Source organism: Salmo salar, chromosome ssa13 (assembly GCF_905237065.1).
Source record: "Salmo salar chromosome ssa13, Ssal_v3.1, whole genome shotgun sequence".
NCBI classification, from domain to species: domain Eukaryota; kingdom Metazoa; phylum Chordata; class Actinopteri; order Salmoniformes; family Salmonidae; genus Salmo; species Salmo salar.
In genome coordinates this window covers 97,742,665-97,814,753 of record NC_059454.1, presented here as the reverse complement: position 1 = coordinate 97,814,753, position 72,089 = coordinate 97,742,665, and the positions used below count along the sequence as shown (strand labels likewise).

The 72,089-nt window shown below is 42.3% G+C and overlaps 1 protein-coding gene and 1 non-coding gene across 4 annotated transcripts; one reads left to right on the top strand and one right to left on the bottom strand.

Annotated features, from left to right (window-relative positions):
• Positions 1 to 14,265: 14,265 nt before the first annotated feature.
• On the bottom strand, positions 14,266 to 64,838 carry LOC106568341 (alpha-mannosidase 2). 3 transcript variants are annotated; one of them, XM_014138604.2, is made up of 22 exons: positions 63,637 to 64,838; positions 62,428 to 62,691; positions 56,739 to 56,883; positions 51,024 to 51,195; positions 47,039 to 47,166; positions 45,936 to 46,109; positions 43,013 to 43,199; positions 42,127 to 42,304; positions 41,545 to 41,744; positions 33,861 to 34,046; positions 33,499 to 33,613; positions 32,874 to 32,941; positions 32,498 to 32,663; positions 28,872 to 29,102; positions 27,255 to 27,377; positions 26,882 to 26,996; positions 24,889 to 25,022; positions 23,558 to 23,699; positions 22,871 to 23,004; positions 21,453 to 21,644; positions 20,060 to 20,173; positions 14,266 to 16,597 (listed from the first exon to the last, which is right to left on the bottom strand). In XM_014138604.2, the coding sequence occupies exons 1-22, from the start codon at positions 63,778 to 63,780 to the stop codon at positions 16,445 to 16,447; spliced, it is 3,465 nt and encodes a 1,154-aa protein (XP_013994079.2). In that variant the 5' UTR covers positions 63,781 to 64,838; the 3' UTR covers positions 14,266 to 16,444. The 3 variants fall into 3 exon arrangements, with proteins under 3 accessions (XP_013994079.2, XP_045548459.1, XP_045548458.1); XM_045692503.1 differs by having other exon boundaries at positions 64,445 to 64,838; XM_045692502.1 differs by lacking the exon at positions 14,266 to 16,597 and adding an exon at positions 20,509 to 20,581.
• Positions 56,936 to 57,009, top strand: trnap-ugg (transfer RNA proline (anticodon UGG)). Its single transcript has one exon. It is a non-coding gene; the product is annotated as a tRNA-Pro (tRNA).
• Positions 64,839 to 72,089: the final 7,251 nt, after the last annotated feature.

Below are 72,089 nucleotides of genomic sequence, written 5' to 3'. Positions count from 1 at the left end.
TATGGTCAGGACGTGACACATCTCAACATCAACTGTTCAGAGGAGACTACGTGAATCAGGCCTTCATGGTCGAATTATTGCAAAGAAACCACTACTAAAGGACACCAATAATAAGAACAGACTTGCTTGGGCCAAGAAACACAAGCAATGGACATTAGACCGGTGAAAATCTGTCAATATTTTTGGTTCCAACCTCTGTGTCTTTGTGAGACGCGGAGTAGGTGAACGGATTATGTCTGCATGTGTGGTTCCCACCGTGAAGTATGGAGGAGGAGGTGTGATGGTATGGGGGTGCTTTGCTGGTGACACTGTCAGTGATTTATTTAGAATTCAGGCCACACTTACCCAGCATGGCTACCACAGCATTCTGCAGCGATACACCATCCCATCTGGTTTGCACTTAGTGGGACTATCATTTGTTTTTCAACAGAACAATGACCCAAAACACACCTCCAGGCTGTGTAAGGGCTATTTAACCAAAGATGAGAGTGATGGAGTGCTGCATCAGATGAGCCGACATCAACCCAATTGAGATGGTTTGGAATGAGTTGGACCGCAGAGTGAAGGAAAAGTAGCCAACAAGTGCTCAGCATATGTGGGAACTTCTTCAAGACTGTTGGAAAAGCATTCTAGGTGTCTACCTCATGTAGCTGTTTAAAAGAATGTAAAGCTGTCATCAAGGCAAATGGTGACTACTTTGAAGAATGTCAAATATAATGTATATTTTGATTTGTTTAACACTTTTTTGGTTAATACATGATTCCATATGTGTTATTTCATAGATTTGATGTCTTCACTATTATTCTACAATGTAGAAAATAGTAAACATGTAGAAAAACCCTGAAATGAGTACTGAGGTGTGTCCAAACTTTTGACTGGTACTCTATATATTACACTGAACAAAATATAAACGCAGCACGTAAAGTGTTGGTCCCATGTTTCATGAGCTGAAATACAAAATCACAGAAATGTTCCATAAGCACAAAAAGCTTATTTCTCTCAGGAGTATTTCTTTCTGTAATAAAGACGTTTGTGGGGCAAAACTAATTCTAATTGGCTGGGCCTGGCTCCCAGTGGGTGGGCCTGGCTGTCAAGTGGTGGGCCTATTCCCTCCAAGGCCCACCCATGACTGCACCCCGTCCCTGTCATGTGAAATCCATAGATTATTGTCTAATTTATTTATTTCAATTGACTAATTTCCTTACATGAACTGTGAGTCAGTAAAATATTTGAAATTCTTGCATTATCTTGCATTCTTCATATTTTTGTTCAGTGCCTTCGGAAAGTATTCCTACCCCTTGACTTTTTCCACATTTTGTTACGTTACAGCCTTATTCTAAAATTGATTAAATTACATGTTTTTCCTAATCAATCTACATACAATACCCCATAATGACAAAGCAATTTTATTTTACAAATGGATTAAAACTAAAAAACAGAAATACCTTATTTACAGAAGAATTCAGACCCTTTGCTATGAGGCTAGAAATTGAGCTCAGGTGCATCCTGTTTCTATTGAGCATCCTTGAGATGTTTCTACAACTTGATTGGAGTCCACCTGTGGTAAATTCAATTGATTGAACATGATTTGGAAAAGCACCCAGCTGTCTATATAAGATCCCACAGTTGACAGTACATATCAGAGCAAAAATCAAGCCTTGAGGTCGAAGGAGCTCCGAGACAGGATTGTGTCAAGGCACAGATCTGGGGAAGGGTACTAAAAAATGTATACAGCATGAAGGTCCCCAAGAACATAGTGGCCTCACTCATTCTTAAATGGAAGAAGTTTGGAAACACCAAGGCTCTTCCTAGAGGTGGCCTCCCAGCCAAACTGAGAAATCGGGGGTGAAGGGCCTTGGTCAGGGAGCTCCAGAGTTCCTCTGTGGAGATGGGAGAACCTTCCAGAAGGCCAACCATCTCGGCAGGACTCCACCAATCAGGCCTTTATGGTAGAGTGGCCAGATGGAAGCCACTCCTCAGTAAAAGGCACAGGACAGCCCGCTTGGAGTTTGCGAAAAGGCACTTAAAGACTCTCAGACCATGAGAAACAAGATTTTCTGGTCTGATGAAACCAAGATTGAACTCTGGTCTGAATGCCAAGTGTCAGGTCTGGAGGAAACCTGGCATCATCACCATGGTGAAGCAAGATGGTGGCAACATCGTGCTGTGGGGATGTTTTTCAGCGGCAGGGACTGGGAAACTAGTCAGGATCGAGGGAAAGATGAAAGGAGCAAAGTACAGAGAGATCCTTGATGAAAACCTGCTCCAGAGCTCTCAGGACCTCAGACTGGGACAAAGGTTCACAGAAAACGCAGTAGTCGCTTCAGGACAAATTCTGAATGTCCTTGAGTGGCCCAGACAGAGCCCGGATTTGAACCCAATCGAACATCTCTGGAGAGATCTGAATATAGCTGTGCAGCAACGCTCCCCATCCAACCTGACAGAGCTTGAGAGGATCTGCAGAGAAAAATGGGAGAAGCTCCCCAAATATAAGTGTACCAAGCTTGTAGGGTCATACCCAAGAAAACGTGAGGCTGTAATCGCTGCCAAAGGTGCTTCAACAAGTACTGAGTAAAGAGTCTGAATACTTATGTAAATGTTTTTGTATACATTTGCAAAAATAATAAAATATTTTTGCTTTGTGTGGGGATTGACGAGGATTTTTGATGAAGATTTTTTTATAATCAATTTTAGAATAAGGCTTTAACTAACAAAATGTGGAAAAAGTCAAAGGTTCTGAATACTTTCCCGAATGCACTGTATATGTGTATATGTGTATACCTGTTATATATTGGGGGCAAACTAGGATGTGCTTTTGTGTTATTGCTGTAAGAGGGAGTGAATTAGCTTGCACGCTCTAATTGTAATGGTCACAGTAATGCCCTGTTATTTCCATGCTAACAGATGAATCAAGAATATACAGACATTAACATGTGCTAATGTGCTTTCTTGTGTCTATCATCAGGTACTTACATTTATTGTATGTTGTTCTATTTTTGTCATTGTTATGTTTGTTGGCCGTCATTGTAAAACGAGAATTTGTTCTTAACTGACTTGCCTAGTTAAATAAAAAAATGTTTATCAGCCTCATAAAAGCTGATATTTCAAACAGATAAAATATGCATCCAAGCCTAGCTGAAATATTGAACATGTTGGGTCATTTTCACAGCTCTCTTTCCTTACAACCGGTCAAACTGAAAAAAAATCTTTCCCCTGATTTTTCTTGTTTTTGAATTGTATTTTCTCACTGGTGCCTCTTTGAGCTGCAAAGGAGGTAGAGATGACAGATAAATCTTTACAATGTCAACTAGATTGGAGTACACTACATGACCAAAAGTATGTGGACACCTGCCTATCGAACATCTCATTCTAAAATCATGGGTATTAATATGGAGTTGGTCCCCCCCCTTTGCTGCTATAACAGCCTCCACTCTTCTGGGAAGGCTTTCCACTAGAGTTGGAACATTGCTGTGGGGACTTGCTTCCATTCAGCCAAAAGAGCATTAGTGAGGGCGGGCACTGATGTTGGGCGATTAGGCCTGGCTCACAGTTGGCGTTCCAATTAATCCCAAAGGTGTTTGATGGGGTTGAGGTCAGGGCTCTGTGCAGGCCAGTAAAGTTCTTCCACACCGTGCTCAACAAACCATTTCTGTATGGACCTCGCTTTGTGCACGGGGGCATTGTCATGCTGAAACAGGAAAGGGCCTTCCCCAAACTTTTGCCAAAATGTGGAACCACAGAAACGTCTAAAATGTCATTGTATGCTGTAGCGTTAAGATATTCCTTCACTGGAACAAAGTGGCCTGAACCATGAAAAACAGACCCTTATTCCTCCTCCACCAAACTTTACAGTTGGCACTATGGTAGCGTTCTCCTGGCATCCGCCAAACCCAGATTTGTCCATCAGACTGCCAGATGGTGAAGCATGATTCATCACTCCACAGAACATGTTTCCACTGCTCCAGAGTCCAATAGTGGCGAGCTTTACACCACTTCAGCCGACGCTTGGTATTGCGCATGGTGAACTTAGGCTTGTGTGCTGCTGCTCGGCCATGGAAACCCATTTATGAAGCACCTGATGAACAGTAATTGTGCTGAAGTTGCTTTCAGAGGCAGTTTGGAACTTGGTAGTGAGTGTTGCAACTGAGGACAAACGATTTTTACTTGCTGTGCGCTTCAGCACTTGACAGTCCCGTTCTGTGAAGTCCCATTCTGTGAGCTTGTGTGACTTACCACTTTGCGGCTGAGCCTTTGTTGCTCCTAGACGTTTCCACTTCACAATAATAGCGCTTACAGTTGACCGGGCAGCTCTAGCTTGTCAAAATTTGACAAATTGACTTGTTGGAAAGGTGGCATCCTATGACGATACAACGTTGATAGTCACTGAGCTTTTCAGTAAGGCTGTTCTACTGCCAATGTTTGTCTATGGAGATTGCATGGCTGTGTGCTCCATTTTGTCAGCAATGGGTGTGGCTGAAATTGCCGAATCCACTAATTTGAAGGAGTGTCCACATAGTCTTATATATACACTGCTCAAAAAAATAAAGGGAACACTTAAACAACACAATGTAACTCCAAGTCAATCACACTTCTGTGAAATCAAACTGTCCACTTAGGAAGCAACACTGATTGATAATACATTTCACATGCTGTTGTGCAAATGGAATAGACAACAGGTGGAAATTATAGGCAATTAGCAAGACACCCCCAATAAAGGAGTGGTTCTGCAGGTGGGGACCACAGACCACTTCTCAGTTCCTATGCTTCCTGGCTAAAGTTTTGGTCACTTTTGAATGCTGGCGGTGCTTTCACTCTAGTGGTAGCATGAGACGGAGTCTACAACCCACACAAGTGGCTCAGGTAGTGCAGCTCATCCAGGATGGCACATCAATGCGAGCTGTGGCAAGAAGGTTTGTTGTGTCTGTCAGCGTAGTGTCCAGAGCATGGAGGCGCTACCAGGAGACAGGCCAGTACATCAGGAGACGTGGAGGAGGCCGTAGGAGGGCAACAACCCAGCAGCAGGACCGCTACCTCCGCCTTTGTGCAAGGAGGAGCAGGGGAAGCACTGCCAGAGCCCTGCAAAATGACCTCCAGCAGGCCACAAATGTGCTTGTGTCTGCTCAAATGGTCAGAAACAGACTCCATGAGGGTGGTATGAGGGCTCGACGTCCACAGGTGGGGGTTGGGCTTACAGCCCAACACCGTGCAGGACGTTTGGCATTTGCCAGACAACACCAAGATTGGCAAATTCGCCACTGGCGCCCTGTGCTCTTCACAGATGAAAGCAGGTTCACACTGAGCACGTGACAGACGTGACAGAGTCTGGAGACACCGTGGAGAACGTTCTGCTGCCTGCAACATCCTCCAGCATGACCGGTTTGGCGGTGGGTCAGTCATGGTGTGGGGTGGCATTTCTTTGGGGGGCCGCACAGCCCTCCATGTGCTCGCCAGAGGTAGCCTGACTGCCATTAGGTACCGAGATGAGATCCTCAGACCCCTTGTGAGACCATATGCTGGTGCGGTTGGCCCTGGGTTCCTCCTAATGCAATACAATGCTAGACCTCATGTGGCTGGAGTGTGTCAGCAGTTCCTGCAAGAGGAAGGCATTGATGCTATGGACTGGCCCGCCCGTTCCCCAGACCTGAATCCAATTGAGCACATCTGGGACATCATGTCTCGCTCCATCCACCAACGCCACGTTGCACCACAGACTGTCCAGGAGTTGGCGGATGCTTTAGTGCAGGTCTGGGAGGAGATCCCTCAGGAGACCATCCGCCACCTCATCAGGAGCATGCCCAGGTGTTGTAGGGAGGTCATACAGGCACGTGGAGGCCACACACACTACTGAGCCTCATTTTGACTTGTTTTAAGGACATGACATCAAAGTTGGATCAGCCCTTAGTGTGGTTTTCCACTTTAATTTTGAGTGTGACTCCAAATCCAGACCTCAATGGGTTGATAAATTGGATTTCCATTGATTATTTTTGTGTGATTTTGTTGTCAGCACATTCAACTATGTAAAGAAAAAGTATTTAATAAGATTATTTCTTTCATTCAGATCTAGGATGTGTTGTTTAAGTGTTCCCTTTATTTTTTTGAGCAGTATATATAGTGTATTAATTATATTGATTTATGACATTCTGGTGAGCAAGGATTTATTTGGTATTCTAGGGGAACATATAATGACAGAAGAGAAGCTACATGTATCTAATTACACACAGTTGACTAACAAATTGAGAGCTTGGGGCTATAAGGTTCTCTGCAAAAATATGATTCTGAGATAATTGGCTTTAAAGTCCCGAACAATCATTGGTTTGAATGGTGTCAGCAATTTTTATATTGTATTCTTTTGAACTTATCAACATGGATTGGGTTATTTAGAGTACTATATTGGTAGAAACCATTGAACAGAACAAGGCTATGTCAATAACTCATTTTTGACAAAAATACAGATAGAACCTTATAGTCCCAAACTCTTGAAATAACCTACCAAAATGTCAGAAATTATTAACAATACATCTTTAAATTAGGCAACATAAAAAAATACTGCACCCTCTACCAGAAACGTGTTATGCTGTCTCTTACTGTAGCCTGAAGCTGGTTAGGGTTGGGTGGGGCCCCAGATTTTTACACTATCACATTGGCTATAGTCGGTGGTTGCGGATGGGTTGTTAGCAATTGCGGCGGTTGCGGGTGAACAAACAGCTGACCTGCGCACCACTAGCTCATATGTTCATTTCCCGTTGCAAAACATTTAAAAACGTGCCCATATGATCATGTCTGCCGTCAATGTCCCGCTTTCCATCTCCAACCGTTTTCTGTTACAGTTCACATAATGCCCAGCAGATGGTGACAAAATCTAATATGTGTGGCTATTTCACTGAACGCTAGGTTTGGGGTCAATTTCATTTAAAGTACAGTCAATTCAGAAAGTATACACTGAAATTCCAATTCTCCAATGCTTTTCAATTAGGAACATTTGGAATGGGAATTTATTTTGCTTTCTAAATTGACTGGAATTGAAACGGAATTGACACCAACCCTGCTGTACACCTCAAAGTAATCAGACGTTCCCTCAACAGCACAGAGCTGGACTGAAATGCATGGGAGAGGAAGACCACATTGAGCTTCCTCTGGCCTGTACAGAGCTGCTCTTGCTTGGTTTGTGCCATGGCAAAATTCTAAATGGTGGGTTATTAATGAGGCCTTAATAGTGCCTATTATAAACCCTAATGGGCATAGCTGTTATTTTTTGTCAACTTGGAAAGAGAGTGCACTTTGTACTGTAATGATTGGGCCAAGCCCTGAGTTATTTACATGGTCAAGAAAGATTTAGGGCCTTGGTAATTATAATGATTATGAATAATATGGCTATGTCTTAGCTATTAACACATATTGTTTTTGAGTAAATCAAGACAAGCACTGTGTTTTCTCTTTAGATTCCCTGGATTCCCTTCTGATGTCATTGGACAATGCTCCGGTATATACAGAACAGATTCCTGCCCTCTTTTACCTGGGAGAGAATTGTACTGGGTCTGTACTGATACGTCTCCGAAGCCCAATTTGAAGATACTCAAGGTAGACTGGGAAGAGGATACCTAGTCAGTTACACAACTGAATGCATTCAACCAAAATGTGTCTTCCACATTTAACCCGACCCCTCTGAATCAGAGGGGACAGATCTTGGTTCCTTTTTAGTACATATCAATGTGTGTGGAAAAATAACCTATGTACCAAGTTTACAGATTAGCCTACTTGTAAAACGGCAAGAACTTGAATTGTATTATGTGTCGTTCACCTTTGCAACTTCATAGTGATCCTGTAAGGTTCAGTTGGTAGAGCATGGCCCTTACACCACCAGGGTTGTGGGTTCAATTCTGAGGGCAGCCGATACGTAAACCGAATGCATGCATGACTGTAGGTCGTTTTGGATAAAAGTATCTTCTAAATAGCATATAGTATTGGGATCTTTTGGCTGGGTTATTTCTTCTTCTTTCACATCTCTGGAAACATGAGTGGATACCAAAGAAGCAAATCCCATCTTCATGATTTTTTTGAAGGGATTGTACTATATGTATAAAATAAACATAGTCATTTATTATATTTCTAACATGACTAATTGTTTTTTCTACTCAAAGAAACTGACCTCAATTTCAAACCGCATTGAAGAAAAATACATGTGTTCTTGGGTGTGTGTGTGCCTCTACGTGCAACTAATGGGTGTAAACTGTGTTGTTGTTGAAAAACATGAATAACGTCTTGAATAACGTCTGTAACTTCTGTTTCTCTCTTAGCTTTGTCTCAGTGTGAGTCATGCTAACAACCGTATCCTGACATACTGGTCTCAGTGCACTTCATGTTACATCCAGGGTAGATTATTTGTGGACTGGGACCTTTTCAAGATGATTCAGCACCAGTAAGAGTTCCATGACAAATCTAACAAACCTAAAATATTTATTTCGGTCATGTGTTGATCAGTTTGTACGAGTGCGCCAAGGTCATGGATTCACATACTGTCACGTCCTGACCAGCAGATGGAGCTAGTGTTTTAGTTTTGGGGTCAGGACGTGGCATGTTTGTGTTGGTTAAATGTTGGGTGGATGATTGGGACTTCCAATTGAAGGCAGGTGTGTAGAGTTGCCTTTGATTGGAAGTCCTATATAGGTGTGTGTGTTTTTCTTTGGGGTTGTGGGTGGTTGTTTTTTGCACTGCGTTTCTAGCCTGCAGAACTGTAGCTGTTGTTACTTTGTTTGAATTGTTAAGTGGATGCTTTACTCCTTTATTTTAATTAAAGATGAGTATTCACATACCTGCTGCCCCTTGGTCCATTTCTAGAGAAGACAGCCGTTACAGAACCACCCACCAAAGGACCAAGCAGCAGAAGAGGAGGAAGCCACAGGAGAGAGAAAGGGAACAATGGACATGGGAGGACGTCCTGGACGGCAAGGGAGCCTACACCTGGGAAGAGATCCTGGCCGGAAGGGATCGCCTCCCATGGGAACAGGTGGAGGCACTCAGGAGAGTGGAGGCAGCTGGACAGAGGAACCATCGGGAACGTTACGCTGGAACACGGTTGGCTAGGAAACCCGAGAGGCAGCCCCAAGATTTTTGTTGGGGGGGGCACACGGGTAGCTTGGCCAGGCCAGGGAGGAGCAGTAAGCCAGCTACCGGTGACTACAGGGAGGTGCGTACGAGGTGGAGGGCGCCATGTTACGCTGAGGTATGCACCATCTCGCCTATACGGACGCACAGCCCAGTTCGCCCAGTACCAGCGCCCCGCAGGTGCCAGGGCAAGGTGAGCATCGAGCCGGAAGGGGGGATGCCAACCCTACAATCAAGACCGCCAGCGCGCCCTTTCGGTCCGGTGTTTCCCGCCAGACGCACTAGCATGGAGGTGCGTGTCTCCAGGCTGGCACGTCCTATACCAGCCCCACGCATCAGGAGTCTAGTGTGTCAACCCAGCTTCGCCAGTCAACAGTCGTCAGAGCTGCCCGCCAGTCAACCATCACCAGAGCTGCCCGCCAGTCAACAGTCGTCAGAGCTGCCCGCCAGTCAACAGTCGTCAGAGCTGCCCGCCAGTCAACAGTCGTCAGAGCTGCCCGCCAGTCAACAGTCGCCAGAGAGGCCAGACTGCCCTGAACTGCCAGGGTGGCCAGACTGCCCTGAACTGCCAGGGTGGCCAGACTGCCCTGAACTGCCAGGGTGGCCAGACTGCCCTGAACTGCCAGGGTGGCCAGACTGCCCTGAACTGCCAGGGTGGCCAGACTGCCCTGAACTGCCAGAGGTGCCCGCCTGCCCGGATCTGCCAGGGTGCCCTGCCTGTCAGGATCGGCCCGAGTGGCCCTCCTGCCCTCCGGCCCAGCCCGAGGGGCCCTCCTGCCCTCCGGCCCAGCCCGAGTGGCCCTCCTGCCATCCGGTCCAGCCCGAGTGGCCCTCCTGTCCCCCGGCCCAGCCCGAGGGGCCCTCCTGTCCTCCGGCCCAGCACGAGTGGTCCGTCTGCCAGGGTCAGCCCAAGTGGCCCGTCTGCCCGGCGCAGTTAGCAGCGCCACCGAAGTGGGCTACGCCGACGGTGGAGCAAGGTCCACGCCCTGCACCTGAGCCACCTCCAGGATAGGTGGGTTGGGGAGGGAGGGTGTAGCACAGTGCCGTCGGTGACGGCAGCCACCCTCCCTTCCCTCCCTTATTGTTTAGGGTTATTGTTTATGGGTTTTGTGTTGTTTTTTTTTTCTTGGTAGGTGCATTCCGGGGTCTGCACCTTGAGGGGGGGGTACTGTCACGTCCTGACCAGCAGATGGAGCTAGTGTTTTAGTTTTGGGGTCAGGACGTGGCATGTTTGTGTTGGTTAAATGTTGGGTGGATGATTGGGACTTCCAATTGAAGGCAGGTGTGTATAGTTGCCTTTGATTGGAAGTCCTATATAGGTGTGTGTGTTTTTCTTTGGGGTTGTGGGTGGTTGTTTTTTGCACTGCGTTTCTAGCCTGCAGAACTGTAGCTGTTGTTACTTGTTTGAATTGTTAAGTGGATGCTTTACTCCTTTATTTTAATTAAAGATGAGTATTCACATACCTGCTGCGCCTTGGTCCATTTCTACAGAAGACAGCCGTTACACATACATACCAAAAAGTTATACACTAACTGGACTGTGAGTTGCTTTGGATAGGTGTCTGCTAAGTGGAATAATATGAATTCTATCTCAAAAATGCATTTGGTTTACGATTAGTTTAACCTTAACATCAGCAAAGTGTATTCAAGTTCACTGAAGTTCACATCTGTAGCGTTGCACTATGCCATAATAACTTATCGAGGAGACTAATATAAGGGCATCATGCCATCTGTGCAGGTGTTTAATGTTTGAATATCCTGTAGCTACATCCTGATGCTTTCCCCATGTAATCTGTTGTGTACTGTAGGCTCAGGCAGACTGTCAGGAGTATGACATGTACCAGGTGCTCTGGCATTGTCTTCCCAGTTGGTACTGCGTATAAAACATTGTCAGCCAGCAGTCCCAGGTGGAACACCACCTCTTCCTGCTGAGAGACGAGCTGCAAAAAGACAACTGGTTCGTTTGAGCTGTCTATTGTAATCTTGTTCCTCAATATTTAAACTTTTTATTAGTGCAACACCATGACAATGTAGGCTATATATTCGTTTCCAGAATCTGCCATACTACAGACTGTGACAAATTAGGACTTTCCTAATAACTTGATTCAGCTCTAATCTGGTAATCAGATCTGTTTGTGCTTTAGCCAATGCTTTGTAAAGGGAAAGGCAGTTGTTGTGACAACACAGCAGTTGGATATGAAAAGTCAGACATCTCTTTTCTTTGAGAGTAAGTTGACATTTGAGATAAGGCCCAGAGTACTTCTTGACCATGTGACATGATCACTCAGTATGTACAATTTAGTACCTCTAGAACCCTGGGGCTCAGACTCTCTGGTCTGTTTCTTGGCTCAGGTGTTCCTGCAGAGCGATCCAGGCCACATTCCTCAGCCCCTCCTGCAACATGGCTCCGCTGAGCCCTCAGCATACTTACACCAAAGCCTGAACAGCACTGTAGCGCAGCTGCCAGGCGTCGGTGCCAGCTAGCGAATGAACAGATGACACCAAACTCAGTGAAAACCCTGACAAACTGCAGACCAGGATAGGGAATTACAGTTTTAGATTAGACTTTTAGTGTAAATATAATGGCTAACCCAAGCTGTTTCATTGGACCATACTCTTACTTTAAACTGTAAGGTCTGCAATGTAGAGTCATATAGGCCTAATATCTAAAGATGTTGAAAAATGAATAACCAAAACTAAAATAGATGTGGTTATATTTTTGCTCATTTCAATGTTTGCTTGGTTTCCCACTCCTTTTTCTCCATGATTTACATGGATTGCCATTTGCCATGGCCAACAACCTCTCGGATGCATCCCTTCCAGGAAAAGAGGATGACATACTTTTAGTGATAATGAAAGAAATGAAAAGAGAGAGAGAGACAAGTTAATTTAGTGTGTAGATTATATATGGGCCAGTTTTTGACACACCCAGATGAAGACTAAACTACAAAAACATGCTCAATTTAGAATCTCCAGTGAAAGTGATTTTCAGTCCAGAACTAGGCTTAATCTTGGTTTGGGTAACCAGCCCATAATATGTCTAGAATCCCATCCTGCTCTGTCTTTGGGTTGATGCAGAAACTCATAAACATCTGAAGGCACAGCAAGGACTTTCCAGAACCAGAACCATTAGTCCTACAGTACAGTCCACCCCAAATTTAAAATAGATGTTTAAAATTAAATACATTAATTTAAGAATTCATTGATTTAAAACAAATCACGTTGATTTGGATGACTAAGCAAGTCTTTATAACTTGAAACTGGTATAAAATAAACATGAATACATTTAGGAACAATGATGCATCCGGAGCGATGTGTTTACATACATACAGTTGAAGTCGAAAGTTTACATACACCTTAGCCAAATACATTTAAACTCAGTTTTTCACAATTCCTGACATTTAATCCTAGTAAAACTTCCCTGTCTTAGGTCAGTTAGGATCACCACTTTATTTGAAGGATGTGAAATGTCAGAATAATAGTAGAGAGAATTATTTATTTCAGCTTTTGTTTCTTTCATCACATTCCCAGTGGGTCAGAAGTTTACATACACTCAATTAGTATTTGGTAGCATTGCCTTTAAATTGTTTAACTTGTTCAAATGTTTCGGGTAGCCTTCCACAAGCTTCCCACAATAAGTTGGGTAAATTTTGGCCCATTCCTCCTGACAGAGCTGGTGTAACTGAGTCAGGTTTGTAGGCCTCCTTGCTCGCACACGCTTTTTCAGTTCTGCCCACACATTTTCTATAGGATTGAGGTCAGGGCTTTGTGATGGCCACTCCAATACCTTGACTTTGTTGTCCTTAAGCCATTTTGCCACAACTTTGGAAGTATGCTTGGGGTCATTGTCCATTTGGAAGATCAATTTGCGACCAAGCTTTAACTTCCTGACTGATGTCTTGAGCTGTTGCGTCAATATATCTACATAATTTTCCTGCCCCATGATGCAATCTATTTTGTAAAGTGCACCAGTCCCTCCTGCAGCAAAGCACCCCCACAACATGATGCTGCTACCCCCGTGCTTGACAGTTGGGATGGTGTTCTTCGGCTTGCAAGCATCCCCCTTTTTCCTCTAAACATAACGATGGCCATTACGGCCAAACAGTTCTATTTTTGTTTTATCAGACCAAAGACATTTTTCCAAAAAGTATGATCTTTGTCCCCATGTGCAGTTGCAAACCGTAGTCTGGATTTGTTTATGGCGGTTTTGGAGCAGTGGCTTCTTGCTTGCTGAGGGTCCTTTCAGGTTATGTCGATATAGGACTCGTTTTACTGTGGATATAGATACTTTTGTACCTGTTTTCTCCAGCATCTTCACAAGGTAATTTGTTGTTGTTCTGGGATTGATTTGCACTTTTCCCACCAAAGTACGTTCATCTCTAGGAGACAGAACGCGTCTCCTTCCTGAGCGGTATGATGGCTGCGTGGTCCCATGTTGTTTATACTTGCGTACTATTGTTTGTACAGATGAACGCGGTACCTTCAGGCATTTGGAAATTGCTCCCAAAGATGAACCAGACTACAATTTATTTTCTGAGGTCTTGGCTGATTTCTTTTAATTTTCTCATGATGTCGAGCAAAGAGGCACTGAGTTTGAAGGTAGGCCTTGAAATACATCCAAATACACCTCCAATTGACTCAAATTATGTCAATTAGCCTATCAGAAGCTTCTAAAGCATTGATATCATTTTTATGGAATTTTCCAAGCTGTTTAAAGGCACAGTCAACTTAGTGTACAGTACGTAAACTTCTGACCCACTGGAATTGTGATACAGTGAATTATAAGTGAAATAATCTGTCTGTAAACAATTGTTGGTAAAATTACTTGTGTCATGCACAAAGTAGATGTCCTAACCAACTTGACAAAAATATCGTTTGTTAACAAGAAATATATGGACTGGTTGAAAAACGAGTTTTAATGACTCCAACCTAAGTGTATGTAAACTTCCAATTTCAACTATATGACTGTGCAATGACTGGCATGACAAGAGGAAAACTGATGATGCACTATCCAATTTAGAAATTGCACCTTGTTTAGCCTACTGTTACAGCTCTTAAGATTAAGTTGAAAGCCGGACTGAGTTCCTTTTTGGGGGGAAATATTGTCTTGCATACAACAACTGCAAATGGTTTTATGCACTTTATTTAATCGACAAAACTAACTTGGATTTCATTATTTTTTATTCTCCCATTATATGACATTTACAGAAAGATAAACAATGACAACATTTTACTCTCAACAAGCAACATTGGTAGAAAGAGATTTGCGCATAACACCATACCCTAATGCTGAGTTTCAAAGACAGACAATAGAACAATAACAATTCTATACCAAGTAAAGTGTATTGTTTCTCAAATATGCTTTTGATTTCAAATCATCCTAGACCAGCTTCTGTCTTGAAATTGAGTTTTGTCGCTCAAAAGGAGATAATACATTTTTTTCCCATAATTTAATCAGATGTGATACAACTGTTAAACTAGCTTTGACATTCACATTCACATTCAAACATTACGGAACAACCATTTCCACATTAATTTACATTGACACAAATAGACATTCAAAAAAATTAGCAACCAATGTCACAAGAATTCTAATTCCTTACCATGACAGTAAAGGCGCAATTATTTGACCACCAGAATAGCTAGGCATTCTTCCGTACCACACATAAGATATGCTCACCTCTAAACACCCCAGGAAATGTAAGGGAACATTTCCATATCCTTGGAACTTCACAAACGTGTTCAAAACATTAATTAAAAAACACCATGGCAACATGTTGAAGTGGATTTGAAAATGGCTCAGTCAAGGTACCAGTTTGAGGCATTCCATCTGTTAGCCAAGATCACAGGCAAGAACGGAACAAAACAAAAATAGTTGCGCAAATATGACAGGTTTTGTGACCTTTGGCATGTGTCATATGCTTAAGCAAGCAGTCGTACGCTTTTGGCCATAGTAACAAAATGTGTCTCAAGAATGTAATGACTAACTATTGTAGATTTAGAAGATTCAACTCGTTCAGATGCACGAGGAGAAAAGAGGGGATTGCTGCATATACGGTATCAATGGTAAGTTGGATCAGTTGCATAGTTTGATATCTAGGCTGTAGGCCCCAATTCAATCAATCACAGATTATAATAAACCACACTGAGTGGCGGTTTCCCGGACACAGATTAAGCCTAGTCCTGGACTAAAAAGCATGTTCGATGCCAAATTTCCATTGAAAGTGCTTTCTAATGCAGAACCTGGATTTTTCCATGTCTGGGAAACCGGCTTTGAAAGTTAACGCTACAGGTGTGTTTTTTTCATCAACATCCAATTAGGACATTTTCCCAGAGAGGAACAGCTTGTGGGGTGTGTCTGTTTTCACAGTAACACCTCAACACAGTGTGAACATTCTAAGTCAACCCGCGGTGCCGTTTTCCTGCAACTGCAACTGATTAAAAGGCTTTATTATTGATACACCTTTGAACATTTCTTGATCAAAACATCTGACTGACTGGTGCGCTGTACCAAGAGTAGCATAGCTGTGTAAAACAACAAAAAAGGGATAATTCACAACAATACGTATATGAAGGTCACAATAACAGACCTATATCAATGAATGTGATGTCACATGTCAATTATATAACAACTATTTGCTTCAGTAATTTCGCATTGATAGTAAATTATAATGGACATTTTTCTCCAAGGGGAACAACATAAGCATATGTACATTGGGCTCATTATGAAATTGAGAAATAAGGCACATTTTTGCTCTTTGGAAAAATAAAAACAGCATCTCACTTGAAATGAAACATATAAAAAAATATATAATTAGAATCAGTTGGCGTTCAAATCTTTTTTTCGGCATGCCAATGACTTTAAGCAATATTCACTATGATTGTAACCATACCTTGGTAAAACAAGACAAGAAATCACATTGTACAAAATCATATTAGTGGAAAAGGAAATCTGGACCTGTGGTCTTCTCAGTAGAGTGAGTTCAAGTGAAATTGCAACACAAACGTTCGCAACACAGACAGAACCTGAGACTGCAGGATAACTAGGGATACTGGATTCAAACAATATCATATTGCACTTTTAGAATGAAGCTTAATCAAGTTCCATTTCCTTCTCCTCCTGCCTCTCTCCTTTCTACCCCTCCTCCCTCTCTTCTTCCTAATCCTCCTCCCTCTCTCCTTCTTTCTCTCTTCCTCTTTCCCTACTTCCGTCTGTTCCAAGGATGTACTATGTCCCTAGGCTTCTGCATAGCCTCGCTGACAATGTTTTTCGGCACAGGAACAGAGGCCAGATTTTGGGCATGTGCCGTGGCAGGCACTGACTAGGCTCTCTGGCCAGCTGTCATGTCAGCTGCACGCGGTATGTGCTGATCTCCATTGGTTTCAGTCTGATTTCCTCTTTGCTCGACCCTCCCTCAGTCGTATGCATCAGAGTCAGGGATACGGGGATGATGCTCTGGAATCTCAGTTCTGAAAACAGCTTCTCCGTGTGGATCTGTGAGAGAACCAAACCAAACATGAACAATGACGTTATAACCGCATGTTGGAATAGAGAACCCATTATAAAAGGAGTTGATGGTTTAATAAAAGTATTTGACGCCGGCTTTGATCATGATGAAATATCCTATTATTTTAGAAGATATTAATAGGGTAGAGTATACTGAGCAAAAATATAAACGCAACATGCAAAACATTTCTAAGGTTTCACTGTGTTACAGTTCATATTAGGAAATCAGTTAATTTACATAAATTACCTAGGCCCTAATCTATGGTTTTCACATGAATTGGCATAGGCCCACCCACTGGGGAGTCAGGCCCTACCAATCAGAATGATTTTTTTCCTACAAAAGGGCTTTATTACAGACAGAAACACTCCTCAGTTTCATCAGCTGTCTGAGTGGCTGGCCTCAGACGACCCTGCAGGTTGTAACGGCTGTCGTAGAGAGGGGACCAAAGTGCAGCGTGTTGATTGCTCATGATGAATATTTATTATAACTCAAAACACTAAAGGAAAAATAACAAAGAGAAAAACGAAAGCGCACAGTTCTGTCAGGTACATAAACTAAACAGAAGACAACTACCCACAAACACAGGTGGGAAAAAAACCTTACTTAAGTATGATCTCCAATTAGAGACAACGAGGACCAGCTGCCTCTAATTGGAGATCATCCCAAAAAACAACAACATAGAAATAGAAAACTAGAACTTAAACACAGAAATACAAAACATAGAAAAACACAAAACACCCCCTGTCACGTCCTGACCTACTTACTATGGTCAATAACATCTTACTATGGTCAGGAAGTGACAGTACCCCCCCCAAAGGTGCGGACTCCGACCGCACCTAAACACAATAACAACCCCCCAAAAACAAAACAAAAGGGAGGGTAGGGTGGGTAACTCCTGTCTATGGCGGCTCTAGTGCAGTCCACATAACCTTATCCTCCAGCAGAGGAGGCAGCTCTGGTTCGGGGCGTAACCCCCGCTGCACCCGCTGATCCCTCTGCTTCACTACCACCGGACCGTGGATCATCGGAGGAGGAACCGGACTGTAGATCATCGCCGGAGGCTCTGTGCTGCAGACCGCCGCTGGAGGTTTTGGGCTGCAGGCTGCAGCTGGAGGTTCTGGGCTGCAAACCGTCTCAGGAGGTTCTGTGCTGCAGGCCGTCTCAGGAGGTTCTGTGCTGCAGGCCGTCTCAGGAGGTTCTGGGCTGCAGGCCGTCTCAGGAGGTTCTGTACTAGGGAGCATCGCTGGCGGATCCGGACTGGGGAGCATCGCTGGAGACTCCGGACTGGGGAGCATCGCTGGAGACTCCGGACTGGGGAGCGTCGCTGGAGGATCCGGACTGGGGAGCGTCGCTGGAGGTTCCGAACTGGGAACCTTTGCTGCAGGCTCCGTGCCAGGGATCATCACTGGAGGTTCCGCGCCATGGATTATCACTGGAGGCTTTGTGCCATGGATCATCTCTACAGGCTCCGGGCTATGGATCATCCCTACAGGCTTCTTACATTTTTATTTTACATTTTAGTCATTTAGCAGACGCTCTTATCCAGAGCGACTTACAGTAGTGAATGCATACATTTCTTACATTTTTTTTCTTCTTCCCCCCGTACTGGTCCCCCGTGGGAATCGAACCATGGATCATCCCTACAGGCTCCGGGCCATGGATCATCACTGGAGGCTTCGTGCCATGGATCATCACTGGAGGCTTCGGACCATAGATCATCACTGGAGGCTTCTTTCGTGGAGCTGGAATAGGTCTCACCGGACTAGGGAACGTCGTTGAGAGTTCTGGACTAGGGAACGTCGCTGGAGGCCGGGTGCGCAGAGCAGGCACAGGGTATACTGGGCCGTGGAGGCGCACTGGAGGTCTGGAGCTTATGGCTGGCACAACCCGTCCTGGCTGGATAACCCCTATAGCCCCCCGCAAGCGCGGGGCGTTGTAACAGGTCGCACAGGTTTGTGCTGGCGAACTGGGGGTACCGTGCGTAGAGCTGGCGCAGGATAACCTGGGCCGAAGAGACGCACCGGAGACCAGGAACGCTGAGCAGGCAGAATCCTTCCTGGATGAATGCCAACACGGCAACTGTGGGAAGCTTGCACCGAGCGCACCAGGCTGTAGTTGCGCACTGGCGACACAGTGCGCATCCCCGCATTAAACGGGGCTTGCTCGATCACTCGCCCCCCACGGTAAGCACGGGGAGTTGGCTCAGGTCTCCACCCTGACTCTGCCAATCTCCCCGTGTGCCCCCCCCCCCCAATGTTTTGGGGGGGCTGCCTCTTGTGCTTGCCTAGTTCCTCTTCTCGTCGCCATTCCACTCTCGCTACCTCCACCTGTTCCCATGGGAGGTGATCCCTTCCAGCTTGGATCTCCTCCCACGTATAGGATCCCTTGCCATCCAGAATTTCTTCCCAGGTCCATTCCTGATCACGCTGCTTGGTCCTTTGGTGGTGGGTAGTTCTGTAACGGCTGTCGTAGAGAGGGGACCAAAGTGCAGCGTGTTGATTGCTCATGATGAATATTTATTATAACTCAAAACACTAAAGGAAAAATAACAAAGAGAAAAACGAAAGCGCACAGTTCTGTCATGTACATAAACTAAACAGAAGACAACTACCCACAAACACAGGTAGGAAAAAAACCCTACTTAAGTATGATCTCCAATTAGAGACAACGAGGACCTGCTGCCTCTAATTGGAGATCATCCCCAAAAAAACAACAACATAGAAATACAAAACATAGAAAAACACAAAACACCCCCTGCCACGCCCTGACCTACTCTACCATAGAAAATAACATCTTACTATGGTCAGGACGTGACACAGGTGAAGAAGCCGGATGTGGAGGTCCTGGGTTGGCGTGGTTACATGTGATCTGTGGTTGTGAGGTTGGTTGAACGTACTGACAAATTCTCTAAAACGACGTTAGAGGCAGCTTATTGTAGAGAAATGAACATTCAATTCTCTGGCAACAGTGGTGGACATTTCTGCAGTTAGCATGCCAATTGCACGCTCCCTCAAAACTTGAGACATCTGTGGCATTGGGTTGTGTGACAAAACTTCACATTTTAGAGTGGTCTTTTATTGTCCCCAGCACAAGGTGCACCTCTGTAATGATCATGCTGTTTAATCAGCTTCTTGAAATGCCACACCTGTCAGATTGACAGATTATCTTGACAAAGGAGAAATGCTGACTAACAGGGATGTAAACAAATTTGTGCACAACATTTGAGAGAAATAATATTTTTTTGCATATGGAACATTTCTGGGATCTTTTATTTCAGCTCATGAAACACTTTAAACACGTTTTTTTTCAGTATATCTCTTTCATTTTGGTGTGCATGTGCGTGTGTGTGTTTGTGTGCATGCATGCACGGGTGTCTCTCTGTGTGTGTATGCCTGTGTCTGTGTGCTCCTGTATGTGTTAGAGTGTCGGCATGTGTGTGGCAGCTTTACCTTCCCCTGCGTGGTGGCACACAGTAGCCCTGTGTTCCTATTGGAGAAGGCGCAGTCAAAGCCTTTTCTGTGCAGAATCAAAGCCGCCTCGTCCGACGGACCACCCCCGTCCTCCTGTAGGACCAGTGACAAATGATTCAGTCCCCACAAAGACCCCAACTGCCCCCCCACCAGCCTCAACACTGGAGCCATTATAGAGACCACCCTTTCACAGGTCAGCTGCATTTCCACAGCCATGTTCGAGGAGTTGATTCTGAAACAGACATGGGTTCACATACTATTCGAAAACTGACTGGCTTAATGGACCAATAGAGTAGTTTCAACACTGCAACGCTCCTATCTGGAACTCCAGGCAGGCGAGAGCAAACGCTTAAGGTATTTTAAAGATTTCAAATCGTATTTAAACCCAGGTCTGACTCTGAAACAGGGTAACTACTGTAGTTTACTACCTGACAGCACAAGTCCAAGTCAATTTCATCCTCCCTCCAGAAATGGTGTTTCTTTTCCATCCACAGTCCCTGGCTGAGTAAATGGAGAGATGCCACAGTGCATACTAAGTGGGATGGTAGTTGCGGCAGTGGTGTCATCATGTGAGTATTCGTGTAAATCCATACAAAGCCCTCGTCTCTAACACATTTCACGCTACCGTCTCCTCTTTTGATTTGTTCTCAGAGTCAAATTGGATGTCAGAGCGTGACTTTACAATCGATAATTGAGCAAATTGGTCAGCAGATTCCCCTTCTCAGCGGAACAATTAGCTCGATCTTTGACATGAGAGACAGCTCTATCATCAGAGTTAACGGGCCATGCGACAACAAAGTAGGAGATTATAGAAGATGTACAACACAGAGATGTAGTGTATTTACAGAGATGATATAAGGACAATTAATGGAGGAGTGCTGAGTGTGTGTTTTGTCCTAACAAACAAGAGATGAAACCAGGATTCCACATAGGTAGGTTTAAATCAATACAGCCAAGGCGGATCTTAATAAAAAGCATGACCATGAGAACACAGCGGTACAGTCATCATTTCAGAAAACTTGGTAACTCGTAGTCTTTCTATGAAGTTGCTCTGGTGTAGTAACCCTGTAACTACTCTAGTAACAACATTGTATTAACATATTATTACATAGTTATTCAGGATTTACATACAGTAGCAAATGACCTGAGCGTTTCTTTGTTACTAGCTACATAATTGGAACGGTTCATGTCTCAACTCCATGAATATGCAAGTACAAAGCAATGATTAAATCACTAGAAAACAACATGCAAATGCAATGTAATTAAAGCCTTACTACACAGATATACGAGTAACAATGTAAAGCATAAGCTTTTTGCGGCCTTATGCTCCACAGGGAGAAAAGAGAAGTACGGAAGTATTCTGTAGCATTACCTTGGACTGTATGCTGCGTAAATTGACCAAGTGGATGTCACAGGGCAGGGATGAGGCCAGCGGGGTGAAAGCGGACAAGGACAGGGACTGTGCCTTCGTGCTGATAGCCATGGAGATCAGAGGGTGGTTCAGGTACAGCGACGACACGTGACTCAGCAGAGACGGGTAGCTGAGGTGTGAGGGTTTCTCCCCCTAGAAATATCAAAGCAGAGACAGGGACATTAGGACAATACTCTGGGGAAAAAGAGACGAATGATCATAATGTAATACATGACAATGTTTTAACCCTAATGTCTTAACACTAGAAAAGATGAGAGCGTCATGTGGAAGGAAAACAAATGTACATATTTATTTTTACTCTGCCATTTTTAAAGTCATGTCCCCCGTCCTTGACTTTTCCTAAGTAAGTCTATATAACACACTGTCATTGTTAAAATCTTAATATCACTAACAAAATGTCATGTCAACATGTCATTTTTTCCCACTGCCCTCATTCACTGCTAGTAAGCCTGTGTAGCTGATAGCCCAAAACTATTTCTAAACTAATTTCACACATATAATAATAGAGTTAGCCTAAAGACAAGATTAAATTGACAATAGTCTGATGGGTGACAATATTATCAATTGTCAAATTGAAGAGATGGGCACAGCATGGAATTGACACAGAGGCAGGGAAACGGAGCGCCAAAAAGTCACTTTTTCAAATCCTACAGGGTCACATGCAAGTAAGATGTTTTGATTTATATCTAGTATCAGAAAGAGTGGATTCTGAAGTTTCTAAAACACTTACCTTTGTCAAATAACTCTCAAAATTCAAGAGGCGAGCTCTATTTCAAAGTATCACTTTTTCCAAGAAAAACCGCTGTTCCATTTGTTTACCACATGAGCAGCATAGCTCAGCCTACTAAGCAAAGACTAGTAATACAACTTAAAATATGTTATTCTGTTCTTTTGAAAAACATTTCCTTATTTATATAATGTTTCTTAAGACCTGCCAAAACAAAATTCTAATGGATTTCTTTGTGATGGATTTGACTCTTGAATTGTGGTGTTTTAGTGGTTTTTCTATATAGCCGAAAGTAACATAACCTAATGAAAATGCTATTATGTTATTTGAAATAATTGTTATTTCTTATTATAATGTTACCTATGACCTTAATAAACACAATCAAAGGACACTTTTTCCCATTGCATATATGAAATGTATTTCTTAGACCTTTAGAATGTTGACGTCCAAAAAACAAGTCATGGGGGGGGCTCGAGGCAAGGCTTTTCTAGTGTTAATCAAGTCTCCATAATTGACCTTCAAAAGTCAGTGAACATCAGTAAACTACAGTAGAACTACAAACTACAGTAAGTATGATAATGATAAAACGGAATATGTAGTGAGCTCAATCTCAAACCCCTGTTGTAAGTACCCCATCGGTCTTGGCCCTCTTCTCCAGGAGCAGGCGGAAAGTGCTGGCGGTAACTTTGTTGTCCAGAACACCCTGGCCCAGCCCGCGGTTATCATCCTGGTTCAGCCGACGATCCATAATCACCTCCAACTGGCCTGGAGGGGAAAACACAGGTATATTTTGGTTATCACTATGGCAACAGCTTCCAGGAACGACACAATATTTACATCTTACAGTTATTCGGAAAATAAGCAAAAGGAATAAAACAACAATATGTCACATAAGAGAAATTCATCAAGTACAGAACGTGATGTCTTTTAAAGATTGGCCAGAAACAGCATGATAGAAACTTTACTCATTTTAAATCGCGTCGTACTGTATCTCCCCCTCTTTTCACATCATGGTGCCAAAATAGCTGATGACATTATGTACTGTATACACCACAGGAGGTTGGTGGCAACTTAATTGGGGAGGACTGGCTCGTGTTAATGACTGGAGTGGAATGAGTGGAATGGGTTCCATGTGGTTGATGCCATTCCATTAGCTCCGTTCCAGCCATTATTATGAGCTGTCCTCCCCTCAGCAGTCTCCACTGGTATACAGATGGCAAGCTTAGAATCGAGCAGGGGTGTCATCTTTCCCGGAGAATTGAAGAACTGACGCCCTTCCAATAGACAACAGAAAACAAATCCACCGGCTTGCACTCACCACTCACGAGGCTGGCGGAGCCCAGAGACTGTGCAGTGAGCAGGGTCAGTCTGGTACCGGGGTCCTGGATGTAGGCCATGCTGGTCATGGGATAGAAGTTGGCTTGCAGGGGAAGCTTGGCCATGGTTCTTCTGGGCTGGATCTGCAGACAACATACATAGCATGGTTACACAATACCCACGTTTTATACAGTGACGCTATGGATTGAAGCGCAATGAGCCTCGACGCGCAATGCGGGTACTTGAGAAACAAGAGTGCTATGACATAGCATCAGGAGTACTTCCTGACCATGTGACCTGACCAGGAAAAACTCAGAGCCCTAGACTTTAACGAGGACCCAGAATTTTTCCTGTAGGGGAAAAACTCCTGGCCCCAAGCATACTGAATCACCAGAGAACAGGTGTGTTGAGTGGGATCTTTATCTTAATTAAGCCGACCAGTTTGTTTAGACTACAATGGCTGCGGGAAGCTGTTCAAGTATGTTGTTGTTTTTAATTTGTGTTAAGCGTTGAGTTGCGTTTCATCTCTGATGGCAGTAAATCCCTCTTAATCCCTGAAATCAACGTCAGACTGCCAAAAACATGCAAATAGAGATTGAGGGGGAAAAAACTGCCTCTCTATGGCAGCGTATCTAATTGGCAAAGGCGCTCAAATGCTGATCTGTCCGAAGATTCTCCCGTGAACAAATTCAAATCGTTTCAGCTTTTGTTTTCAGTTCAAAACTTTATGTCATGACACAAAATGGAAGACGTCAATGAAGTCCCTTCTGGGAACTTGGACAGCTAATATACCCCCATTCAGCTAGTTTCAATGTCAAGCTAATGCTACAAAATAGCCATTTCTATCATAGTTAATTGCTAATCATGTCATAATTGACCAAGCACAAGCCAGTTCAGAAGCAAGGAACGCAATATTTCTTGGGTTGGAATGTGTGACAGTAGCTGGTATACTGCAGAGCTCTGGCCTATAGCTAGTATACTGTACATGGTTCTGTTTTCTTTGTTTCTTTGCATGGCTTTGTATGTGTGCTCTTGGTCCGTGTATTCTTCACTCAATGATTTTGTCAGTGTTATCTCCTGCCCTCTTTCAGGTAACTTAAAAATCATACTAAAGCACTCGAGGAGCCATTTAACGCTAAAATGACACAAGAATAAATTAATTGTACAGCTGTGAATGATTAACCTCTACACTTATCCTTCAGTGTGTACGAAACAAATGAACATTCTCTCATTGAACGGCACTGCAGTGCCTGAGCAGAGAGAGTGGTAGTGAGAAAGAGAGAGAGTGAAAGAGAGAGAGAAACAGAGATCTGTGTCATACAGTAACAGTACCTGGAATCCGTTGAGGTCTGTGAAGAATCGATCCTTGCTGTCCACATCTGATGTTAACCTCATTGCAATTTCATGGTTGAACTCCCCCCTTATATCTACCAAGTTACATATCTCCACTGCTTGGCCCTCCACACCTAGAGAGAGAGAGAGAGAGAGAGAGAGAGAAAAAGAAAGAGAGAGAGAGAGGAGAGGAGAGGAGAGGAGAGGAGAGCGAGAGCGAGAGGAGAGCGAGAGCGAGAGCGAAAGCGAGAGCCTACACTGAACACCCGCTATGCTGTGGTGCTTACAGTATTACTCAGGCACAGGTGCTGCTACACATTCCTCAGGGAAGAGACGTTATAGGAAAGGTCTGTGGTAAAACATAGTCTGGATATATTTTTTTCTTCACATTTAAAAAAAAATTGGACTTACGACCAAAATTATACTGACAAATACATTTTTTATCTGTGTTCCTATTCATGGCTATGGGACATATTCAAAAGTTTCATTTTTCTTTGGCCTGGCTTGAGGTATTTTTTTATTTTGTATTTCTTTTTTTAACCTTTATTTAACTAGGCAAGTCAGTTAAGAACAAATTCTTATTTACAATGATGGCCTACAATGACGGTATTAATGATAATCTTATTACAGAAGGCCTCCTAGTACACAAAATCATTTTTGGGAACAGATAACCCTTTTTTGGGAATACATCTTACATTGTTTGATATCATTTTACATACCCAATTGAATTAATCCACCGGGGCGGGAAAAAAAACTGTTGAACAAATTTGCCGCAGTTCTTCATAAAATTATAATAAAAACAGTACATAGCCTTTGGGTAAAAGCCAAAGTGGTAAAGGAAATTGAGTCTGAACATTGAGCCATCAAATAGAGTAATATGAGACCAACATAATGGTGTAACTCTAGTAATAAGTCCCGCAACCTTATCTCCTAAAAGCTGTATACTGTAGCTGTACCTCAGGTCAAAATAGGCAATGAAACCATTCTCTCTATCTTAAGTAAAATCAGCATGGGTGGGTCCAATTAAGGACTGTTTTTCTGTGAGATGACATGTGCACCCTCAGGGTCTCTTTCTCCTGGGTAGCATGACAGCAGCTTCCTCTTTCTCACCAAGCATGCAACCCAACATCACTCATTTTCTCTATGAAAGCAACCGTTCAATGGTATCGCACTGACTAAACCTCTCTCTCTCTCCCTCTCTCTGAGTGAATCTTCATGTAGCTCATCTACAGACAGATGAAAAGATGAATAGTGTTTTGGATCTTCTCCCACAGAGAAACATTTCAGGATCTTTTGCTATCTTAAGGTTCTGTTTTTCTATCTCTGATACATGTAGGCTACTCTCTACCTATTCCAAGGTCCCATGCATTGTCCAGCTTTTCGGTTGATTTTACAATCAGTGGTGTAAAGTACTTAAGTAAAAAATCTTTTTAAGTACTACTTAAGTAGTTTTTGGGGGTATCTGTACTTTACTTTACTATTTATATTTTTGACAACTTTTACTTTTACTTATAATGTACTTTTTACTCCATGCATTTCCCCTGACACCCAAAAGTATTTGTTACATTTTGAATGCTTAGCAAGACAGGAAAATGGTCCAATTCACACACTTATCAAGAGAACATCAGTGGTCATCCTTACTACCTCTGATCTGGTGGACTCACTAAACACAAATGTTTCGTTTGTATATTATGTCTCAGTGTTGGAATGTCCATCTACTATCGATGCATTTTAAAAACAAGAAAATTGTGTCGTCTGGTTTGCTTAATATAAGTAATTTGAAATGATTTATACTTTTACTTACGATACTTAAGTATATTTAAAAACAAATACTTTTAGACAAGTAGTATTTTACTGGGTGACTTTCACTTTTACTTGAGTCATTTTTTATTAAGGTATCTTTACTTTACTCAAGTATGAAAATTGGGTACTTTTTCCACCACTGGTTACAATTGCAGATGCACGCACACACACACACAATTTCCATCCTTACCTTGAACGTTATACAGGCGTAGAGTGTGTGTCACGTGATCGAAGGTAGTGGTGATTTCAGAGAACACAGATCCTTTGGTTACCCGTATCACTGGAGGCCGGGCGGGAGAGTACATCTGGAGGAGAACAGAAAATCAATGGGGATCAAATCACTCCTAACACCATCTCCCATCCATCCTCTGCCAATAATACCTCCTACAGAGAGCATGCTGGTAAGGGAGCACAAATAAGGGCGGGAAGAGAGAGCGGGAAACTGGGGGAGCAGAACAACTGTAAGAGCTGAAGCCTTTATTCTTCACAGGGTTTCAGTACAGCTGCAATGATTCACGTTGACAAAGGAGCATCAATCACGTTTAATAAAGATGTCAGATTACCTTGGCTTCCCCGTCGGGCAGGAACAAGTAGGCTCCGCTTTTATCTCGGTTGCTGGTTGTGCCGTACCACGCAAACTCCACCTTGATCTGGTGTTCTGAGCCGTTCTCTTTCAGCTTCAATCTCTGAGCGTGTCAGTCAGAAGACAGCGGGATTTAACACTTACATCATCACCATTACACTGACAGTTTGGCATCAATGATGAGAGCGAACAGAGCTACCGCTATAATAATAAGACACCTTCTGTATCGTGTGTTGTTGTAGCTGAGCTGATTTGATGAACAATGTGATGAGTACTCATGCCTGAGACCGGAAGGCTCGTATGACATCCCACAACTAATGCCTAGGCTTTAGCTCAGAGGAAAATGCAGTCTTGTGTCACACAGACAACCCTGGTTTGATACCTGGTCAGTCCCATTGAGTCTAGAAGTGTGATATATTCCATGCAACCTTTCAGTGCAAAGCCCTATGGGTCACAGTCACTATACGCTTTATGACTCTGGTTCAATGCCCTGCTGTGTAGTGCTATGCTTTACTATGTATGCTATGCTGTGTTGTGCAGTGCTATGCTTTACCGTACTACTAATGCTGACCCTGTAAAACAGCACATTTCACTGCACCTATCTGGTGTATGTGACAATAAAACATCTGTGATCTGAACTATGCTGTGCTCTGCTGTGCTGTGCTGTGCTATGCTGTGCTAAGCTTTGCTATCAGGGCATAAAATGTACTTTTTGGTCCACCAACTAGAGTGGCAGGTAGATTTAAAAATCTACAAGCCACTCAGATTTTTACCAACCAAAATATTTTCCCCCCGCTAAAATTACACCAACAAAACACAGAAAAAACAGATGAGCATGCTTTGTAATGTTTCTAAAACAAGAAATGTATTACTAGTAAGAAGTAATGTGGTATATTGTTTCAGAATGTTTTTGGTGACCTGTGTCTTTTAACCAAAATATCACAGATGAGACAAAAAGTTTCGAGGTTACCGCGGTAGCGTGTCTGGAGTCATGTTTGTGTCTGTGAGATTGAGTTTGACTAGTAGAAGCATTGTCTTCTCTTATCTAACAGTTGAAACTCAAACATCGAAAAAACGACCTAGCTTGTGAACAAAACCATGTAAATAGCCAAGAAATACAAGGACAAAGTCTCACTTCAGTAAACTTTAGTTTCACGTAAATTAGACCGACTTGTATGCCTGTGTGCAGCGCTTCTAAAAATGAATCTTTCACTTAGCTCTTCACGTGTGCACAGCCCCCAGCCAGGCAGTGTTGCAGCACGAGATAAGCTATATAGGATTTGTAGTTCTTTGACTTTATGCGATTAATTTAGCAGCTATAAAACAAAACTGCAGAAATACTTTGAAAACAGCTACTGCAGCATTTATTTTACTATAAATGTGATCATGCTTTTTATTCACAAATGCGAGTGAAATGCTTGCACTGTGGAGCCCTGACCACTCGCCAACATGGCTGGTGAAATGGACGTCTTACCCGCCAATGCCAAAATCTACCCGGATTTGGCAGGTGTCGGGTGTTAATTTTAGGCCCTGTTTGCTATGCTTTGCTGTGCTATGCTGTGCAAAGCTTTGCTATGCTGTGCTGTGCATGGCTTACCTCCATCAGGCCGGTGGTGGGGGAGCTCCAGATCTGGAGGTGGGGGTTGTGGATGCTGAGGGGGGTGGAGGCGTCCTGGGGAATGTTGACGGTGAAGTGCTTCATGTTGACGGATAGTTCGCCGCCTTGCCTGAGGAAAACATACTCTGCCGTCTCTGCCCCGCCGCTCACAGCCGTACTCAACTGGTACAGCCCAAGACCCAACGCTGGCACCTGAGCTACGAAGGACAACTGCCCGGGAGAGAAAACACCAATATATGAGATAATGTGAAAAGAAAGCATAAACAACAGAAAACGTCTCTGTTTCACCACAAAATGGCAATACATTGATGATCAATCTCTAGTCCAAACTGAAAAGCACAGCTTTGTGTTTCTGCATCCATACACATATACCATATACTACCCGCCTGATACTCCCTGACACTACCTGACACTACCTGATACTACCTGCCTGACACTACCTGATACTACTTGATACTACCTGCCTGATACTCCCTGACAATACCTGATACTACCTTCCTGATACTGCCTGACACTACCTGATACTACCTTCCTGATACTGCCTGACACTGCCTGATACTACCTTCCTGATACTGCCTGACACTGCCTGATACTAGCCGATACTGCCTGACACTACGCGATACTACCTGATACTGCCTGACACTACCTGCCTGATACTACCTGATACTGCCTGACACTACCTGATACTACCTGATACTGCCTGACACTACCTGATACTGCCTGATACTACCTGATACTGCCTGACACTACTTGCCTGATACTACCTGATACTAGCTGATACTGCCTGACACTACCTGCCTGATACTACCTGATACTGCCTGACACTACCTGATACTACCTGATACTGCCTGACACTACCTGCCTGATACTACCTGATACTGCCTGACACTACCTGATACTACCTGATACTGCCTGACACTACCTGATACTACCTGATACTGCCTGACACTACCTAATACTACCTGACAATACCTGCCTGATACTACCTGATAGTAGCTGATACTGCCTGACACGACCTGATACTGCCTGACACTACCTGCCTGATACTACCTGATACTAGCTGATACTGCCTGACACTGCCTGACACTACCTGCCTGATACTACCTGATAATAGCTGATACTGCCTGACACTGCCTGATACTGCCTGATACTACCTGATACTAGCTGATACTGCCTGATACTGCCTGACACTACCTGCCTGATACTACCTGATACTACCTGATACTAGCTGATACTGCCTGACACTGCCTGATACTGCCTGACACTACCTGCCTGATACTACCTGATACTAGCTGATACTGCCTGACACTGCCTGATACTACCTGATACTAGCCGATACTGCCTGACACTACCAGTCCTCACTCACCTGCTTCTCTCTGCATCCCCTACCAGTCCTCACTTACCTACTTCTCTCCGTCTGCTCTTCATGCGTGTCTATTCCTCCGTCAGTTTAAAAAATATATAATTTAGCCGTGATGGCGAGCATGGATGTAAACCCAGATGAGTCTTTTTACATTTGTTCAATTGGAGCAGCGTGCAAAGTGAGCAATGTTGTTGATACATTGTTAAAACCAAGAGCACTGACTAGTCTGAGTAGACTTTGCAAGTTCACTGCCATGCAGCCTCTGAGTGACAGGCATGCTTGCAGCTTTACAGCAAAGAAAACAGCTTGTCGGTTAAAACGGTTAAAACAATATGACCATGTTTTTTATTTTATTTATTTTTTATTTAACCTTTATTTAACTAGGCTAGTCATTTAAGAACAAATTCTTATTTACAACGAAGCCCGACCAAAAGGCAAAAGGCCTCCTGTGGGGACGGGGGCTGGGATTAAAAATATAAATAAATTACATTAAAATATAGGACAAAACACACATCACGACAAGAGAGACAACACCACATAAAGAGAGACCTAAGACAACAACATAGCATGGCAGCAACACATGACAACACAGCATGGCAGCAACACAACATGACAACAACATGGTAGCAACACATGGCAGCAGCACTAAACAGGGTACATACATTATTGGGCACAGACAACAGCACAAAGGGCATGAAGGTAGAGACAACAATACATCACACAAAGCACCATATTACCAGAGATGCCTTTTTTCTTTCTATTGGGATTCACGCGCATTTGATATAATTTCACAAACCATGTTGCAGTCTGTTTTAAACTAATCCCAGGTCGCTAATTATTGGTTTGATAACAAACAACGTTGTTCAGCTAACAATCTGGTAAATTGACAGTAGGTCTAGGCAAATTTTATAGGCACAGGAAGAAAGGAAAAGGGTCTGCTACTCATCTAATGTAAGACTAAACTAGATCAACAATCTATTTATTTCCGGTGCTCCTTAAATACTGTTTGGTGCTTAACGTTTTCAAATTTGGGCTCAGTGTGTGTATGTGTATTTGTGGGAGAGAGAGAGAGTGGTGTGTGTGTGTGCATGTGTTTGCGTGTGTACCTGATACTGCCAGATACTGCCAGATACTACCTGATACTGCCTGATATTACCTGATACTGCCTGCCTGACATTACCTGATACTGCTTGATACTACCTGATACTGCCTGATACTGCCTGATATGACCTGATACTACATGATACTGCATGATACTACCTGATACTGCCTGATACTGCCTGATATGACCTGATACTACCTGATACTGCATGATACTACCTGATACTGCCTGATACTACCTGATACTGCCTGATATGACCTGATACTGCATGATACTACCTGATACTGCCTGATACTACCTGATACTGCCTGATATGACCTGATACTACCTGATACTGCATGATACTACCTGATACTGCCTGATACTGCCTGATATGACCTGATACTACCTGATACTACCTGATACTGCATGATACTACCTGATACTGCCTGATATGACCTGATACTGCATGATACTACCTGATACTACCTGATACTGCCTGATATGACCTGATACTGCATGATAATACCTGATACTGCCTGCCTTACTACCTGATACTGCCAGATACTGTCAGATACTGCCTGATACTGCCTGATACTGCTTGATACTACCTGATACTGCCTTATATTACTTGATACTGCCTGCCTTACTACCTGATACTGCCAGATACTGCATGATAATACCTGATACTGCCTGATATCACCTGATACTGCCTGCCTGACATTACCTGATACTGCTTGATACTACCTGATACTGCATGATACTGCCTGATATGACCTGATACTACCTGATACTGCATGATACTACCTGATACTGCCTGATACTGCCTGATATGACCTGATACTACCTGATACTGCCTGATATGACCTGATACTGCGTGATAATACCTGATACTGCCTGCCTTACTACCTGATACTGCCTGATATTACCTGATACTGCTTGATACTACCTGATATGGCGTGATAATACTTGATACTGCCTGTCTGACGTTACCTGATACTGCCTGATATTACCTGATACTACCTGATACTCGTATTATCATTCATGAATGTATCTGAATTTGAAGCTTAATAAAAAACTATTGATGTAAGGGATTAACCTGGATAAATAAAGGATATACAAAAATAATTGATAACAAAACAATGTAACAGACACTCATACCTGGAAGGCCTCTGTGGAAGCTGTGGTGTAGTCGTCCCAGACCGCGCTAATCTGAGCGGGGATGGGGTGACCGTGGTCCGTGATCACACACACGTGGGGCGTGTTCACGTACACGGTCACCACTGACGTGCGGTCCTGCTCCGTGGGGTTGTAGACGACCACAGACCTGTGGGAAAAAGATATGTTGGTACAAGCTGCTAATGTTTTGATCTGATAAGTCTGAAAGTACAGACACATATCCAGACAAAACTGTTCAACCTGACCAGACTATAACTTCCTATACTTTTTCTAAGGCATATTTGGAATATGAAAGGGGTCATAATATCAGCCAGAATGTTGTGAGGGAAAAGGGAGTAATATTTGTACAGCGACATACCTAGGGTGTGAGCTGATTTTCAGAACGTTTTTTCGAGGCAGGGCATCTTGAGCAGGCTGGATGTCATCCTGAGAGAAATTTGCATGAGATTGAGTTGATTTGCAAAATAACATATCTGATGTAGCTACACCAACACACAGTCCACAGACTATTTTCAATTCTTTGAGACACATTTGAAAAATGTATTTAATTTTGTTGTTGTGGTATTGGCTCCCGCTTTTGGGAATTGAGAAGATATTTAAGCGTCTAAGGCTCATTCACTTCCCAATACAAATTTCATTAGGTTGGGTTGAGTGAGATTCATATCAAGCGTATTTTCAGCTGCTGTAGCAAAACGACGAAGTGGAAGAGGTTACATTCCTCTGAAAATTGATGTTGACTTCCTGCCGGGGCAATTTGCATATTAAAATCCTGATGTTGTGCCTGCTTGAGGGATTTTGTCGAAGTTAGAGTATGGTAAATAAACACTTCAAAAGGTAGCTACTGCATGCACTTCACTCCCTGTACCACCACCATCAACCGTCACCCTTTGAAAATCCCTCTACTAATCTGAAAATGTTGCTATGCACAACCAACACCCTTGTTTCAACACTGAAATTAAAACACCAATGCTATTTTTACTCACCATTTGAAGAAAGGCTTTTGACGGATTGTGACTGTATGCACTTTTGTCCTTTAACACCAGCCAGTGAGCGGAGTTGACAATCACTTGGTTCAAATTCAAAATGGAATGAAACAACCTGAGAAGAGAGAATTGTTTTTAGTAAATGCCCAGAGGAAAGCAGTCAAAGCTCCGAGTCAAATAATGTTTCACTTTCATTCAACCAATGTCTACGTCCCGACGCTGAATACAGTATAATCACTAAACCATGTCAGTGCAATCCATTTAACTCGTGACTAATCAGTGTGTCCATGTCTACACTGCATCTCTCCCAATCAAATAAGACGATGAAAACAAATAAAACAAGTAATAAAACAGAGTGATACCTGGTACCGTAGTCGATCACTACCATGTCCTTGCCGGTGCCTGTGATGGCGTCATGGTGCTGGAACAAGCCCAGGTTCCTCCTGGCTTCAGTGAGCAGTCTGTTGTTCTCCACAGCTGGGAAATCATTCAGCTTCCTAAACCTCTGAATATTAGCCAGGGTCAGGGAGTAAAGGATCTCAGCTGCCCTGAAGGACAGACAAAGGGAATAGTTATTTTCTTCACATGAGTTTTCCTTTCCATGGCACCAAGACAAAGACAGACATGGGTTGTGTTCATTAGGGAGAAATGTTTTAAACGGTGAGATGCCATGTAATTTGAATCTGAATTTGACCAATAATAAAAAATTAAAAAATACTGTTGCAAAACATTGTGCAGTCCTGAACACGACCCATGTTCACTGATAGACAAATAGTTGTTGATATAGGGGTTCATCATGGACCAAGAGATAAGTAAAGTACTCCAAATTGACTAGAGTTGGAAATCTCCAGTATTTGATTGCAATCAGAGTCTCGGCTTGTGTTATTGAACCCATTTAACCCCCGAGCTACAACAATGAAAAATGAGATGCTCGGCTCACAAAATAGAGATTTTCTCATTATCCCTAAAGTATCAAGGAAAACAGCTGGCAGATGAGGCTTTTCGTAAACTGCTCCAGCCTTGTGAAATGAACTGTTAGTTGCTATCAGGGAATCAGAGACAACCAGTGTTACCATTTCTAATTCTGAGATTGTTTCAGCCCAGTGGAAGCCCTGCCACTTGTTTTGGTATAGAGCTGAGGGATGGAACTGGGAGAATCAATGTAAGCACTCTTAAAGTCATAGGCCAGTTTTTTTACTGTTGTGTAACTTGTTTACAGCTTTTTCTCTCGATATTTGATTGTGCATCTTGATCACCGTACTATGTCCTATGTGTCTAACTGTGTCCTTCTAGATTGTTCTAGATTGACAATGGCAGAGCAACACCTCTTGTTTGTGGTAGATCTCTAAGAAAATCATATTTTAACACGAAAACCAAAATATTTGATCAATCTAAGGACAATCATGTACCTATCTCTAAGTCATTGAGCAAGAACAGGACTGGGGAGCCCTAGGATTTCAATGCACTGACTGCATCTTGAGAGCTTCTCACATAAAACAATACACTGAGGCAACTGACCCAAACGTACCATGTAAAAAGCCAATAGTGCTGCCTCCTTTCACAGAGAAAGACATATTTACAGAACAAGACAATGACTATGAAGGGAACATCTCTTTCAGAGAATTGAGGAGAGCAGGCAGACCTACATCTATACACATACTGTGCACAGTCTTGTTTGCAGCTTGAAAGCAGTCACCGGTTGAGTACTAAGACTAATTTAACGACTTTGTTGTGATTACCCATTTCCCTTCCTATATTTAGACACCATCAAATGCAAATACAGTCATGTGTTTGAAGAAAATGCACGAATCCATCCATACAATATCTGTTAGTATACTGAATCTAACATAAATTCCTTTCTGTTATGAAGTTGAATCATTCAAGCATAACAATAGACGCTTACACAATCTTGAGACCTCAAAAGTTCAAACGGACTTAAACTCTTTCTCTGCTGAAACTTATCTCACGTGGTATTTCCCTGCTGAAACTTTTCTCACGTGGTATTTCTCTGCTGAAACTTATCTCACGTGGTATTTCTCTGCTGAAACCTTTCTCACGTGGTATTTCTCTGCTGAAACTTATCTCACGTGGTATTTCTCTGCTGAAACTTATCTCACGTGGTATTTCTCTGCTGAAACCTTTCTCACGTGGTATTTCTCTGTTGAAACCTTTCTCACGTGGTATTTCTCTGCTGAAACTTATCTCACGTGGTATTTCTCTGCTGAAACTTATCTCACGTGGTATTTCTCTGCTGAAACTTTTCTCACGTGGTATTTCTCTGCTGAAACTTATCTCACGTGGTATTTCTCTGCTGAAACTTATCTCACGTGGTATTTCTTTGCTGAAACTTTTCTCGCGTGGTATTTCTTTGCTGAAACTTATCTCACGTGGTATTTCTCTGCTGAAACCTTTCTCACGTGGTATTTCTCTGCTGAAATCTTTCTCAGGTGGTATTTCTCTGCTGAAACCTTTCTCACGTGGTATTTCCCTGCTGAAACTTTTCTCACGTGGTATTTCTCTGCTGAAACTTATCTCATGTGGTATTTCTCTGCTGGAACTTTTCTCACTTGGTATTTCTCTGCTCTGGGCAATGGTGTGTGAGATGCTGTGTGTATGTGGGGGGTCTGGAGGTTGGTCTGTAATGAGGGCTTTGTCTGTGTGGGCTCACAGTGAGACAGACAGTCTGTGGTGGAGAGGGGGAGAACCCAATGTTGAGGCCCCAGGACCCTGCCTGTGCTCCTGGTTAATGGCTTTGTAGACAGTGGGACCTGGGGCAGGAGAGGAGACACTCATTACTGCTCTACTACTGAGTCTGATCAAACACAATGGTGCACACACAGACAGACAGACAGACAGACAGACAGACAGACAGACAGACAGACAGACAGACAGACAGACAGACAGACAGACAGACAGACAGACAGACAGACAGACAGACAGACAGACAGACAGACAGACAGACAGACAGACAGACAGACAGACCTCTTATCCACAGTCATCTCTGTGTGCTTAGTTCCTGCACTGACCACCTTGGCTGTCTCACACCAGGGATCCAGTAAGATTATGCCTTTATCTGAACAGTCAAAACAAAGGAAATCGATACCTGCTGAGAATACAGTTCTAAACACGGTGACTGAGGGTCTTTACCCCGTATCGGTAGAAAGTAGCAAAACTTTTGGCCAGAAGTTTGGGTGCCTGGTACTTTTAGTTGTAGAAGAAACACTTGACTAGAAGATACCAGGAAGACTAGCGGTTGCCAAGGTGTCAGTTCATGGGGATCCAAATAAAGAATAATGTAACCCAATCAAAGACATGATGAAACTAATCCACTGTGCATTAAACAGATAATTGTTATTTTTACATTTGAAGCAACTGAGATAGACCATAAATAAACCTTGAATAATAACCACATCTCCAACTGGGCCTGATTAGATAGGCTTGATTAAAATAATATGATTGTTAAAAATGTTCATTTACATTTTTAATTACATGTTTCTCACCAACTACTCTTGCATATTGATGAATGTTGAAGTATCGATCCAATAAAATATTCAAGTTTGGTCTTCTCACTCCAAAGTGTTTTCCACAGTTGATGAAGAAAGAAATGAAAGCCAATCTAATGGTCCACCATCTAATAACCTCAAACACTGACCAGACAGACTTGACTTTAATGCCTTTTTAGTTAGCACTAGCCTTTATCCTTCATACACAGTCACGGGTGAGAGAAGATCTCCCCCGGGTCATTGCCTTTGATCCAGTCTGTTTCTTTCTTTAGTAAAGGTTTCTGTAGCAAGTTATTGTTTATGTGGTGAGGGAGTTAGCCCCATGCACAACCTGCAACCTGCAGGGCCAGAGACTGCTTGGTCTATCTCCTACCCTTCAACCTGTCTGGCTTGGTTACACCTGCTGGGGGTTTAACCTCCTCCGACAAGGTGACAGTAGTAATGGGGTAAAAAAATTTTAGTTACATATCACAACATTATTTTGGACTATATTTTATCGATACTTTGACTCCAAGTATCGATTTGTAAGGTAGTGTTAGCTAGGTAGCGTTAGCTAGGGCTAGTCGGCTGTACCCGTGCCAAAACACAGCTATTTTTCATCCTATAGCTTGTTCTTCTACACACAAAATAATAAGCAATTAAAGCAATTGTTAATTTACATTTTCATTTGTTTCATTCCATCATTAGCATATTCAGTGCTTTCAGAAAGTAATCACAACCCATTACTTTTTCCACATTTTGTTGTGTTACAAAGTGGGATTAAAATGGATTTAAATGTTTTTTTAAATACAATAATCTACACAATCCTCTGTAATGTCAAAACGGAAGAAAAATGTGAACTTTTTTTAATTAAAGGAAAATAAAACACTAATATATTTTGATTAGATCAACCCCCTGAGTCAATACATGTTAGAATCACCTTTGGCAGCAATTACAGCTGTGTCTTTCTGGGTAAGTCTCTAAGAGTTTTGCAAACCTATATTGTACAATATTTGCCCATTATTATAACAAAAAATATTCAACCTCAGTCAAGTTGGTTGTTGATCATTGCTAGACAGCCATTTTCAAGTCTTGCTATAGATTTTCAAGCCGATTCTAAGTCAAAACTGTAACTAGGCTACTCAAGAACAATCAATGTGGTCTTGGTAAGTAACTCAAGTGTATATTTGGCCTTGTGTTTTAGGTTATTGTCCTGCTTAAAGGTGAATTTGTCTCCCAGTGGCTGTGGGAAAGCAGACTGAACTAGGTTTTCCTCTAGGTCTTTTCCTTTTTCTTTTCATCCTAAAAAACTCCATAGTCCTTGCTGATGACAAGCATACTCATAACATGATGCAGCCACCAACATGCTTGAAAATATGAAGAGTGGTACTCAGTGATGTGTTGTGTTGGAATTGCCATAACAAAGGGATTGGATACTTATTGACTCAAGACATTTCAGCTTTCCATGTTTTATTAATTAGTTTAAAAAAAATCCACTTTGACATCGTGGGGTATTATGTCGAGATCAGTGACACAACATCAAAATGTAATCAATTTTGAATTCAGGCTGTAACACAACAAAATGTGGAAAACGTTCCACATGGATGCTGGCCCATGTTCCATGTTAGTTCCAATGCTTCACACAGTTGTGTCAAGTTGGCTGGATTTCTTTTGGGTGGTGGATCATTCTTGATAGACACAGGAAACTGTGAAAAACCCAGCAGCGTTGCAGTTCTTGACGCACACAAACCGGTGTGCCTGGCACCTACTACCATACCCCGTTCAAAGGCACTTAAATATTTTGTCTTGCTCATTCACCCTCTGAATGGCACACATACACAATCCATGTCTAAATTGTCTCAAGGCTTAAACATCCTTCTTTAACCTGTCTCCTCTTCTTCATCTACACTGATTTATGACATTTACATAAGTATTCAGACCCTTTACTCAGTACTTGGTTGAAGCACCTTTGGCAGTGATTACAGCCTCAAGTCTTCTTGGGTATGACGCCACAAGCTTGGCACACCTGTATTTGGGGAGTTTCTCCCATTCTTCTCTACAGATCTTCTCAAGCTCTGTCAGGTAGGATGGGGAGCATCGCTGCAGAGTTGCAAAGAAAAAGCCATATCTCAGACTGGCCAACAAAAAGAAAAGATGAAAATGGGCAAAAGAACACAGACACTGGACAGAGGAACTCTGCCTAGAAGGCCAAGCATCCCGGGGTCGCCTCTTCACTGTTGACGTTGAGACTGGTATTTTGCGGGTACTATTTAATGAAGCTGCCAGTTGAGGACTTGTGAGGCATCTGTTTCTCAAACTAGACACTCTAATGTACTTGTCCTCTTGCTCAGTTGTGTACTGGAGCCTCCCACTCCTCTTTCTATTCTGGTTAGAGCCAGTTTGCGCTGTTCTGTGAAGGGAGTAGTACAAAGCGTTGTACGAGATCTTCAGTTTCTTGGCAATTTCTCGCATGGAATAGCTTTCATTTCTCAGAACAAGAATAGACTGACGAGTTTCAGAAGAAAGTTCTTTGTTTCTGGACATTTTGAGCCTGTAATCGAACCCACAAATGCTGACGCTCCAGATACTCAACTTGTCTACAGAAGGCCAGTTTTATTGATTCTCAGAACAGTTTTCAGCTGTGCTAACATAATTGCAAAAGGGTTTTCTAATGATCAATTAGCCTTTTAAAATGATAAACTTGGATTAGCTAACACAACGTGCCATTGGAACACAGGAGTGATGGTTGCTGATAATGGGCAACATTAACAATTTCTACACTGTATTTCTGATCAATTTGATGTTATTTTAATGGACAAAAAAATTGCTTTTCTTTCAAAAACAAGGACATTTCTAAGTGACCCCAAACTTTTGAATGGTAGTGTGTGTGTATATATATATATATATATATTTCAGTGGAGACTCCTCAAAGGATGAAAGGAAGGACCATCCTCAGTGAACTTCATAAAAATAAAAATTGTGAAATATGAAAAAAGTTATCCTTCTTAGATAATACCATACTAAATATATTCACGTCACCAAATAATTGATTAAAACACACTGTTTTGCAAAGGTCTACAGTAGACTCAACAGCACTCTGTAGGGTAGCACCATGGTGTAGGCGGAGGACAGCTAGATTCCGTCCTCCTCTGGGTACATTGACTTCAATACAAAACCTTGGAGGCTCGTGGATCTCACCCCCTTCCATAGACTTAAACAGTAATTATGACAACTTCCGGAGGACGTCCTCCAGCCTATCGGAGCTCTTGCAGCATGAACTGACATGTTGTCTACCCAATCAAAGGATCAGAGAATGAATCTAGTACTGAAAGCATAAGCTACAGCTAGCTAGCACTGCAGTGCATAAAATGTGGTGAGTAGTTGACTCAAAGAGAGAGAAAGACAATAGCCGAACAGTTTTGAACTAATTATTTTATTCAAAAATTAAGGAGAAGCGCGAGAGAGAGAGCTAGCTATATTTCATATTTTTTTCACTTTCACTTATTTAGCTAGCAAATGCAGCTAGATAGTTTAGCCTTCTCCAACAGAGAGATATTTAATGTTACCTAGCTGGCAATGGCTATCCAACACTGGAACTTTTCCAAGTCAAGGTAAGCTTTTGCTGTGATTAATTTATTGCCACCGGGGCCCGCCGGTGAAACTGCTAAACTGCTTGCTAACTGTACACTGTACTGCATGATTGTAGCGGGTTTACGAACATTTTAGTTCGGGTAGCTATGTTGACTTGACGTTAGCTAATATGGTTACAACAATGTAGGCTGTGTGTAGCAGTTAGCAGTTATGATTTGAAGATTTGGCTTGGAAAGGTTTTTTCGGTGGTCAACGGCGTGACACCTTTCCCTATGAGGGAATTCCAATTTAGCTGTCAATTGGCCAAACAATAGACCAAGTGTCACGCCCTGACCTGAGAGAGAGGGTTTGTTTCTCTATGTGGTTAGGTCAGGGTGTGGGGTGGGGTGGGCATTCTATGTTTTATTTTCTATGTTTTGGCCGGGTATGGTTTCCAATCAGAGGCAGGTGTCTATCGTTGTCTCTGATTGGAAGCCATACTTAGGTAGCCTTTTTTCCACCTGTGTTTGTGGGATCTTGTTTTTGTATTGCTGTTAGTAGCCTGCAAAACTTTTCATTTGTTGTGTTGTTTATTGCTTTGTTTTTTGCTGGTTCACCGTTAAATAAAATATGATGAACCCAACCCATGCTGCGCCTTGGTCTACCTTTAACGACCGACGTTACACCAACCAACATAGATTATTTATTTATCTAGACTAGAGTTGCTGCTGGGAAACAGCCAAACCACAAGGCTTGGTCTATCTAGAAATAAAGTATGCTAATATACATGTTTATATGCCATATATACAGTTGAAGTCGGAAGTTTACATACACACATAGACTTAAAACCGCCTTAGCCAATCTACCCGTGTGCCCCCCCCCCAATTTTTGGGCCCTGTCTCTCGGGCCTCCGTTGTTGCCTTGCCTGAAAATGAGAAATAAGAAATAAAGAAGGACAAAGAAGTTGCAGAAAAGGAACTGCATGTGCTTCTACCTGAGGTGTGACTCCAGCACACGGTCCAGGCGTTTGTAGAAGGGTCGAGAGGTGAAGTAGCCACTCCAGTAGTGGTCATCTCGGTCTGCGTAGGTGAAGAAGTCGCCGCTGACCACCGGTAAAGAGGTACTAGCGTGACCGGGGTCTATGGCCGATTTACGAAGAGCATTGAAGTAATCCGTGATGGTGCCGAACTGAGCCTAGAACAGAATACATCAGTTGGAATATAAAGCAGATTTATGATAGAGTACCTGAGAGACAAACTGAAAATAGATCTATCAATGCTGCAGGGTAGTTTACTTTTCTGCTTTATTGAGAGCAGTGTACCATTGCAATAGCTGGACACACACGAAAAAATCAAGAAGGGCAGGAATTAGGGAGCCAACGAAACACACCATTACACTATCGGGCATCAGTCATTCCAATTATGCGCTGCATCAAAACCTTACACCCCACCATCTTCCAACAATGCAAACCCAATAAACCTGAATTAAAGATGGCATCCATAAAAGGAAATGGCTAAACAAAACTCTACTCCTGCATATTCACACAACATTCCAGCACCCAAGTCACAAGTCAGACCTTGACGTGTAGTTCTGGATGAGAGTTAATGTAGTCAAAGAGCTTCTGGTAGTTCTGGAACTGCTGGTCCCACTCCAAGGCCTCTGCATAGCGGAAGTCGTCCCCTAGGGGGACCATCACCACCTTGGTTCGGAACAGCTTGGACTTCTTCCTGTACTGGTCCAGCAGCATCTGAACCCTTGGGATTATGGGAAAAAGAGTTGACTACTACAACGGAGTCACAATTTTTCATGACATATTAAGTGTGGAGAGGGGTTGCTTGTGTATTTCCATATATTACTTTTTAGACATTTAATGCCTCCCAATTCTCTAGTCCAACCCTTGTCCATCTGCCGCTATCTGTTAGGGCCATGTTGTGCAATCAGACACCAAGGGAACACTGGGTGCAAACAAGTTCCTCTTGGATTTGCTACTGAATCAGAAAGTCCACTTATCATCAGAGCCTTCTGTTAGAAAAACAGACGCCATCTGAAATTCCTATTACCACAACAGATTATCCTACAGTGGCGTCAATGTCTTATCTTGTTCACACAACGTGTTTGATCCTTGTCTATAACACCATCACACTGAGGACACCATAACACCATCACACTGAGGACACCATAACACCATCAACATGGAAAGAATGTGGACTGTCTGTCTACCACATAAACCAGTGTTTGTAAAATTTTGTTTTTTTGGGAGACAAGTCTTTTTTTTTACTGTGAGCCTCAAGCCAAAGACAATTTCCTGCCTCAAGTAAATCCAATGGGACAATAAAGATTTTGTGATTTGAATTTTGTATTTCACAGCCAAGTCCAGTGGTTATAGAGATACATAATAATAATAATTATTATAATAATAATACAGTATATCATTCTCATTCCATTTCTATGTAATTGGTCACCTGTGTTGTACGTTCTCATCCGTGATTGGCTGAGGGGGGACCCTCCAGGGACAGCTGACCCGCCCACCAGGAAGTCTTTTGAAGTCAAACTGGCAGCAGATCTTGGGGTCGGGACCACACGTGTGGGGAACATCATAACTGTAGAAGGGCATCATGTGGCATAGAATGTCCGTGCTGGAGGCTGGGTCTGCACACAGATAGAACATGAAATACAAGCCTTGTCCATCTGATATTTCTTAATTTCTTTCTTTTTCTTTTTTGGATGTGTGTATTGTTTTGTATTGTTCGGTATTACTGCACTGTTGGAACTAGAAACATAAGCATTTTGCTGCACCTGCATTAAAATACGTGTATGCGACAAATGCAATTTGATTTGAAATAGAATAAAATAGAATATTAAAATAGAACATAAAATAGATGTATTTTTTCTTACGGGTACTTCATGTGTGGTACTTGCATTTGACAGTACAAAGACAACATTTCAGAACATGAACTGTAAACATATAGCTAGAATGTAATTACATTTCTATCTCAAAGAGACTGGCCATGGCATGCATGCGTTATTCAAAAGTACTAACATTTATACCTTGTTAGAATTAAAACTCATGCCTGGTCGATGATAATGATATTAAATAACTTTGATGGATATAATCTGATCTGGCATTGAACCGATGACTAATCGGCGAGAGAGATTAAATCCTATTTGTCCAGCAGTGGAAGGGGCCCACTTCCTGTCATCTCCCACATGGCACATTTCTAGCCATGCTCTCTATTATTCCACAGGATGTCTGTCTCTCAAAACAAGAGCACAGAGAGGCGTTTCCAACCACTACATCAATGTCAGTTTTCCATGACATGTATTTGACCCCTGAATTTTATATGAATAGAGGGAATCAGGGTTGGGGTCAATTGCATTTAAATTCTAGTCAATTCAGAAAGTAAACCAAATTCCAATTCCACGTGTTCCTCATTGAACAGTATTGGAAGAGAATTAGAATTGGAATCGTTGTACTTCCTGAATTGACTGGAATTGAAATGGAATTGAACCCACCCTGAAGGGAATATAGAGGGTGAGGAGCATACAGATGACAGTGTTCAGAAAGCTTCTATAATATACCGTATTTTAGTGCTATTTGACCAGTATAGTGAGTACGTTAGGTAAAACAACATTCTCAGATTGTTATTCAACTATTCATTCAACTTTAATTTCATTCAAGTCTTCCAAATTAAAACCCACAAGACTTTTAGTCATGTAGATAATATATTTCAAAACATTGTCCAGAGTCTAAGCTATATAATTAGGGTGTGTATCCCCTTTGGCCATACTGGGAAAACTGCATCACATTGCCAAACAAACAGTACTCTAGTTTTTCATCAAGAAGTACTCAACTCAACTCTATAACACTGAGAATTACATAAAACCATACGAACAGAACACAACCTGATCTGATCTTTCATCATTGTCTGCTATTAAATAATCATAACAGTATTTGATCATTTTCATGACGTAAATAACAACTTGTACAGACAGACGCTCTCTTTGGCATTGCAGACGCATGAATGAGTACTACATCATTTGGCTTAGAGGTTTGAGTAATCACCCGTTTAGATGCATCATAGCTGCATGGAACCACTAACTAACAAATGCCTGTTCTGTTACCAACTGCTCCCTGTCACACACACACACACACACACACACACACACACACACACACACACACACACACACACACAGCAGATGGTTCATGGCCAATGTGAATCAGACCTTTGACCTCCAAAACTCTCCATCCCTCTAGTCATGAGGCTGTGGTCTACATTCTTCTTATCAATCAACAAGCTCATCACCAGACCAAGGTTCAAACTGTTTGTTTTCTTTCAAGCTGGCCTGGCTAAATGGAACAAACTGAATTGTCGCAAAAGTGCAAACCCGCCCATCTGGCACTCCTCTCAGGCTCAATCAAATGCAAATAGAAAGGAACCCAACACTATTTGAACCCAGGTCTGTTCATTGCATGAAGTACCAGCCAGACATGTTTAAGCCATGCAGGCCTCAGTCCATACAAAGAGAATCCCTTCTACCACAGATGCTATAAGATGAGACCAAAGAGAAAGGAGCATGCCTTCATATGACACTTGTGTAAGGTAGGTAACCTGGCGGTTAGAGCGTTGGGCCAGTAACCAAAAGGCCGCTAGTTCAAATCCTTGAGCCGACTAGGTGAAATATCTGTTGACGTGCCCTTGTGCAAGGCACTTAACCCTAATTGCTCCAGGGTCACTGTTAATAATGGCTAAATCTGGCCGTGACTCCACTTTCTGAGCATGTCTCAGGAGGAATTGGGATACGCAAAAAAAATTATCAAATACACACTTTTACATGTGTTAAATAGGAATAATAAAAGCACCCACATAATTATCTATGGACATAAGAAATCCCCCTGCTGATGGTCTGAGCGGCTCAATACTGTAGGCAGCAGATGCTGCTGTCGCTTATCCGAGTGCTGTTAGTTACACAAGCTGACTGCCTAGAGTTCAACACACGGCATCAAACCATCCACAGCATCTGTCACACCAAATATGTACAGGAATTGGAAGGATTTGTTTTCTACTGACTACATGAGTATGTACTAGTCACTCTGAGGTCATGTTCTTTTGTTTCTGTCCATAGACTTGCAGTAGAACTAGGAATTTGTATATGCTAAATGCTTAATTTAATGGCTAAGATAGTACCTGAACCACTGAGAACAGAGGCAAGAGTACTGGATCTCCAGCATGTTGAATGCTACAGTAGTGTAAACACTGAGCAGTGTTTCCCCTACAACTGTATAAGTGGGGCAGGACCCCTTACCTTCTAGCTAGGGGAAACACTGACTCTGGAAGTGCACCCTGGGAGAGCCACAGGGCTACATTTATTCTGGTTACTTGCCCCAGTTCTGTCTCCAAAAGAACTCCAGGGTCTTCTGACTGGCAAAGTGTTTCTTGACGGAGTAGTGCACCCTCTGGATGAGCATGTTGGCCAGGCCAGCCTGTTTCAACAGGTACGCCTGGGTAGGGGAGTGGCCAAACGGATCCACAGCCCAGCCCGTCTGGGGTTTCACTCCTAACAGGGGAGAATAGAGGGAGAATCCAGGTTCATGCAGAGGAGGTTGGCAACAGTCCTCCTTTTTTGAGGAAAAATTCTAAACAATAAAAAACGATGAAACATTACATAAAAATCCTTGAAATAAACATCTGTTACACAGGTCAATCATTAGCATAATTAAAAGGTTGTCTGAACTCTGAATCAACACATTTGCATCAGTCATCCTCCCTAACTTTTTAAGTCACCAGCTGCCACTGGGTTCATCTGTTCATACCTTGTCATGCTACCCTGTCGTGCTGCTGCTCCAGTTTCAACTGTTCTGCCTGCGGCTATGGAACCCTGACCTGTTCACTGGACGTGCTACCTTGTCCCGGACCTGCTGTTCACGACACTCTCTCTCGCTCTCTCTTGCTCTCTCTCTATCGCATCTGCTCTCAACCTCTGAATGCTCGGCTATGAAAAGTCAACTGTCATTTACTCCTGAGGTGCTAACCTGTTGCACAATCTACAACTACTGCGATTATTATTTGACCCTGCTGGTCATCTATGAACGTTTGAACATCTTGAAGGACAATTAATGGCCATGTACATTTATAATCTCCACCCAGCACAGCCAGAAGAGGACTGGCCACCCTTCAGAGCCTGGTTCCTTTCTAGGTTTCGTCCTAGGTTCCTGCCTTTCTAAGGAGTTTTTCTGCATTGCTTGCTGTTTGGGGTTTTAGGCTGGGTTTCTGTATAAGCACTTGGTGACACTGGCTGATGTAAAAAGGGCATTATAAATACATTTCATTTGATATATAAATCGATAGATAAAATCTCTGATGGTTAAAGTGTGCTAATCATTTTGTTTGAATCATGCAAAATAACCAATATGTTGTGCTTGCCAACAAATGTCCTTTTTATGATCTCTTTCCAGATAACTAACTCCTGATATTTTATGCACTCACCCACATTTCTCTCCAACCATTGGTGTCCCTCCAATAGCTGGTCAATTAATGCAAAGTAATGCGAGTTGGCTTCATCAGGCATCACCCAGCCTCCCGTTGTGATCTCCAACTGGCCTTGCTCAAACAGACTAAACAACATAGAGGAAAATTATCATTCAGGCTCTAAGACAATCAGCTCAGTCAATTACCAATTCATAGCTCAAAGCCAAAAGAAAAAAAGGCTATACAAAAACCATGCAGCTTTATCAATTTATGAGCTTCTTTTTCCATTCAAAATTGCAGGTTGAATGTAAAAAAAATTAATTGTATTAAGTTGTAAAAATAAAAAAAAATACCAGATTACAAAATGTATGTTATATGGTCAGGAACCTGCAAAATTCCAGTAACTTATCCAAATTCCCCAGTTGTCCAGAAATCCTGCTTGGAAGATTCCTGGAATTCCAAGGGAATCAGCAGGAATACTAGGAATCCTCAAACCAGGATTTCTGGAAAACCGGGGAATTTTGGGAGAATTACCGGAATTTTGCAACCCTAAAAATAAGACATTCTAAAGGTGTAATAGATCTTAGGGTGTGTTTGTAAATTCTAAAGGTGTAATAGATCTTAGGGTGTGTTTGTAAATTCTAAAGGTGTAATAGATCTTAGGGTGTGTTTGTAAATTCTAAAGGTGTAATAGATCTTAGGGTGTGTTTGTAAATTCACTATGGAGTGCCAGAGTGCGTTCTGGGCGTTCATAAATTCAGAGCGTTGTCACTCTAGCATAAAGGCCTGATTGGTGGAGTGCTACAGAGACGGTTGGAACTGTCCGTTTGTAAATCTCGGAGTGTTCATAGCACACACTGGACGCCCTGGCCGAGGAGTAGGGTTGATTCGAGCGTTGTGACCTCACAACGTGAGTCAGGCACCCAAGCTAACTGACTAAAGTTGGCTAGCTTGCTAGCTACTTCCAGACACAAATGAGAGAACACCTCACTATGACCATTTTACTCTCCCTAGTTTTCATGTTATCTAGAGCGTTGGTGACTGTAACTGTGGGGTTGGCAACAATTTAATTATGTTTTTTTGCAGATGTTTACTGACACCGGTCATATTCAGAAGGGGGTTGCGCGCTTGTAAATTCATCAGTTATTCTGTGCTCTGGCACACTCAGACGAGAGTGCTCTGAAATCGGTGTAGATAGCCAGAGTGAATTTACAAACGCACCCTTAGTTGCACGAGACATCACCTCATGTGTGGCTGAGAAAAAAAATCAGGGCCCTACTTATTGCGACAACAAGAACAATCTTCTTCTCTGTAGCTGTTGAATTGTCTTACTCCTAAGTCCTAAGAGTAAAATCAACCACCTCAGGAGTTACTCCCATCTCTTGTTAGGACAGGAAACCTTGCTATGATTGCGATTCAGCATCTTTTCTCTGTTCGCCGAGCATATTTCAATTGCAGACTTCCTTAACGTGTCCCTGGCGAGCCCCTTAAATAAGAGCATGGATAAGCAAAACAAAGGACAACGACTCAGCAATTTTCGTAATAACAAGTTGAAATTGCTCTTTATTTTCTCTCCACGGAAATGTGATATTTCTTTGGTATCATTCAATCACCAGAAGGTTTCCTTCATTGTTCTATGATTGGACAGGTGGAAGTGGTGTGTCGTGTAGGTCTGTCCTGGTGTTGAAGAGTTGGAGTAGTGAAAGCAGGTGCCATCTTCACTTAGCAGATAGCAACACCGCATCCTAACGAGGACGGATGGACACGTCCCTTCATCAAACCAAAACACGCCGCTCAAAAACATGTTCCTTTCCAATTCTAAAAGTTCTAAAGAATTAATGAGGTCGTTTGTTCGAATTTCTCGAGCGATGCTTCTCCGTGTACTGTAACAGGGAACATTTTATCATTAAGCGCCAGACCTTCAATTTGCTGACATAAAATAAAACATGCAAAGAAAATAAGTTATTACATAAGCAATGACACTCAACAAAAAAATAGTAAACACAGAATATAAAAAAATTTTAAAAAATGGATCTGTTTGCTTAGAACTCCCTGCGCATCAAATCAATAGTGAATAAATATTTGTGTTAGATCTCCCTCTATTCTTCACCTTAAGGCTGTTTTTTTGTGCTCCTAATTGGAATTCTAACCTCCAGCTGAAATGTTTATTGCATTTCATACACAGTTTGTGTATCCCCCAAGGCTAGCTGCTGAACCCTACCCGTCAGTTGCTCGTTGTGAGCATGGCCAATGCACACAGCATTTGTGACACCCTGCTTCTTGCTCTGGGGGCTGTTTTCAGAAGTAGAGAACCATTACACAATTTCACAACAACTACCTTTTACACACAAGTGTAAAGGAATGAATAAGAATATGTACATATAAATATATGGATGAATATATGGCCGAACGGCATAGGCAAGATGCAGTAGATGGTATAGAGTACAGTATATACATATTAGATGAGTAATGTAGGGTATGTAAACATTCTAAAAAGTGGCATTGTTTAGAGTGACTAGTGATACACTTATTACATCCTATTTTTAATTATTAAAGTGGCTAAAGAGACTGAGGCAGAGTGAGCGAGAACATGTGTTAACCTATGTGCCTCTCACAAGCAAAATAGATTTGATGACCTCAAGACCATAGACAGTTTAGCTGGTTAAGGCAATTCAAACCAATTTACTCCTGTTACCAGGCAGAGTAAATATTGTTTTAACTGTAAACTAGGATTTATGTTAAAAGTTAGGTGAACAAAATACGAAAATCCCTTACTTTCCCTTACACCATCACTAGGCTTGGACAATATACTGTTTATACCATATAACGGGGTATTTCCCCTCTGTACAAAATATTAGGAACACCTGCTCTTTCCATCACATAGACTGACCAGGTGAATCCAGGTGAAAGCTATGATCCCTTATTGATGTCACCTGTTAAATCCACTTCAATCAGTGGAGATGAAGGGGTGGAGACAGGTTAAAGAAGAATTTTTAAGCTTTGAGACAATTGAGACATAGATTGTGTATGTGTGCCATTCAGAGGGTGAATGGGCAGGACAAAAGATTGAAGTCCCTTTGAATGGGGTATGGTAGTAGGTGCGAGGCTCTGGTTTGAGTGTGTCAAGAACTGCAACGCTGACGGGTTTTTCACGCTCAAGTTTCCCGTGTATCAATAATGGTCCACCACCCAAATGACAACCATCTAACGTGACACAACTGTGGGAAGCACTGGGGTCAACATGAGCCAGCATCCCTGTGGAACGCTTTCCACACCTTGTAGTCCATGCCCTGATGAATTGAGGCTGTTCTGAGGGAAAAAGGGCTGCAACGCAATATTAGGAAGGTGTTCCTAATATTTTGTACACTCAGTTTAAGTTAATTTTAACTGTAAGAAATCTAAATCTAAGTGTCAAATAAATCATATCCGGCTCAGGGCTCCAGCTATGCATTTGGTTTGCTAACTTGCTAAGTGTCTAGATGTCAAGATCAAGATTCTTGGTTACAGCAGAGACATTCAATCCCTTCCTGGATCAAGATCCCTGTTGCCTAATTTGTTTTGTGCGTCAAAAAATAGTGCTTCTTGTGTGCACTTCCGGTAATAGCGTATACCCCGGTATGGTACAGAAATGGTATGACGGTATGAATATCTGGATACCACCCAACCCTAGTTATCACATATCATTTTTTTGGTTAAAATGATGTGGGAAAAACATTGATTTGACCAGTTTTTGTCCAGTGAGTCACTTCTAATTTAATTTAATTTTTTAGAAACCCTATAAAACTGCTAGCCCTAAGCAAGGCATAAGCTTGCTTTAATTACAATGGGAATTACAGAGGAGCATCGGAATCTTATTGTAAATCCACTGAGGAATTAGATTCCACGTTTACAGCAGCCAAGCTATATCAACAAAACAATAACATAAACCATAAGTGATTTGCTGCTCATATTGATTTCAGTATCACCTTGAAGCTAGAATGACAGAGACAGACAGACAGACTACCTCTTGACAGCGTCTCTCTTCTGGTCGTCGATGTTGTCCCACCACTTGGAGAAGTATGAGATCTCGGACCAGATCATTTTCCTGCGGCTGTCCTCGTGGAGTTTCACCACTATGTTGTTCAGGATGTGCTGGGTCTGGTCCCGGTAGTATTCGTCAAACGTCTTCAGCCATCCTGAGAACGTACAAATGGACAAATATGACAGTGGTAGAGCATACATTACAACTGTAGTCTGTCTGTCTGTCTGTCTGTCTGTCTGTCTGTCTGTCTGTCTGTCTGTCTGTCTGTCTGTCTGTCTGTCTGTCTGTCTGTCTGTCTGTCTGTCTGTCTGTCTGTCTGTCTGTCTGTCTGTCTGTCTGTCTGTCTGTCTGTCTGTGTGTGTGTGTGTGTGTGTGTGTGTGTGTGTGTGTGTGTGTGTGTGTCTACCATAGAGTCAATAAACTGAGTCAATAAAGCCATCATCATCATCATCATCAGGTGAATGAGCAGAACATGTGGTTCAATCTATTTGCCACATCCATTGATTTAACAACATAATGTCATCATACTTCCAATGAAAATCAATGCATTCAAAAGAGTATTTCCACTGCAAGATAAAATAGGATAAATAATTCAGTAGAAGGCACACAGGCATGAGTGCTTTTAAACGGTGCAAGGGCATGAGTATTGTCATTAGCTACTGTATACAACTCTAACGGAAAACCAGCCTAGTTAAACCAGAGTTACTGGGTTACTGAAGAATTACCCAATCTCAGGCACAAAGAATAGGTTGGCCTTGGCTGTTACTGGGCTGCAGATGCTGCTACTGTGCTTACACGTGATGTGACAAATGCCCAGCACTGACTACTCTTAGTGCCTACACTAACGCCTTAGTCTCTGGAATGTCTAGTGAGGGACTACGCCTTTAAGTCACACTGCAACGCACCATTAAAAGGCTGTGTTTCTGTGCAAAATGTACTATTGAAGAAATTTTTCAAAACAGGCTTCTGATGCGTCTGATCAATTGTGTTATTTTTCTGATATATACACAGTAGCAGTAAATGTTTACAATTTTTACTATTTTCTACATTGTAGAATAACAGCGAAGACATCAAAACTATAAAATAACACATATGGAAATATGCAGTAACCAAAGAAGTGTTAAACAAATCAAAAAGTACGATTCTTCAAAGTAGCCACCCTTTGCCTTATTGACAGCTTCAAATCAAATCAAATCAAATTGTATTTGTCACATGCGCTGAATACAACAGGTGTAGACCTTACAGTGAAATGTTTACTTACGAGCTCTTAACTAACAATGCAGTTTTAAGAAAAATAAGTGTTAAGTAAAAAATAGATAAGTAAAAAAATAAAAATAAAAGAGCAGCAGTAGCGAGGCTATATACAGGGGGAACCAGTACAGAGTCAATGTGGAGGCTATATACAGGGGGAACCAGTACAGAGTCAATGTGGAGGCTATATACAGGGGGAACCAGTACAGAGTCAATGTGGAGGCTATATACAGGGGGAACCAGTACAGAGTCGATGTGGAGGCTATATACAGGGGGAACCAGTACAGAGTCAATGTGGAGGCTATATACAGGGGGAACCAGTACAGAGTCAATGTGGAGGCTATATACAGGGGGAACCAGTACAGAGTCAATGTGGAGGCTATATACAGAGGGAACCAGTACAGAGTCAATGTGGAGGCTATATACAGGGGGAACCAGTACAGAGTCGATGTGGAGGCTATATACAGGGGGAACCAGTACAGAGTCGATGTGGAGGCTATATACAGGGGGAACCAGTACAGAGTCGATGTGGAGGCTATATACAGGGGGAACCAGTACAGAGTCGATGTGGAGGCTATATACGGGGGAACGAGTACAGAGTCAATGTGGAGGCTATATACAGGGGGAACCAGTACAGAGTCAATGTGGAGGCTATATACAGGGGGAACCAGTACAGAGTCAATGTGGAGGCTATATACAGGAGGAACCAGTACAGAGTCAATGTGGAGGCTATATACAGGGGGAACCAGTACAGAGTCAATGTGGAGGCTATATACAGGGGGAACCAGTACAGAGTCGATGTGGAGGCTATATACAGGGGGAACCAGTACAGAGTCGATGTGGAGGCTATATACGGGGGAACGAGTACAGAGTCGATGTGGAGGCTATATACAGGGGGAACCAGTACAGAGTCGATGTGGAGGCTATATACAGGGGGAACCAGTACACAGTCGATGTGGAGGCTATATACAGGGGGAACCAGTACACAGTCGATGTGGAGGCTATATACACGGGGAACCAGTACAGAGTCGATGTGCGGGGGCATAGGTTAGTCCAAGTAATTGAGGTAATATGTACATGTAGGTAGAGTTAAAGTGACTATTCATAGATAATAACCAGAGAGGCACAGCAGTGTAAAAGAGGGGGTGGTGGGAGGAGAGGGGACAATGCAAATAGTCCGGGTAGCCATTTGATTAGCTGTTCAGGAGTCTTATGGTTTGGGGGTAGAAGCTGTTAAGAAGCCTTTTGGACCTAGAGACTTGGCGCTCCGGTACCACTTGCCGTGCGGTAGCAGAGAGAACAGTCTATGACTAGGGTGGCTGGAGTTTTTTAGGGCCTTCCTCTGACACCGCCTGGTATAAAGTTCCTGGATGGCAGGAAGCTTGGTCCCAGTGATGTACTGGGCCGTAGGCACTACCCTCTGTAGTGCCTTGCGGTCAGAGGCCGAGCAGTTGCCATACCAGGCAGTGATGCAACCAGTCAGGATGCTCTCGATGGTGCAGCAATAGAACCTTTTGAGGATTTGAGGACCCATGCCAAATCTTTTCAGTCTCCTGAGGGGGAATAGGCTTTGTCGTGTCCTCTTCACGACTGTCTTGGTGTGTTTGGACCATGATAGTTTGTTGGTAAAGTAGACACCAAGGAACTTAAAGCTCTCAACCTGCTCCACTACAGCCCCGTTGATGAGAATGGGGGTATGCTCGGTCCTCCTTTTCCTTTAGTCCACAATCATCTCCTTTGTCTTGATCACGTTGAGGGAGAAGTTGTTATCCTGGCACCACACGGCCAGGTCTCTGACCTCCTCCCTATAGGCTGTCTCATCGTTGTCGGTAATCAGGCCGACCACTGTTGTGTCGTCGGGCAAACTTAATGATTGTGTTGGAGTTGTGCCTGGCCATGTAGTCATGGGTGAACAGGAAGCACACTCTTGGCATTCTCTCAACCAGCTTCATGAGGTAGTCACCTGGAATGCATTTCAATTAACAGGTGTGCCATTGTTAAAAGTTAATTTGTTGAATATCTTTCCTTCTTAATGCGTTTGAGCCAATCAGCTATGTTGTGACCAGGTAGGGGTGGTATACAGAAGATAGCCCTATTTGGTAAAACACCAAGTCCATATTATGGCAAGAACAACTCAAACAAGCAAAGAGAAGCGACAGTCCATCATTACTTAAAGACATGAAGGTCAGTCACTACGGAACATTTCAAGAACTTTGAACGTTTCTTCAAGTGCAGTCACAAAAACCATCAAGCGCTATGATGAAACTGGTTCTCATGAGGACCGGTACAGGAAAGGAAAATCCAGAGTTACCTCTGCTGCAGAGAAAAAGTTAATTAGAGTTAACTGCACCTCAGAATGCAGCCCAAATAAATGCTTCACAGAGTTAAAGTAACAGACACATCAACTGTTCAGAGGACCCTGCGTGAATTAGGCCTTCATGGTTGAATTGCTGAAACCACTACTAAAGGACACCAATAAGCTTGGGCTACAAAACACGAGCAATGGACATTAGACCGGTGGAAATCTGTCCTTTGGTCTGATGAGTCCAAATGTACGATTTTTGGTTCCAATCACTGTGTCTTTGTGAGACGCATAGTAGGTAAACGAATAATCTCAGCATGTGTGGTTCCCACTGTGAAGCATGGAGGAGGTGTGATGGTGTGTGGGTGCTTTGCTGGTGACAATGTCTGTGATTTATTTAGAATTCAAGGCACACAACCAGCATGGCTACCACAGCATTCTGCAGCAATACGCAATCCCATCTGGTATGCGCTTAGTGGGACTATCATTTGTTTTTTCAACAGGACAAAGACCCAAAACACACCTCCAGGCTATGTAAGAGCTATTTGACCAAGGAGAGTGATAGTGCTGCATCAGATGACCTGGCCTCCCCAATCACCCGATCTCAACCCAATTGAGATGGTTTGGGATGAGTTGGACTGCAGAGTGGAGGAAAAGCATACAACAAGTGCTTAGCATAGGTGGTAACTCCTTCAAGTCTGTTGGAAAAGCATTCCTCATGAAGCTGGTTGAGAGAATGCCAAGAGTATGCAAAGCTGTCATCAAGGCAAAGGGTGGCTTCTTTGATTTGTTTTGATGTCTTCACTATTATTCTACAATGTAGTAAGTAGTAAAAATAAAGAAAAACCCTTGAATGAGTTGGTGTGTCCAAAATTTTTACTGATACTGTATATATTTTTTCTAAAGGTAACAGGACAAGACTTTCATCAATTGCTCTATGTCAACTTGTCAATAATTATCAGGCCATTTGAAAGAAAGAAAGCAGAAAGCCCTTTTTTATAATGAGAGGTCAAACACACTGATGGTCAAAACCGATAGAATAGGTCTCTTTCTCCATTGTTACAGTAGTGGTGCCACCCCACACACATCTTCATGTTGTATAATTAAGCAACCCGTCTATGCCACATTATAAACAGGGTGGTTTGAGCTCTGAATGCTGATTGGCTGACAGCTATGGTATATCAGACCGTATACCATGGGTATGACAAAACTGTTATTTGTACTGCTCTAATTACATTGCTAACCAGGTTATAATAGCAATAAGACACCTGGTGCCTTATTGTGGTATATGGTCTGATATACCACGGCTGTCAGCCAATTAGCATTCAGGGCTCTAACCACCCAGTTTATATTGTGGTATAGACGGGTTGGTTGTTTAGCAACAAAACAGACATGTGCACAACTATGGTGCAAAACAGACTGGGTTGGCTTAGATTGTTGACAACATGTAAACTATATTTTGTCTCCAATACTTACTGAAAACATAAATAAATTTGCACAATGAGCACTTGTTGTCTCTCAAATACATTGTTACAGTTGTTGGTTAGCTAGGTAGCGAATTGTAGCCATATTAGCATAGACGTGACATCAGTCAAACCTCCTCAAAACAAGAAATGAGCCACCTACGATTCCCCACATGGCAGCTTCTTGTCATTGTTGGTAGCTATCTGGCCATCCAGAATCATAACAACACACAGCCTTTTGCCCCATTGAAGCGCGTGCATCGTTTTCGTGACATTGTCAGTTGACCCGTCTATAATGCTTGTCTTTATGTTATGTACTGTGGTATAATGCTTGTTCCCTTGACAAACCAGGAAACACAATTAACCCAGGAAGGAGCGAAATATGAATCCTGACTCTGCTGTGGAGCGGCCCACGCCTTGCTTCCTGTCTGCACAAGGTTGTGACTGCATTAAGTAGAGAAAACAAAGCATTAAAGAAGTCACAGAACAATGTCCAGTGTTTCCAGGTTAGCTTTAAAGGGACAATATACTCAAAAATAAACATTTTGTGAATGTTTTCAAACCTCTAAAGTAGTCTTGTGTCAAGATAAATCCATGTCCCACGCCATCGATTGTGAAGAACTACAACCTGATTTTGGAGTGTAATGTCCGTTTAATGGTCAGAAGTAGTGCACTGCTTACCAGGATCATTGTGTGAGTGGGGCACAACAAAGACTTGCAGTGGCTCGCTGTCCCATTCATTCTCCTGGTAGGTGATATCAAAGCCTTGTTTCCACACTCCCCCATCATGGTTGTCAAAGGTCAGGAGGTCATACACATCTAGCAACTGAAAAATAAACAACAAAAACAAATAGTGGGACATTCTTGAGGTAAATGGGGCCACGCCTGGCTCAGTTGGTAGAGCATGGCACTTGGAACGCCAGGGTTGTGGGTTCGATTCCCACGGGGGACCAGTATGAAAAATGGATGCACTCACTACTGTAAGTCGGTTGGATAAGAGTGTCTGCTAAATGACTAAAATGTATGGTTTGCAGCAAAGCCTCACTTTATTAGGCTATGTACTCTAGAATTTGTTCAAGGAAGTTTCATGTATTTGATTCAGTTTGTGTTTACTTTAAGTCACAGTGGCAGTTAAGTGCCTAATCCACCACAGAGCAAAGAAAGAAAGCAGTGAATCTGTTCCTGAAAATATGTGTACGATAACAGTCATATCTGTGACATCAGCAAGTCAGAAGAACGCAAGTGAGAGATGGAAATTCTACCGCAAACTGAGACCGCTTGGTATTTCTTTGGAACTCACACCAACTTAAATGTCTCTTTGTCTTTTGGCCAAATAAAATGATGGAATGAATGGAATGTGATACAGAGAGGACAAGATTAAATAATGTCTGCTCTATGGTACGAGAGCCACTGACTAAAGCCATAATTTTAATAACAGGAATATAAATCATAGAAATTAGCTTGTTATCATGATTGATGTGAAGAACAAATATATTTACATTACATTTACATTTACATTTTAGTCATTTAGCAGACGCTCTTATCCAGAGCGACTTACAGTAGTGAATGCATAGATTTCATACATTTAAAAAAAATAAAAAAAATAAACAATTGTACTGGCCCCCCCGTGGGAATCGAACTTCTTAATCATAGCCTCAATTTTGTTCCGCACATTGAATATAGTTGGAGAGTCCCTGTAATCCTAGATTCAGATCATTCAGGCGAGATAAAACATCACCCAGATAGGCCAGTCGTATGAGAAACTAGTCATCATGCAAGCGATCAGACAAGTGAAAATGGTCAGTAAATAAAACTAAGCTCGTCTCCAAATTAAAAAAAAAATTTTAAAAAAGTGTCAATACTTTGCCCCTTGATAACCAGCGGAATTCTGTATGTTGTAAAAGCGTTACATGATCGCTGCCCATATCATTGCATAATGCAGAAACTACACGAGAGTTCAGGGGCCTTGCTTTAAAAATATCCTCTCATGTCCTGGTTTCCAGTGGTTTTCCTTAATTGACCCCCCATAAAACGTAACGGACATACCAGGAGCTGTGCCAGGCCCGCCACATCTGTTGACTCATCCAGCTGTAATGCATATAATTCACTGATGCGTCGTGAAAGTGTTGTTTGATGAAGAAATTGTCTGTATAGCTTTTTTGGCCTTTTCCCCCAGCATTGTCCCAGCCTTATCCACGGCAGCAGGAAGAATGAAGTCCTCCACAATAGAGGTCGACCGATTGTGATTTTTCAACGCCGATACCGATTATTGGAGGAACCAAAAAACCCGATGCCGATTAAAAAAAAAAAAAAAAATATTCGGCCAATTTTTTCTTTTTTTTCCTAATATTGACAATTACAACAATATTGAATGAACACTTATTTTAACTTAATATAATACATCAATAAAATCAATTTAGCCTCAAATAAATAATGAAACATGTTCCATTTGGTTTAAATAATGCAAAAACAAAGTGTTGGAGAAGAAAGTAAAATTGCATTATGTGCCATGTATGAAAGCTAACGTTTAAGTTCCTTGCTCAGAACATGAGAACATATGAAAGCTGGTGGTTCCTTTTAACATGAGTCTTCAATATTCCCAGGTAAGTTTTAGGTTGTAGTTATTATTGGAATTATAGGACTATTTCTCTCTATACGATTTGTATTTCATATACCTTTGACTATTGGATGTTCATATAGGTACTTTAGTATTGCCAGTGTAACAGTACAGCTTCCGTCCCTCTCCTCGCTCCTACCAGGAACACATCGACAACAGCCACCCTCGAAGCAGCGTTACCCATGTAGAGCAAGGGGAAAAACTACTCCAAGTCTCAGAGCAAGTGACGTTTGAAACGCTATTAGCGCGCAACCTGCTAACCATTTCACATCGGTTACACCAGCCTAATCTTGGGAGTTGACAGGCTTGAAGTCATAAACAGCGCAATGCATTGCGAAGGGCTGCTGGCAAACGCACTAAAGTGCTGTTTGAATGAACGCTTACGAGCCTGCTGGTGCCTACCACCGCTCAGTCAGACTGCTCTATCAAATCATAGACTTAATTATAACATAATAACACACAGAAATACGAGCCTTGGGTCATTAATATGGTTGAATCCGGAAACTATCATCAAAACATTTTTCCTGTCAGTGAAATACAGAACCCTTCCGGATTTTATCTAACGGGTGGCATCCCTAAGTCTAAATATTCCTGTTACATTGCACAACCTTCAATGTCATAATTACGTAAAATTCTGGCAAATTAGTTCGCAACGAGCCAGGCGGCCCAAACTGTTGCATGTACCCTGACTCTGCGAGCAATGAACGCAAAATGACAATTTCACCTGGTTAATATTGCCTGCTAACCTGGATTTCTTTTAGCTAAATATGCAGGTTTAAAAATATATACTTCTGTGTATTGATTTTAAGAAAGGCATTGATGTTTATGGTTAGGTACAGTCGTGCAACGATTGTGCTTTTTTCGCAAATGCGCTTTTGTTAAATCATCCCCCGTTTGGCGAAGTCGGCTGTCTTTGTTAGGAAGAAATAGTCTTCACAGTTCGGAACGAGCCCGGCGGCCCAAACTGCTGCATATACCCTGACTCTGTTTGCAAGTGGCAAATTTTCCCTAGTTAAAAGAAATTCATGTTAGCAGGCAATATTAACTAAATATGCAGGTTTAAAAATATATACTTGTGTATTGATTTTAAGTAAGGCATTGATGTTTATGGTTGGAGCAACGTGTACCTAAGCGATTATATGTAACGCAGGACAGGCTAGATAAACTAGTAATATCATCAACCATGTGTAGTTAACTAGTGATTATGATTGATTGATTGTTTTTTTATAAGATAAGTTTAATGCTAGCTAGCAACTTACCTTGGCTTCTTACTGCATTCGCGTAACAGGCAGGCTCCTCGTGGAGTGCAATGTAAAGCAGGTGGTTAGAGCGTTGGACTAGTTAACCGTAAGGTTGTAAGATTGAATCCCCGAGCTGACAAGGTAAAAATGTCGTTCTGCCCCTGAACAAGGCAGTTAACCCACCGTTCTTAGGCTGTCATTGAAAATAAGAATGTGTTCTTAAATGACTTGCATAGTTAAATAAAGGTCTAAAAAAAAAAATAATAATAATAATAATAATAATAATAAATTACAAATAGGCCAAATCAGCATCCAAAAACACCGATTTCCAATTGTTATGAAAACTTGAAATGGGCCCTAATTAATCGGCCATTCCGATTAATCGGTCGACCTCTACCCCACAATAGTATGGGGCTTGCCTGTCCTAGCCACTCAGTAGCTCACCATATAATATGCTTCTAGCCCCTTCTTATTAAATGGTATCTGTTGCTTTTATACACGTCTTACTACTCGAAAGTCGTCTTTATTCTGGCAAAAAAAAAAAAACTTGTTGCTTATTTTTCTAATTGCCATGTTTTATTTCTAAACGTCCGCGCAAGAGTGAAGGTTACCCGCGAGAGAGTAACGGTTAATGTGATTGGATGTTAATTATTTGACTAGGCTACCTGTATTTTACATTGTGTTATTTCGCTGAACACTAGATGCTTTAATTCCATTTTTAGCAGTGAAACGAGGCTACTCAGGCGAGAATTATAAAAAAAAAAACATTTTAATAAAAAAAAATAAAAAAACACCCAGATGTATAGCCCCGTTGGAAAATATAAAATGCACTGTTTGAAAATGTGAAATCACTTTTATTTGGTGTACCCCTGATGGCATTGCGCGTACCCAGTTTGGAAATACCTTGTCTAGTCTAAGTACAGATCTAATTCCACGACCAGCCACCGAGTGCAAGGGGGCAACCACCCCCTCAAACAGGGGCATTGTGTCCTGCATAACCCCGTTTATAAAATTAGTATGTAATTGTGTTATTTGTTCACTCAGGTTCCCTCTATCCAATATCAGGTTCCGGTTGAAGATCCGACAACATTCAGTATCAAAAATATGCAGAAGTAGAGAAAATTAGAAAAGGGGCAAATACTTTTTCACAGCACCGTAGATTCACTAACAGTGACTAAAGGTGGCTGATTGAGCAAACAGTTTAAGTGTCGTTTGTCAGATTTAAGTGACTCAAAAAGGGCAAAACTGTTTGTCTAATCTGAACTTAACTGTACTGTACTGTAAATATGATGAGATATACTGTATATCAGGGTTCCCCAACTGGTGGCCCGCTGGCCAAACGTGATTTTATTATGTCTTTTGAGCATTTAAAAAAAAAAATAATAATACATTTAAATAAATATATATATGAATTATTCTGTATTATTATTTTGGGGAATTTTCATTGTTAGACATAAAAGACTGTAAAAACACCAGGAAATCAGCTCCAAGCGATTTTAATTTAAGAAATCTGTTCCCAAGTATTCCCACGCATAATAGAGAGATGCGTGATCGTATATAAATGTAAGCAAGGTTTGAAATGATTATGTTTTAGTCAAACATTATATCTATTTGGGCTTCTTGCGGTCAATTTGCAGTCTACAAATGATTTGTAATTATGCTCCGGCCCCCCGACCATCCTCTCATGAAAAAATCTGCCCGCGGCTGAATTTAGTTGATGAGCCCTGATGTATATACAGACATATGGTGTCTCATTCTGTCTATTTTAGCACAGGAGTGATAGGTTTATTTTCGATCTGTGACATTCTTGCGTATAGAGTGACTTAAGGTATTAACTCTTTCTAAAGAAACCTGTCTTTCAAGTCAAACTGCAGTCCCTTCTTACGTTTCCCACATATACAACCAAAAACATTTCCCATGAGCTGGCATTCAATACCTCACCTGACATGATGGACTACCTAGAAAGGAAAAGGATAGTCCAACCAGACCAGATAATATAACCAAACCCATTCAGATTACACCTGTTTGAATTCATTCGAGCTGTATACTAATGCATTACGAAGTCTGTGTGCTCATAATATTAATTGGGAAAATATTCAATAACATATTCTTGGCACATAGTGTAATGGTAGTGTAATGGTTTTAACATTTGTCCTTCATTTCAACACCATAACCATGACACATTGCAATAAGTATCGTCCCCATGGCTATTACAAGGCTTCATATTTCACACTGATGGTGGGAGCAATTCAGCATGGAAGGTTGGCATCATGGTAATGAGATCATGATGGTGTCACTTTATATAATGATGTATCTTATTAAAAGAGGTGAAATTTAGAGTTCAATAAAAATAAACACTGGCAGTTAACTGTGTGCATGGAGGTTTGTTTACTTCAAACTTTCCCTGGAGTATGTTGAACAGATCCGATCGCAGTTCAATCCTTCAACAATGTTGCTACACGAACACCTGAACTGTTTGTTTGTCATTGTATCCACCTTATAAAACTCTTACCTGCACCCCATCTGCTGGCTTGGAGAACTCCCTTGCTGCAAACTGACAGTCTTGTGAGTCAATAGGGAGGACCAGTGGAGGCGAAGCCAGCAGTTCTAGATAGGGCCCTTGGCTCATGTTCCTGCCGTCAAGACCCCCACGGCCGTCCTTGACCGACTCCTTCAGGTTGATCACAGAGTCCCTGATGTTGGCTATGATCTCATTGTTCTCTGACAGTAGCCTCTCCAAGCGGTCAATCTTATCCTGCAGGATGGACAACTGGCCCTGATGAACGAGAAGGAGGGACAGGGGAGAACAAGTTTACTGGCTGTATACAATACAGTATGCATATAATTATGCAATGAGTGTTTATAAATGAGTTATAATGAGTCTATTAATATTTTAAATGACTGCCAATAAACTAATTGTAAACCTTTATATAAGTAACATTAATGTAGTGTTACCAAAATGAGGACCTATGTCATCCACGGTGACAAATACAAAGTGTCAATGTATATAGGTTTATTTTTTAAGACTTCAATGACAGGAAGTGGAAATGACTACTATATAGAAAACAAGTGGTCAGTCACCTTCTTATTAGACAAACATTACCACTTTTACCAGTTTTCACTTAGTCTCAGAAATCCCAGACCTAGGGCAACAGCACGGGTGTATAATAGGTGTATAATAATATAGGTGTACACTGGAACATTTATTGTGGGAGGCAACCCGTATTCTTAGGAAGACTAGTTTTCACTCATTCAGGAATGGAATTATGCAACACAGAACCCGGCCCACGATAAGATCTCAATATGCATTTTTTGTGTGTGTGTTCATTGGAACCATATCTGTTGCAAGACAATAACTCTATCATGTAACACAATTATAGTATGTAGGCTATTGTACAGGCTACAGTTGAAAATATGTTTACATTGTCTGGAACCTTGGATAGGCCTACAATGTAACGTTATAACAATGTAGGCTAATTAGTAAGCCTACAGCAGCCAATCAACGCCAGTTCTCTATGTGATTGCCTACACAACATAGATAGGATATTGAGGAAATGGGCTACTTTACAAAGTTATTGATATTTGTGCAACCATGTAAAAACAACGTTGCACTCAAGTTATACGCTACGATCTTATACATGCATGTCTGATCTACACTGCAAAAAGTGAGAAAATAAGTAGCTTATCTGAACCAAACAGCCAACGAAATCGAAAAACTTACATTTTGCAATTTATCCCCACTGTTGTTTGGACTTTTGGTATGGTCTAATTGCAGGTGATCCAGCATCAGGTACAATGAGAAGATAACAACACAGAATATGGCACTTCCAAAAACAGTGAATTGCCGACTGAGCTTCATCATCATTTACAATCGAAACTGCCAGGTAAATCGACGGTGATCGCATTGAGTGACCGCAATTAAACCTATAGTTATTTAGATCACCCTCAGGGAATGATCGATGTCTTGACTCTGCGGTGAGGATCAGAAAAATCTCATGCTATTCCCCCCAAAAATAGTTATTCATTATTCTTTAGTGTGTTAGGACGGAACTAACATAAGTGTCCACATTCACTCTTATGAACAACAAGCTTTAAAAAGCTCGGTATGTCACCCAAAGGTAGCCTGAATCATGGCTGGAACAAGATACTGCGTCCCCAGTCGCGAAGTTTCAGTACGAAATAGTTGTGATTCAGCAGATCGTGGCCAGTGCCGACGACCCCGTCTCCTTTCTGCATTTGTTTTCTGTTCAAATGAAGTAAGGTAGTGAAAAACATAGGTATGAACGTGCGCCGCCTACCGACTCACAACTTTTTTCATTTGGGACGCGCCAGTAAAGTGTGGGATATGTTTTTAGTCCAGAGCACAACGCGTATGGAACGTTTCCAAATCCATAGTTTTGCATTCATTGCCCTTCCTAGTTCCTATCATATTCAGCTATTGCATCTTCCAGAAATTCGTCTCCACTCCAATCATTCATTGGTGTAGCGAAAAGTTGGCCATTAACTCCAGAAAGCACTCATTTAGATACCTTGTGAAAACAGCTGCATGGGCATGTTCAGCACCCGCTCCTGATGTTTAACGGCTCTCCAAATGCCAGCTTCACTACTACATGATCTCGTTCATATTTTCAACATTTGGAATTCAAAGAGAGAAAGTGTTCCAGATGTGAAGCCATATCATTGGAAAAGTCGGGAGCGTTTGTGGAAATGAACAAGCTCCAAGCACCGACAAATATTAATTCCTTACTCCCTCATGATTGTAATATTAGAGGCAAACAAGTTGAAAACGCCACAAATTTAAGTCAGCATTTATGAATTGAGAAAAGCGAGCGCGCAATGAATATTTTCTTAGCATTACCAGTTTCCTTTGTGAACGTAATCTCACAACTGAGAAGCGTCTCTGTTCCCTCTCCAGGCCACAGTCAGTAGCAGTGGGGTAGAGGAGAACAGAAACTTGTATACGCCTACTCTGACATCATTTGGTGACGAGATATATGGCATAATTTGTATAAAATCTAACAGGTAAAATAAATATATGAATGGGTTAATTTGGAGAGTGAATTATCATCTGTTTATCGTCTATTAGGCTTAATAAAGTAAGAATAATAGTTATAATAATAATAATAACACGAAATACTTGTTTTTGATCAACTTTTGTAATTGTATCATCAAGGTCAAATCGTCTACATTTGGCAGAATTAATTTACTATTTTAAAGATTTGCTTCATTAATCATTATCTTGCTGCAGGGTAAATGTTCTTCAATATTCATTTTTTCTTCTAATATTTTCTCTGGTGGAGAAAGCTTCAAAGATCCCCATCCCTTGCTTGGAACTCAAGCTGATTTAGGAACCAATTTCTATGAAGGCTCTTTAGCCTGGTGTGCAGGGCCAGTTTTAGGCATAAGTGACATAAGCGGCCGATTAGGGGCCCCGGCCGATATGCGGCCCCATATCCCAAAAAAACAACAATTATTACTTTTTTTAAATGTAGGACCTTAGTCGGGGTCTCAACTTAATATTAACAGTAAGAATAGCAGGATACACCTGGTGCAATTACAAAATTTGGTTGTGTGTCAGCACTTTTTCTCTTGTTATGTCAGTCACTGACAGTCACTCAGTTAGCCATGTCAGTTAACAATTTATAGATTGGTAGTTAGTCTAGCCAGCTATCTAAACGTGTAGTAATCATGGCCGAATACCGATTGGGCATGCAGGGCACGTGGCCAGGGTCCATGACCTTTAGGGGACCCACAATGATTTTGTTAGTCATTCTCACTCAGATATCGTATGGCATAAGTCATTACAAAATGTGCAGAACTGCAGGAAATTAGCTATAAAACTGCAAAAATTATTTCCACCCCATGAGGAGGAGTAGCAGCCAGCATGGAGGTTGTCAGAGTGTTCTGGCCTTGGAGCCTGCCTGGTAGGGGTTGAAAGGTAAACCCAGCCACCAGGTGCCCAGTGATGCAAGCCTACCAGAAGAGCTAAATTCCTTCTATGCTCACTTCAAGGCAAGCAACACTGAACTGAATCGATGCAGTTATTAATGAACCCGTGACTGATGTGGTAAACTCCTCAATGCTATCGGATGAATCTCCGAACATATTCCAGTCTGTGCTAGTGAAACAGTCCTGTAGCTTAGCATCTGCTTCATCGGACCAAATCCTTATTGGTACTTCCTTTTTGAATTTTTGCTTGTAACCACGAATCAGGAGGATATATTTCTGATTAGATTTGCCAAATGGAGGGCGAGGGAGCACTTTGCATGCATGGGGAGTAAAGATGGAAGGAACACCTAGGTGGGGATGCTGTTCATTGACTACAGCTCATCGTTCAAGACCATAGTGCCCCCCAAGCGCATCACTATACTAAGAACCCTGGGACTGAACACCTCTCTCTGCTACTGGATCTTGAACATCCAGGTGGAGGGGTAGGCAACACCTGCCCCTTAAGGGTGCGTGCTTAGTCTCCTCCTGAACTCCCTGTTCACCCACATCTGCGTGGCCGCACACGACTCCAACACCGTCATTAAGTTGCCCACGACATAACAGGGGTAGGTCTGATCACTGACAACGATGAGGCAGCCTATAGGGAGGAGGTCAGAGACCTTGCAGTCTATGACCTTTCCCTCAACTTCAGCAAGACAATGGAGCTGATCGTGGACAACAGGAAACGGAGGGCAGAGCACGCCCCCATTCACATCAACAGGGCTGTAGTGGACCGGGTCGAGAGCTTCAAGTTCCTCTGTATCCACATCACTAAGGAACTATCATGGACAACACCTCTTCCCCTCAGGAGGCTGAAAAGACTTGGCATGGGCCCTCAGATCCTCAAAAAGTTCTACAGCTGCACCACTGAGAGCATCTTGACTGGCTGCATCACTGCTTGGTATGGCAACTGCTTGGCATCCATCCTTAGGCACTACAGAGGGTAGTGCATACAGCCAGTACATCACTGGGGCCGAGCTCCCTGCCATCTAGGACCTCTATACCAGGTGGTGTCAGAGGAAGGCCCTAAAAATTGTTAAATACTCCATCCACCCAAGTCATAGACTGTTCTCTCTGCTTCCACATGGCAAGCGGTACCAGAGCGCAATGGCAGCAACCAAAAGGCTCCTGAACAGTTTCTACCCACAAACCATATGACTGCTGAACAGTTCATCAAATGGCTTCCCGGACTACTTGCATTGGCCCCTTTTTGTTTCGTTTTTTGCACTGACTCTTGTACTGGCTCTATACACACTCACTGGACTCTACCCACACACTCACACATACTACACTGACACTCCAACACACACACACACACACACACACACACACACACACACACACACACACACACACACACACACACACACACACACACACACACACACACACACACACACACACACACACACACCGACAACAACGAGACAGCCTACAGGGAGGAGGTGAGGGCACTCAGAGTGTGGTGTCAGGAAAACAACCTCTCACTCAACGTCAACAAAACAAAGGAGTTGATCATGGACTTCAGGAAACAGCAGAGGGAGCACCCCCTATCACATCGGCGGGACAGCAGTGGAGAAGGTGGAAAGTTTTAAGTTCCCCTGCGTACACATCACGGACAAACTGAAATGGTCCACACAGACAGTGTGGTGAAGAAGGCGCAGCAGCGCCTCTTCAACCTCAGGAGGCTGAAGAAATGTGGCTTGTCACCTAAAACCTGCACAAACTTTTACAGATGCACAATTGAGAGCATCCTGTCGAGCTGTATCACCTCCTGGTACGGCAACTGCACTGCCCACAACCACAAGGTCTCTCCAGAGGGTGGTGCAGTCTGCACAACGCATCACCAGGGGCAAACTACCTGCCCTCCAGGACAGCTACAACACCCAATGTCACAGGAAGGCCAAAAAGATAATCAAGGACAACAACCACTCGAGCCACAGCCTGTTCACCCCACTACCATCCAGAAGGCGAGGTCAGTACAGGTGCATCAAAGCTGGGACTGAGAGACTGAAAAACAGCTTCTATCTCAAGGCCATCAGACTGTTAAACAGCCATCACTAACACAGAGAGGCTGCTGCCTACATACAGACTTGAAATCATTGGCTACTTTATTAATAAAAGGATCACTCGTCACTTTAATAATGCCACTTTAATGATGTTTACATATCTTGCTTTACCGATCTCATATGTATATACTGTATTTTATACCATCTATTGCGTCTTGCCTATGCCGCTCTGTCATTGCTCATCCATATATTTAAATGTATATATTCTTATTCCATTCCTATACTTAGATTTGTGTGTATTAGGTAGTTGTTGTGGAATTGTTAGATTACATGTTAGATATTGCTGCACTGTCGGTACTAGAAGCACAAACATTTCGCTACACTCGCAATAACATCTGCTAACCATGTGTATGTGACCAATACAATTTGATTTGATTTGATTACTACAAGGTTTAGAAAGCTGGCTAGACTAACTTACCTAGCAATCTATAAAACGTTAGCTGACATGGGCTAATTGAGTGACTAACACAACAAGAGGAAAACTTCTAATGCACTGCCGAATTTCGAAATTGTAACCTTGTGTATTCTACTATTCTAACTCCCAACTGTAAGTGGTTGGGGGCCCCCAACCAGCCGTGGGGACAAAAATAGCCCATTTTCTAAAGCATTAATTTTGCTAGGACTGGTCTGAATGGAGAGGGGACAAATGAAAACTGGCTGTTATTGGCAGAAAGGTTTGGAACTCTTTTTGTTATTGGTCAATTAACCAATGTACCACATGGTGATATCACCATGGTAAGCCGAAACTCCCGCCCATATGCAAACCTGCTCATTAGAAGGTCCTGTGTAGATTGTATTTTCAACCATTCACTATCAGGACATAACAATTATTCATTTTTTCACACTTTTAAAGTTGTTGTACAATATCATACAAAACACAGGAAAACTGAATTTTGACTGCACTTGGCCTTTAACACACACCATGGTTAACACTGCTGTTAATATTTATTATTACTATTTATTTAAGCTGCAATATAAGTCACTTCTCACTTTACTGCTTGTATATAACAGTCCCCATAATTTGACATAACACATTAATAAATCATACTGTGTATTGTATATAGTGTATATACTCCCTGTTTATAGCTCCATTCTTGTGTATGATTTTATTGTGTTCATTTTCATTTTAATTTTACAACTCTGCATTGTTGGGAAGGGCTCATAAGTAAGCATTTCACGGTAAAGTCTACACCAGTCCAGTTGTATTCTGCGCATGTGTTTTCTACTGTAATGTGTACATACTCTCATAACTAGTTTTATTACTTTTTTCTTTCACTTTTTTATTACTACTTGTTAAAAGCTTCTCCCAAGTGGGTGAGACACCTACTCCCGTTGCCTGCTGCACTGCTGCTTGGATTCCATCTGGCGATCTGTTCACCGTCTGCCCTGGTTGTCTCCCCCTGTCTGGTACAGATACCCCCACCACGCTCCCCCCTCTCTCCCGAGCTTTCGCTCGCCTCCAACTCACAGGCACTGTTGGGGCGAGTGACTCTGAACTTACAATGACTAGCCCCAAGTCGTTATATATAAAAATAAATTATTGTGCATTTTGTTATTTTGCTATTTGCCTCATGACTCCTGCATGCTTTGTTGACTACGAACTTTCTTTACCCAACCGTGGGACAGACTATGTTTGTTCCCACACTCGGGACTCTGACTCTCTATTGGTTACCTGGACTTTTGGCCTCCCATCCTACTCTAACCACCTCTCGCCAGCTTTGTATTCATGTTACCTGATGAAACTGCTGTACAATATGATCTTGTTGGATCTGATGCACATTCAGATGTCATAAATCAGCACTGCAGAGCTCTCTCTGTCCTATGCCATGCCTTGATTGTATTACTGTTGATGATATCTGGAAATGTGCATGTACAGCCTGGCCCATCTACTGTTGCTAGCCCCAATTCTGACTTCTGCTCTGATATCTGCTTCACTGATTTCTGCTCTCGTAAAAGCCTGGGTTTTCTGCACATTAACACTAGAAGCTTATTACCTAAAATGGATCAATTGAAAGTGTGGGTTCACAGCTCCAATCCAGATGTGTTGGTCATTACTGAGACATGTTTAAGGAAGAGTGTTTTGAATACTGATGTTAACCTTTCTGGTTATAAACTTTTTCGTCAAGACAGATCTTCCAAAGGTGGGTGAGTGGCAATCTTTACCAAGGATCACCTTCAGTGCTCGGTTGTCTCCACCAAGTCTGTCCCCAAACAATTTGATTTGCAGGTTTTAAGTATTAAACTTTCAAATAGCTCTTTGTTGACTGTTTCTGGGTGTTATTGTCCTCCATCAGCACTGGTGTGTACCCTAACCTCTCTCCTGGCCCCTTACACTAAGTCTGAATTTCTCCTGCTAGGTGACCAAACGGGGACATGCTTAAACCACCTGACCAAGTCCTAAAGCAATGGGACTCATCTAAATCTTTCTCAGATTATTACCAATCCCACAAGTTATGACTCCAAACACCCAGAAAGGCTACTCATCTTGATGTTATCCTCACAAATAATCCTGATAGGTATCAGTCTGGTGTTTTCTGTAATGACCTTAGTGATCACTGTTTTACAGCCTGTGTTCGTAATGGCTGCTCAGTGAAACGACCTGTCCTGATTTGTCATAGGTGCTTGCTAAAAAACTTTAATGAGCAAGCCTTCCTTCATGAACTGGCCTCTGTAAAATGGTATAAAATCAGCTTGATCCCCTCTGTCAAAGACACTTGGACCTTCCTTTTTGATATTTTAAGTGGTATTGTTAACAAACACGCCCCCATAAAGAAAATGAGAAATTAAAACAGGTTCAGCCCCTGGTTCGACCGTGATCTTGCAGAGTTACTCACCTCAAGAATTGCATTTGGCGAAAGGCTTGTCACACACATACTCAGGCTGACTGGCTCTCGTTCAAGCAAATGATAAATAAGTGCACTCAGGCTATCCTGAAGGTCAAAGTTAGTTACTTTAAGGAGCAGTTCTCTCTTTGTGGGTGGATGTGTCACTTCAACCTTAAAGGTCCTCAATGATGTCACCATTGCCCTTGATTCTAAGCAATGTTGTTCTCCTCTTCTATTGACTTGGCCAAAGCATTTCATACGGTAGATCATTCCATTCTTGTGGGCTGGCAAAGGAGTATTGGTGTCTCTGAGGGGTCTTTGGCCTGGTTTGCTAACTACCTCTCTCAAATAGTGCAGTGTATAAAGTCAGAAAATCTGCTGTCTCAGCCACTGCCTGTCACCAAGGGAGTACCCCAAGGCTCAATCCTAGGCCCCAGGCTCTTCTCAATTTACATCAACAACATAGCTCAGGCAGTAGGAATCTCTCTCATCCATTTATATGCAGATGATACAGTCTTATACTCAGCTGGCCCCTCCACAGATGTTGTGTTAAATGCTCTACAACATAGCTTTCTTAGTGTCCAACAAGCTTTCTCTACCCTTAACCTTGTTCTGAACACCTCCAAAACATGTGGTTTGGTAAGAAGAATGCCCCTCTCCCCACAGGTGTGATTACTGCCTCTGAGGGTTTAGAGCTTGATGTAGTCACCTCATACAAGTACTTGGGAGTATGGCTAGACGGTACACTGTCCTTCTCTCAGCACATATCAAAGCTACAGGCTAAAGTTAAATCTAAACTTGGTTTCCTCTATAGTATTCACTCCTCTTTCACCCCAGCTGCCAAACTAACCCTGATTCAGATGACCATCCTACCCATGCTAGATTACGGAGGCGTAATTTATAGATCGGCAGGTAAGGGTGCTCTCGAGCGGCTAGATGTTCTTTACCATTTGGCTATCAGATTTATTACCAATGCTCCTTATAAGACACATCACTGCACTCTATACTCCTCCGTAAACTGGTCATCTCTGTATACCCGTTGCAAGACCCACTGGTTGATGCTTATTTATAAAACCCTCTTAGGCCTCACTACCCCTATCTGAGATATCTACTGCAGACCTCATCCTTCACATACAACACCAGTTCTACCAGTCACATTCTATTAAAGGTCCCCAAAGCACACACATCCCTGGGTCGCTCGTCTTTTCAGTTCGCTGCAGCTAGCGACTTGAACGAGCTGCAACAAACACTCAAACTGGACTGTTTTATCTCAATCTCTTCATTCAAAGACT

What these genes read in the sequence shown, in the direction of transcription:
- LOC106568341 (XM_014138604.2), bottom strand. Translation starts at nt 63,780, where the DNA reads ATGATGATGAAGCTCAGTCGGCAATTCACTGTTTTTGGAAGTGCCATA. An exon ending in CTTTTGGAGACAGAACTGGG is followed by an intron (nt 43,200 to 45,935) that starts GCAAGTAACCAG and finishes ATCTGTGTGCAG; the next exon opens with ACCCAGCCTCCAGCACGGAC. An exon ending in ACGCCTGTATAACGTTCAAG is followed by an intron (nt 25,023 to 26,881) that starts GTAAGGATGGAA and finishes CTCTCTCTCTAG; the next exon opens with GTGTGGAGGGCCAAGCAGTG.